Source organism: Adiantum capillus-veneris, chromosome 17 (assembly GCF_014529385.1).
Source record: "Adiantum capillus-veneris isolate H3 chromosome 17, ASM1452938v2, whole genome shotgun sequence".
In the NCBI taxonomy this organism is placed as follows: domain Eukaryota; kingdom Viridiplantae; phylum Streptophyta; class Polypodiopsida; order Polypodiales; family Pteridaceae; genus Adiantum; species Adiantum capillus-veneris.
Window position 1 is genome coordinate 108,792,849 of NC_140947.1, and position 72,089 is coordinate 108,864,937.

At 41.3% G+C, this 72,089-nt stretch overlaps 1 protein-coding gene across 1 annotated transcript; it reads right to left on the bottom strand.

The window, feature by feature from the left end:
* Positions 1 to 10,750: 10,750 nt before the first annotated feature.
* Positions 10,751 to 33,547, bottom strand: MED32 (mediator of RNA polymerase II transcription subunit-like protein). Its single transcript, XM_086487290.1, has 2 exons — positions 33,204 to 33,547; positions 10,751 to 11,475 (listed from the first exon to the last, which is right to left on the bottom strand). Exon 2 carries the CDS (start codon positions 11,440 to 11,442, stop codon positions 10,990 to 10,992), a length of 453 nt encoding a protein of 150 aa, XP_086343416.1. The 5' UTR covers positions 11,443 to 11,475; positions 33,204 to 33,547; the 3' UTR covers positions 10,751 to 10,989.
* Between the last annotated feature and the right edge of the window lie 38,542 nt (positions 33,548 to 72,089).

Here is a 72,089-nt window from a genome sequence, read left to right on the forward strand (position 1 = left end):
AAAGGTCAAACTCTAGGAAAATTGGATGCTTTGTGTGTCCCACAAAAAGTCTTCTCAAGTCCTACATAGGAGGGGGCGAGCCCAAGAAGTAGGGGATGAGAGAGAAACTCACACACACACACACACACACACAAACTCCCTTTATACAAAGGGAATGGGGTACACATGTCAGCTCCCTAGCCCAGATGCCCACAAGGTGTACTCAAATCCTATTGGATGGCCTTGGAGGTGGACCAATGAGAATTAGGCTAGAGTAAATCTAGTTTAATTAATTAAAAACACTTAATAAAAGAACCCACTAGGAATTAAGCTCTCTTGAAGACTATTGGACAGTCTCCCAAGGGATCCAATGAGCATTCAGCAGCCCAATGACTTGCCTGATTCCTATTGGCCAGGAGGCAAAGGGGTCCAATGAGAGTTTAGTTGAATTAATTAATTACCTAAAGCTCTCACGAAAGGGAAAACGGGGACACATGTCAGAATTCTATCACTTAAGCTGCTTAATTTCATTGGCTAAGCCTAGGGAGGTCCAATGAGGTGCTAGCAAGAGCCATTAGCAAGAGGGGTCGACCAAGAGAGAGAGGGGGCTGAATTTTACAAGGCATTATCACCTACACACTCACACTAGCTCATGTGTGGAGTAAGAATACTCTCTCTCTCTCCTTCTCAAGCTTTAATGGCAAGCTTGCCACCTATTCCAAGCTTGTGAGAAGGGAGGCCTACACCAACAACTCTTGGCTTGTGATGCAAATCCAACCAAGAGCCAAGCTTCAATGCATGCTCATCTCCTCTACCATGCTAATTACTAAGGTAAGCTATGCTAATATGAGTGATTATGTGAGGAGATGTACATCTTTCTCGTAAGAATACTCCTTCTTCCTCTCAATCTACTCTCATACCCCGCTAGCTCTCACCATCTTCGAAGGTGTATGGCGTCTTGGGTCTGAGACCGTGAGGGAATTGATGTTGTGTTTGATAAGTGTTTTGCTTAGTGCATGAAGTTTCCCTCTTCATTGCACTAGCTAGTATTGAAGGAACACAAACAATTGTATTGTAAAATGTCTCTCTTGATGGGAGAAACCATAATACAAAGCCTTTTGGAGAGGGGACCGGCTCCATGTAAATCCGGTCCTCAACGTTGTCAATAGCTTAATTTCTCTCTTTTAAAGTATTGTTCATGCTATCTAACTAGGTGTTATGATTTTTGTTGCTCTCTCCACCCAAGCACTCTTGTTATTCTCATTAGGAATCTATTCTAATGAAATGCTCACTATGTTCATGCTAATTTCCGCTACACATAAGCTACTAGGCCATTATATGTTACATTCCACCTTCCGTAGTACAATATACAATTACAATGATTAACACAGCTAAACCAGTCCCAACAAAGACCCTACCCAATGAATCCTAAGTATACGAAGATTTTTCACAAAGAAATAAAAAAGCTTATCAAATGTGGATTCATATATCCTATTGAGCACTCAAAATTGGTGTCTCCAATAGTTATTGTGCCAAAAAAGAACGATAAACTTTGAGTGTGCGTGGATCTCAAGAAGGTTAATGCAGCCACTAATAGAGACCTTTACCCCTTGCCATATTCAGAACATGTGCTTGAAAGAGTTGCAAGAAAGGAAGCTTATAGCTATTTAGATGGGTAGTCTGGTGACAATCTAATCATGATTGCACTAGGCCCAAGCTAAAACCACTTTTATAAAGAATTTGGAGTGTTTGCATTTCCTGTTATGGCTTTTGGCTTAACCAATGCCCCTACTACATTCCAAAGATTAATAAACACTCGTTTTAAGGAACATTTAAGGGAGTTTTGTGAAGCTTTTTTAAACGACCTTTGTGTTTATTCTTCTTCGAAAGTATACCTATCATGTTTACAAAAAGTTTTGAAAGGTGCATATTGTATCGCATCTCATTGAACTCTTTTAAATTCCAAATTTGGATTAAACATGGAGTCATTTTAGGACATATAGTGTCCAAGAATGGAATTTTCACATATGAGATCAAAATTAAAGCCATTTCCAATTTTCCAACACCTACAAACTATAAAGAGTTCAAAGGTTCATGGGTCATGCTGGTTATTATTGGCAATTTATTTTAAACTTTTTCGAGATAGCCCGCCCATTGTACAAGCTTCTTATTGAGTTTCACTCGACCACGGAGTGTGACCATGCTTATGAGTTATTAAAAAGGGCCTTGACAAGTGTCCCAATCCTACGAGTGCCCAATTGGGATGTAATTATCCATGTGCATATTGATGCATCAAAATTTGATATTAGTAGCTCAACCAGGAGAACATAAATTGAACTACCCCATTAGATTTGCAAGTCGCTAATTGAATGATGTTGAGAGGAACTACACTACTACAGAGCAGGAAGGTTTTGCTATTATTTATGCAATAAAGAAATTTTGCTATTACATTCTTGCCAACAAATTTGTTTTTTATGTGGATCATCTAGAAAGGTGTTGCAATCAGGCTATTGGTGGCCCACATTATTCAAGGATGCATCACTTTTTGCAAAAGGGTGTGATGAATGCCAACGTAACAAAACCACACAGCAGAAGGATAAGACACCCTTACATCCTATTAAAATGACCCAACTATTTGAAAAATGGTCTATAGACTTTGTAGGCTCAATTACTCCGACAACCCACCATAACACTCAATCCCGATACATTATTGTTGCCACTAACTATATAACAAAGTGGACAGAAGCTAAGGTGACACGCAAGGCTGATACAAGGTCAACCGCTGCATATCTCTTTGAGAACATTATTACTCAATTTGGTTGTCTCTTTGAAATTGTGAGTGACAATGGTACCCATTTTATAAATGAATAAAGGAACTCACGGAAAGCTTCATGATATTCCACCATATATCTACATCTTATTATCCACAAAAAAATGGCAAAGTCAAAAGTATCAACAAGACTCTGATCTCTATTTTAACCAAAACAATGGAGGCTCGTCGCACAGATTGGGATTTGAAGCTGAAGTCAGTTCTATGAGCTTATCGTACTGCTTACAAAATGGCTATTAATTGTATACCATTCAAGATGGTATATGGATGAGAAGTAGTTATGCCATGAGAGTTTGTCATTCCTAATCTTTGAGTAGCTTCACAAAAAGGTTGGGATGGTAACCCTTTAGTTGAGCGTTTATATATCCTCGAGAGGTTAGATGAAGAGAGGCAATTGACGGTGCAAAATGCACTTGTGGAGAAAAATAGGAGAAAGAAATGGTTTGATTGTCATTTAAAGAACAAGGATATCAAGATTGGGGATAAAGTCCTTATGTATGGAGTACATAATGAGAAGAAAAAGTTAAAATATGCGAAAAAAGGACCATATAGAGTAGGCCAAATCACCCCACAAGGTACCGTTCGGATAAAAACTCTTGAAACCATTGGATTTCTTAATGGGAGTAAATTTAAAAGAGACTATGATCCCTTAAGCAAAGAGAAGCTACGTGACATCCTTCAGAAGAAAGTAGCCAAGGCACAAGCACAATTGAAAAAGTTACAATCTCAAGCCGAGGCTTAGGAGCGACAACAACGTATTACGCACCAACGAGAGGCCAAACTTGCAGTTACACATGCATTTCAAGTTGAATCAGAGGACAATTTAGTAGACTCTTACCTATCTCTACAATACCCCATCGAGTTAAATAACACCTATGAAAAAGTATTGTATAATGTTTTATTGGACATCAAAATACCTAGAACTCTCTACAATACTTATCATATTTACAATTCAAACACTAGCCATTGAGTTTATACCAAAGCAAAATTAGAGCCAATTTTGATACTCCAAAATAAAAAGCACAATGTCAGACTTTAACTAATACTACTCACTAACATAAAGGTGCTAAGACACAAAAATTACATAAGATACAATAAAACCAATTAGATGCAAGTCCAATATTATGCTATCCAAAGCATTATTGAATGTCAATGCATTCATTGAGTCAAGCATAAAAAACCATACATCAACAATAAAATCAAAACATATATGAACTTCTACATCTAGATCTCGGAGAACATGTAATGCAAGCTTCTAGCATTTCCAACTCTCCAGAATTGTAGCTTAAAGTAAGCTCTTAGAGAAATAGGTAGCCCCATAAAAATTAGACATAACAAAGTCCACCCTATGTGTATTAGAGAGCTAAGGAGGAGGACCTTCTTTGTAACAACTCCACTTATTTGAGATTTCCCTGCTAATATAAACATCCCCCTAAAAATTATCACTCTAATATTGCCCAAGTGGGACAAACAGGGTCTACTTCCTTCTTTACTCACTTTCCAATGCTGCAAACACTGAGTGTGACTCATGGTAAGCTTGATGACTTATGCAAAATAGATCCATAAACTGAGTGAAACCAGCTAAATGAACAATATTGAGCTAGTGAACGTCTCAGCAGTTTTAGGCCTCACCAACTTTAGCTGATTGATGCTACCTGACAAGTTGATGGTAGTCCACGGGATGCAATCCCATGAAAAATTTCCTTCAAATGAACATGCTGAGGAATCATTGATGGTGGGTAGAATTGAACCATACCCAAAGCCCCCTTTCTCCACTTCCTATGGAGAAAATGATCATTCCAATACAACATGTAAACAAATGAAGTAATTTGCAAGCAAACATGAAGTGGTAAAACTCACCGGAAAGATTTTGATGCCACCGCCACGCAATGATGACAAAGCATTGTTGTTGGACCACATCACGAGATTAATTAGTTTGATGATTCCTTGCAATAATTCACAGTAGACTAGAAAAGGGTAGATATAAGCACCACAGGAGAAGCTGGATAATCGAGAGCGCTCGCAGCCCATGCTGGATCGAGTGCAGAAGAGGGATGCTCATAGGGCCGCCCAGCGCAGAAGCTGAGGCTTGCTGACCGAATGCAGCCAACATGGGGAGGTCGGTGGTTGAGAGCTTGCAAAAAATGCAACAGACTGACTCTAATAAGAGTCGGTAGGATTTCAGCTTCATTTGGTAATTTGGCTTACTTGAAAATATTGACCTTGATTCAACTTTCACGCGTAGGACTTCTTGTCGCCTCATGAAGGAATCGTATTATTGTAGATCCCACATTCACCTACACAAGTTAAGAACTCCCACTATTCATGAGCAATGTGAGTTTAATGTATGCAGCTTGCCTTCAAGAAAACAGGAAATTGTACTCACCCTTCTATACTTGATCCTATCCCCAAATAGACTGCACATTATTCTAACCGCAAGTTCAAGAGTTTGAGTACCACACACTCTAGAGTGCTAAGCTTTTGCTCACATCTTTAACTTGCTTCCCTCACATTTTCAGCCATGGCTTAGACATACACACTTTCCTCTCCCAATGGCTCTCTACTGCGACTCTCATCAGTTGATCACCACAATCCTAAAGCATTGAGAAGCACTTATCACACCTTATACATAGTATATCACATGTATTCTGGTCCCATAGGTCATATTTGACCTCCATGGATGATAATAACATCTATCTATCTTTCTATCTCTCATACATACACAACATATATATACTTGAATTGAAAATTCATAGGACACTTATCCTGGTCATTTAAATTGTCTTACTTGATTACCTTTTTTTCTTGTTATCTCTCTCATAGGCACCAAGCCAATCAACTCTCTCTCTCTCTCTCTCTCTCTCTCTCTCTCTCAAATGATCATGGGGAACTCCTTCCTTGCTGGTTTGGTTGTCCTACACCTCCTAGGTGGCTCATGAAAACCTCTTTGCTCGTATACCTGCACCCTCAAGGTGGCTCATCTCTGTGAAGCTCCTTCAAGGGGGACCCTTTTTCAGCTCAACTAGCTTCTCTCTCTCTCTCTCTCTCTCTCTCTCTCTCTCTCTCTCTCGTATGTATGTTCAAAAGGTGAACCTTTTGTTAGTTATGTGCATATAAGGGATATTTTAAATATTTTGAAAAAGTTCGAGAATTTTGGAAGCATTGGATAACACTTGCCAAACATGAGAGGTATTTAGTGGACTTTTAAGATTTGAGGGTTCCTGCCCCCGTCCCCCCCCCTATGGTAGATAACAAAAATAAGTGAAGGTTACAGCTATTGTATACGCTTATGGTATCCCTATTAAAAGCCCCTCTACCTTACACCCATGTGATACCATACGAAACTACATGTGATACCGCTAATGTATACGCTTATGGTATCCCTATTAAAAGCCCCTCTGCCTTACACCCATGTGATACCATACAGAACTACATGGTGAATCAAAAGATACACACAAACATATGGAAAAACATAAACAATGTTATCGTTGCTTTGTGTGACCCATAGGTACACTTCATGGCTAGATGCACATCCACCTCCATTTTGCATTTGATTGTTGCTATCAATACGTTCCATGTTGTAAGCCATATCAAGTCTTCAAGCTTGGTGAGTAAATGAAAGATAGATTTCCATACCCATTTTGCCTTAGCGTGACATAAATATGGCTATAAAAAAAGACATCGTGTAAGGAAAGCTCAAAGATTAAAAAAACCAACACATAGCAATTTGCCAAGTTCCACATGAATGGATTCAAATGTGCTTGTGAAGGATTCTATGGGCTCACACCCTATAAAATCAGATGAGGTAATGTCATAATAATCAATATCTAATTCTCTTAAATGATTTTCTCATATTAAACTGATCATTTAATGTGGGGAAGTGCCAGGGGAGAAAAAGCTAGAATATTGGTTAAGCTAGCAGACCGGCCACAGTAGGGATCCAAAGGAGGAAAAATAGGGATCCAAAGGGGGGGCCATCTGCAAAAGAGCCATGTGCAACAATGGGCTAAAAAGACCCTAAGGTTCAGCCCATTAAGACTTCCAAAATGCTAAGGTTCCAAAATTCAAAGGTTGTGTCCAAAGGGTTAAAGCTTAGGGGGAATTGGATGCTTTGTGTGCTCTCCAAAGTCAATGCACATCCCTACATGGCAGGGGGCGAGCCCTTCTTCTAGGGGATGAGAGAGAAAGCCACACACACACACACACACAAGCCCCTTTACACAAAGGGAATTAGGGACACATGTCAGCTCCCTAGCCCAGATGCCCACAAGATGTGCCCAATTCCTATTGGATGACCCTTGAAGTGGACCAATGAGAATTAAGCTAGAGTAAATCTAGTTTAATTAATTTAAAAACATTTAATAAAAGAAACCAATAAGAATTAAGTCTCCTAAAAGACTATTGGGCAGTCTCCCAAAGGGTCCAATGAGCATTCAGGAGCCCCATGGCTTGCCTGATTCCTATTGGCCAGGAGGCAAAGGGGTCCAATGAGAGTTTAGTTTAATTATTTAATTACCTCAAGCTCTCACAAAAGGGGAAAGGGGGACACATGTCAGAAGGCTATCACTTATGCTGCTTAATTGTAATTGGCTTGACTTGGGGAGGGCCAATGAGACTGCAGGAAGAGCAAATAGCAAGGGGGCTCGCCCAAGAGAGAGGGGGGGACTGATTTTTGCTTGGCATTATCACACACACACTCACACAATCTCATGTGTGAAGAAAGAGAAGACTATCTCTTCCCAAGCTTTAATGGAGAACTCATCACCTACTCCAAGCTTGTGAGATAGAAGCCTACCTCAACACTCTCTTGGCATGTGGATGCAAATCCAACCAAGAGCCAAGCTTCAATGCATGCTCATCTCCTCTACCAAGCTAATTACTAAGCTAAGCTATGCTAATATGAGTGATTATGTGAGGAGATGTACATCTTTCTCGTAAGATACTCCTTCTTCCTCTCAATCTACTCTCATACCCTGCTAGCTCTCACCATCTTCGAAGGTGTGTGAGGTCTTGGGTCTGAGAACGGGGATGATTCAAGTTGTGTTTGTTAAGTGTTTTGCTTAGTGCATGAAGCTTCCATCTTCATTGCACTAGCTAGTCTAGAAGGAACACAAAGAATTGTATTGTACAATGTCTCTCTTGATGGGAGAAACCATAATACAAAGCCTTTTGGAGGGGGGACCGGCTCCATGCAAATCCGGTCCTCAACTGTTGTCAATAGCTTAATTTCTCTCTCTTTTGAAAGTATTGTTGATGCTATCTAACTAGGTGTTATGCTTTTTGTTGCTCTCTCCATCCAAGCACTCTTGTAATTCTCATTAGTAATCTATTCTAATGAAATGCCCACTATGTTCATGCTAATTTCCGCTACACATAAGTTATTAGGCCATTAAATGTTACAAAAAATATCTACAAAAATGAACAAACAACATATATCATAAACACATTTGAAGCAATCTACGAGATGAAAGCAGAAAAATACAATCCTAAGTACTTAGAGGGAAGGAGACGTACAATTTGAAAAAAAACTTTAGTTGAGAAGCTAGGTACCCATGATGCACATTTGCTACCCGCTTAGTGTTTTGAGTTTTTTTGAATTCTTATTATTTTTCCCTTTCAGTTGTGTGCTCAAAATGCTGAGTCTAAATCTTCGAAACAAAGTTGTGCTATGAAAAAATACCATTTGAGAACTAAATGTGGAAGAAAGAGTAAGAAATTTGTTGAGAAAATAAATCCAAAAAACTAATAACTCTTTAAGAGTAAAATATGGTTCAAATCTACAGCTTTAGGAAGAGGTGTTAAATGAAGTTCACAAAGCAATGGAGAGTTTTAATAAGTGGTGACTACCATTGAAAAGAATATAACAAACTTTAGAAGAGGATGGAGGTTTCAAATCTCTGTTGCAAGAACTTTTTGGGAGGAAAAAGTGACATTGAAGAAAGAGATGCAAATTGCAAAGTTAAATAAAGAGGATAGAAATGACACAATAAAGAGGAGAGATAATGACGAACACGTTTTTGAGGGACCTCTTTAAAAGAGGAAGAGAGAAACTGACAACAACCACTAGAGAAAAAAAATCCATACACTTTTTAGAAAAAGATTCAAAGTTTTCATTTTATAAAAGCTTTTCCTCATTATATTATTTAAGTATTTCCCACCATTTCTAAACCTACAAGTTTGAATTCATTTTTAAACCTTACCATACCCACCATTTCGTTCCACATGGTATCCACCCATTCTAACCATTTCAATCCACATATGGTATCCACCCATTTGTCCATTTCAGAATCCCATTTTAAATCCCATGGCAAATAAATAGAACCTCATATATTCCCAATGACACTATTCAATGTCCTTATTTATAGAAATAGGAAAACAAATATCAACTACCTCTAACCTTGTGGTCAAGGTGGATAAGTGGGTGAACAAAGACCTTAGGTTTGAGACCTAGTGGGTTCCTTGAAATTTTAATAGTACCTCAAACGACAATGCTAAGGTCATGCTTCTCTTATAAGAGATATAGCGCTTAAACCAATTTGCCATCCTTGACGTGACATGCTGCACTAATCAACAAGATTAATCCATCAATCCACAATTCCTCCCAAGAGTTCAATGCTCTACTAAGACCTTATGCGCACCAACAACCCATTACGAATAGCATATGGAGTAAGCTGATCTCAATTAAGTATGTGCATAAGCCAATTGAAAAGGAGGAACCTACATAGCTGAACAAAAAAGCAATCAAAGCTATTTATAAGGAGCGCATGATGCAAAAGAAAACATCAATTTGCTTATATTAGTATGCCAACAATGTTGAAGTTATGCTGGTGATTTGGCAAAATTGCATATGAAAAAAGGACCAAAAAAAAAAAAAAAAGCAAAGTCTACATTCTCTGAAAAAGCTATTATGCTTCATCAGATAGTTGGACCTCAAGATAATGAACCTGCACATGTTAAATCTATCACAGCATGAACACCAAATTCAAAAGGCCTTGACTGCAGACTTTACTCCAAGCTCTTCATTTTCCTTAGAGATATCAAAAACCATATCTTTGAAGTACATCAAGTTAAACAAACTTTACAAATGAGGTTCAGAAAGCCGCTGACTAAATGAGGTCTTATAACTTCCCAGCCCTATGCTAAGCTTATGAGATTTAGACGAAACGCGATGCTGGTTATTTCAACATGTTCTCAAAATGGCATGTGGTAATCATCATAAAAATCCAAGTCCATAGACAAACCTTTCTAGATAGCAGGAACATCCAATTTGCCCAACCAACATAAGAGTGGAATGTAGGTCAGCAAAAGAATGTTCTAGAGTTCTTCCCTTGGGGGCACTTTGCGACATATGCGCATATGAACTAAATACGAGATAGAGACCTAGAAATTTAACCCCCTTCGAGTAAGCACTTATCAAAGCAACGTGACGGGGCCATAATAGAAATCATATATTACCCACATTCCTCCAGTTCATAAACACGCTATAATTCCTCCTGTATCAATAATTCCATTCATCATATATGTGAAGCATGTGCAAAGCTCTTCCAAAGCTGAGAAGCATGACACTATTTCTCCTTTTCTGCACAGCTTAGAAAGAAGGGACTCGATATGGACAACCTTGTCAGATTACAACCCCCTCAACACCGTCCCTTTTTTAGCTCCATGACAATATTTCTGTACAACGTAACTAAGCTTTGTATAGAATAATTAACTTTCTGTTGGAAAAATACATAAACAGACAGCAATATAAAGTAGAAACATCCTATTAACCGTCCACCCAATCTGTTTCTTTGTTTGTTTGTGCGTACAGGCAGGCGTATAGGCACAGGTGCGCATGTGCATGTGCATGTGCGTGTGCGTGTGCGTGTGCGTGTGCGTTTTTTGGAAGAAGAAGGGCACATGTTCAATACACTTCATGTTTCTTACTGTTAACCAATAGACTAGAGTCCAAACATCTTTTAGTTAAGTGAAATCCTCATAACTTAAATTTGCTTGGTACATATGTGCACTAACGCAGGTGGGGTGTGTATCCCGAGCACGCACACAAGTGTGTGTGCCATGTGAGCATACATCTTCAAGCCTCTAACAGCTCATAGAATTTGCCATGGCCCATAACTTACATGTGCAATCCAAGGGATTGAAATGATGGAACCAAAAACTTCATAGCAAAGGAGAGCTTCCTACTGGGCTGTGTCCTCACTAGGACGAGTGTCATTTGCGGCAGCCCCACCACTTGAAGACAATTGATTTGGACTTACCCCTGATGGAGAAGACCCATGTTGAAGCTCAATAACCAACCAGCGGACAGCTTTGCTCATTTGCTCAAGTCGCACTGCACTGAGCGGAGGGAGCCCTGGCCTTCCATCATTCCCAGTCCTCGCAGCAAGTGATCCAGTCGCCTCATCCACTAAACATTCTGAACCAATCCTTTGCCTTATTGACTCGATGAACTCTTGAGCTTGATCACATGCAACCTGGAAAAGCTGCCAGTTCTGGATAAAGGCCTCTAAGGCTGCGTCACTTCGTGATGTGCGCAGCCCATCCGATGCTTCTTTAGCCTCCAAGACGGTCGCAGCAGAGCTCAATAGCAAATTGAATGCATTTTGAAGAGACTGCACGGTTTGCTCCATCATGATTTATGTCCTTAGCATTGACATCTGTAACTTCTGCACATGCATCCAATCAATCAATCTCTCTCTCTCTCTCTCTCTCTCTCTCTCTCTCTAAAAAAAAAGAACGGTTGCTATATACTGAGTACAGAGAGTTTTCTAGAGATGCTCAAGAGAGCCTGTCTTCTAGAAGAAGTACAAACAGTGGATGATCAGTGGCAGGGCTGTACGTACATCAAGGTGGAAACTGAGAAGAATGATGAATGAACCACCGTGGAGGGACATAATGCCACGTGATCGTGCCTCTATCCATACTGAAATGAACTGTAGTACGCACCCAGAGTCAAAGAAACTGATGTCGTCTCTGTTGGAACTTGGGGTAAAGCCCCATGTGACTAGTTAGGCCAGGTGCCTGCCCACTATACTTATTCATTATGTACATAATAGAATGAGGGGGCTCACATGTAGAGAGTGAGTTTTTAGCCCTTGCAAACACAAGGTCTCCTCTTCTCCATTGCTGCACACACTACACACGCTCTCGCTCGCGCACTTCAACCGGTATCAGAGCTCAGGGATTGGGAGCTCAGCGGGGAAGCAAACAGAGAAGCAGCAAAGTACAGCACGTTTTTGCAGATCTGTTTTGGCCAACCAAAACGTCTTCATTCAAGCCGATTCCCACACTTCTGACCGATTTTTCGTCCTCTTCAACTTTGCAGAAGAAAGTTTTCTCAAAACCTTCACCAATTTTGAGATACGTCACTCAAACTGCTTGCACGTCTAAGGTACACAGGTGTAGATTTTACAGATTTGTTTCGACCTGTAAAAACATCACATTTCAGGTCCATTCCCACGATACCCAACCGTTTTCACGTGGTCAACAATTTGCAGAAGGAAGTTTCTGCAAATTTTGAACGGTTTGGAAGATATGGGCTGACAGGTTGCAGGGTATTCGGAAAGTTGAAGATCATGTATACCTATTGTGGTGATTTGCTACATTCGGAGAGCTCAAATTGAGCTTTTGTCATTCTCTTGTTTTGTGCATTGATGTTTTTCTCTCAGTGAAGAGAGTGTGGGTTGATATTTTCAACACATTTATGCGCATACCTTGAGAACACTTTGTGGATGTATGTATTCTTGTGGACTCTCAGGATTCGAGAGTGGCTTCATCACAAGTTATGTGCATTGACTTATGCGATCGACCAGATTTCAGAAAGTGTGGTGCACAGATTTGCAAGCATTTTTACCATGATTGTGAGCTGAGTTTTCAACTGATTTGGATACACTTCGATACACATTTGGTACATGCTTGATGCTCGTTTATATTGCCATGTGGATGCACATGATGTGCGCTTTTCGACGGATGGTATTCTTCGCCTTGCAATGGTATATGTGGACTAATTTTCAGCTGTTTTGAGCATTAATTTGTGCCATATTTTGGTCGGTTTGCATCCACGTTTATGCTAGTATATGCCTCGCTTATAGAGTGCGGTTGATGCACTTTGTGTTTCGGATTACAGTTTGTTTTCCAAGTTTACGGAGTTGAGACTTTGGGGCAGCTCATGTATGCTTGAGTGCCGATTTTGCGCATGATTTGCTCATGGTTTTGAGCATGTTTATGGCATGTATGGTTATTATGGTTAGATAGCCAAATACTGCCGAAACTCTGTCGGATTTCTCTTGCGAGTTTATTTGTTTAAGCGCATGGTTTGCAATCGTGTTTTGATTGCATTTGGCACTCAGTGGTTGCTTTGCCATAATGTTTTGGCATCGCATTGTGAGAGTGTTTGCTCAACGGATTACGTCATTTGATATATATGTGGTAGTCTCTTCAGGAGGGAGATTGTTAATGCTAGTTTTATCGATTACCACATAGTGCTCTTGCAGGTGTTTTGGCATCATTTGAGCGGTTTAGCTCACTTGTTTGTTACATTGATCGCCATATTTACTAATACTTCTCTTAGACAGCTTATGCCAGCTTATGTTGTATTTTGATAGTACTTGGTATATGAGTTAGCAAGGCTTTGGCTATTGTCAGTTGATTGATTTGTGCTCGGTCTTGTCACAGGTTATCGCCATGGATTTGGCATGTACATCATTGTCAGGGTTTGTGCTTTTCCATACAAAGTTTGATGGTTCAAACTTTGGGCATTGGAAAGCAGGTATGCATGATGCATTGACTCAGTTGGGCCAAGTGTTGCCACTACAGGGCATGGATGCTAGGCCAGAGTCTATGACTGACGATGAGTGGGAGAACTTGGATGAGCTTGTACGTTCGACGATCATGTTACACCTTGGTGAGTCTGTCTATCGCATTGGTTCGGATGCATGTATAGCTAGAGAGTTATGGCAAAGATTGTGCAATGCTTTTGACACAAATGAGTCTAGAGAGATGCCTACAGTCAAAGGACGATCTTGCAGACATAGAGATGTTGTGTGTTGGCATTGTGGTCATACAGGGCATGTACGTAGGCGTTGTTTTCGACGGATGAGACAGCGCAGGAGACAACACAAGGGGGATGCTATCACTTTGGATGATGTGGGAGCAGATGTAGCGTATGTGGCTATGCATGACGGAGATGTCGCCTTTGCTTCCATGTTTACGCTTGACTTTCTTATGTCAGTTTTTGACGACACATTACCTTCGCATTGGATACTAGATGTTAGTGCTAGATTTCATGTCACGCCGAGTCGTGAGTGGTTTAGCACGTATGCTAGTGGTATGCTTGGACATGTGTGTCTAGCTGATGGTTCAGTGCATGACATAGTTGGTGCAGGAGATGTCAAACTATTGTTGCCAAGTGGTGCATCATACGTGTTGCGAGATGTCCGCCATGTGCCAGTTTGACGCAGATCTTGATCTCTGTGAGTCAGTTACGAGACAACGGATGACAAGTAGTGCTGGATGAGCACAGTTTCAGATTGCATCGTGGACAGCTAGTCATAGCGAGAGGTGCTAGTGTTGGCACGATTCATGCGATGCGAGTACGTCACATACGAGACCGCACAATCTTCGTGAGTATGCAGCCATGCAGAGAGACGAGGCATGTCTCCTTGCGGATAGGTTGCATGATACTCCAGTTTGTGAGCATGTTGAGCCAGCTGTGCAGACAGTTGTGCAGCAGGGCATGTCATTTGTGGATACGATGACGGATATGGATGGCTTGAGTGTTGAGGATTCAGCCATGATTCAGTCATTCATGGATATGCTTAGGCCAGAGGCTGATGTGTGTGAGTTAGAGCTAGGCATTGGTCTTGCCACACAAGGTTCAGGACAGACAGATGCTCTTGGTGCGCATGTGACATGCGATGGACACGAGGATGGATTTGAGGGATCGGAGTTCGAGTGTCAGAGTGATTTCCATGAGTGGAGTTTTGAGGCAGATTTGACTGAGATGGTCAGATTGGCAGATATTGCTAGGATTGCATCAGCATTTGGGAGTCTCATGGACAAGATATTGATCTCGAGACCCGAGATTGCATTTGCAGTGCAAGCAGTTAGCTGTGCAGTGACTGATGTTGGCCTTCAGCATAGGGGTACTTTGCAACGTACGGTCAGATACCTGTAGAATGTGTGCGGCTTTGGTGAGGAGTATGGTGTCGATCGCTCTATACTTTCTCTACGATTAGAGCTGGATGCACACAGATTCAGTGAGCCAGTGGGCGTTGGCTGAGGTCATACTTGTGATGGCCTTGTACAAGTTTTGTACGGTTTTCTTTTCTCTCTCACGGCCACATTGGCCTTTACGTGGGAGGTTGTTGGGGTAAAGCCCCATGTAGCCGGTTAGGCCAGGTGCCTGCTCACTATACTTATTCATTATGTACATAATAGAATAAGGGGGCTCACACGTAGAGAGTGAGTTTTTAGCCCCTGCAAACACAAGGTCTCCTCTTCTCCTCTCTTCTCCATTGCTACACACACTCACACACACTCTCGGTCACGCACTTCTCTCTCTCTCTCTCTCCCTCTCTCTCAGAGCTCACATTCTCCTCACACGAGGCACATTGACCGATCAAGCAACCGAGCTAGGGAGATCTAGATGCACACGACTACAGAGGACTACACAACATCGACGGAGGCTACATCAGAGGATTCAAATCACTTCGGCCCGACATGCACGACGCCCAGTCAGACTATTGACCATGGAGGACATTGATGAGATCTACCAGCGAGCGATGATGGATCTCCTATGATTTAGCTCTTTTGAGAATTGTACATCCTGCTCATCTTGTGTCAGCCTTTGTATCAGCTCCCACCCATCATATTCCCACACGCACACCCACATTGTGTTGTATTAGCCCCCAGTCACTACTTTCACCCCCCCTACTCATATCCTACACAGTTCCAACTAGCTACTTAGTTCACATCTAGCAATTAAGATTTTAGTTTTTCACTTTACTTCATTTTATTTTTGTACCCAGACATTGTATTATATCCACCGAGATTGTATCGGTTTGGTCTCATAGGTCATTTTGGCCTTTTGAAGACGTTTAATATAACATTTCATTTTTGTGTGTGTGTGTGCGTGCGCGCACGCACGCAAAGGAAGAGGTTGAGTTCTATCACTTGAGAAATCCATCAGAACGCCCAATGGTACCGATTCAAAGGCCAAATACATCATTAATTGCATAGCAAGCCCGAAGGCTACAATCTAGAAACTATAAAACCTGGATACAACTAGTCACATGGCACACTGTAGAAACTAAAAGCCAGGGTAAAAGACCTCTCGTAACGAGAGTAAAAGGTGCCCCGGCAAGCTAAGTGGAGAGAGGATAACAGCAACCTTTGGAAGATGGGCACTTCCACCAGAAGCAAACTCTGCTACTGTATATCAAAAACGTAAACCACTAAACGCCACAAGCGGTGAAGTAGACAAGGAGCACCAACAATGGCAAGAGCTCGAACGTAGAAAATTGCCTGTAAATGTGCCAAGTGGCACCTTTTGGTGAACTTTCCTAATGCAGTAAAAGAGGGCGCTCGATTTGTAGTTGGGGATGCTTCATTGAGAACCTGTCACAGGTTAAGAGCTATTGTGTGCAAGCTTTCCCTCTCGTGTACAATGTAGTGCAAGAAGTGATGTCTTGCACACTCTACACTGCTCTCTCTCTGCCCTACGTGCAATAACGTGATGCCCTACGCGATGGCTCTTCATTTGACCCGTGTACAGTTGTGTGGGCCCATTGCGTTTTTGCTGAGGCAAGAGCCTCTCTGAGCAGGAATAGGAGTAGCTAGATGCTGCTCCAAAAGTAGGCACCAGTGAGGGTGATAACCTCACCGTACAGGTGCGTTTTCAGCACTGGTTATGCGCTGAATCTAGACTGTTTTTCAGCCATATGGATGCCAGAACCATGGGGAATAGTGCCCCACTATTAGAGGACAGTTCAAGGACTGTTTAGGGCTGAAAACAGGGCAAAAACCAGTAAATACAGCATGCTGAATTTACTGTTTTTGGGCAAAAACAGAGGGTTTATGTCAGGGAAAGTGAGTTCCAACAGGGGAATGGGTTTCAAGCAAGTTTTGGGGCTATTATGCTACCGAAATTTTGCCAGAACAGGTGGTATATAGCTCAGGTGGTATATAGCTGGATACAAGTAAAGAATTCCCACGACTCTTCTTTGTAATTCACCCTCTTAGAAATTAGTGAAATACCGAAAGGGGCGCGAATTTTGGGGCCTACAGCTGTCGGTGTCTGCTCGGAGCATTCTAGCTTCCGAGTCGTGTGTGTGCTTTAAGAGTTAATTCCCGTCACAGGTTACCTTTGCAAAGTTCTCTCTATGTGCGAAAGTCTAAAGTAAAGTAAAGAAATCGAGTGAAAGCCATAGCCTACCGCCCTATGGGCCGGTTTCATGGTTCTGTTGTTGGGATAGAATCACTTTTTCCTCAAGAAGTGAGCCTGGGTTGGTTTGGTAAAGACACATAGTACAGGAACGTAGGATTACACTATGGCTGACAAAGGGAAAGGCATTATGGAAGAGGGTTCCTCTCCGGACAGGCAAAAAATTCCTATGGTGTTTTAGGTTGGCATGTTAGGTGCAGTGGAATGAATGTTGTATTTTCTCAAGATTAGTGATCTTTATTGCTCAAGGTTCCTTTAAGTTCTTAGGGAAGGAGAGAGCCTTCCGTCTTATGCAGAGTGCTATGATCACGAACAAAGTGAGTGGATATTGTGCGTGCAAGTGAATGAGACTGAGAGAAGGAGAGAGAAGAGATACGACACCCGAGAGGTTGTAAAACCCTCCTCCGAAGGCCCCACTCTCGTCGGCGAGAGTGGTTTACTTTGATTGCACAAAGGTGTACAATGCGAATACAATGGATTGATGCAACTTGGACTATGCCGATAACGACGACGGTGGTGACGACGACGCCTTGATGGCTGAAATCTGAGATCTTCTAATCGATGAATTTCGGGACTGTTTCGGTGGCTGAAAATGACTGTTTTGGCTGCGTTTTTATGGCTGAAAATGAAGGAACAACTGCAACCAATCTGGGGCTGATCTTCTACTGTGTCATAGGCTGAAAACGCTATGTATCTGCGGTGATCTGATGTTGCAAAGCAAAAACGCTGAAGTGCCTGATGCATGCGAGGATGATCTGATGAAATCGCTGGGAATCTGCGATGGGTGGCTAGCGTTAGTAGAAACATGATGTTGTTGCCGGTAAGGGCTGAAAACGCCAAGCACTGGAGGTTTATGGCGATGGCTACTGGAGATGGAGACGCCAGGGAATGGGACTTGATGCTGGGGATCTGCTGTGGTAGAAAACGCCAAGGATGATGGAAGGATGGCGATGGTATTTGCTTGAAAAACGCTAGGGGGTCATGAGGGGGGGTACTGCTGAGAAGTTGCCTATTGAGCGGGAAGCTCCTGCTGCCTCTTCTGCCAGAAAGTGCTAACTTGGGTTTGCTTATATATTAACTTAGCAAAATTACCCTACCTACTTTTGTTGGAAAGTCACTTAAAAATAATAAGTGAAAATAACCAAAAATAGGCTAAATGCATTGGAAAATTTTCCTAACTGATGGTAATGGATTCTGATGAGAATTCCGATGATCATGCTGTGTGCAACCGGAGGATATGTATCTATGCTAAGTGACTGGGCATGCACGGTCTACGAATAGACTCACAGAAGTGCCAGATCACTGTTAATCTAAACTGACTGGAATCTAAACTGATTGGACTGACTGAACCCTGCTGTGGTATAGCTTGTGTCACCAGCGTGTGACTACTATCTATCCTTTTTGTTGATTTCTTTCTTATTATCTATTTACTTTCACTTTTTGGAAACACCCCTCAGGAAATCTAACTGCCCTGCATTGCATAGCTAGTGTGGAACTGTCCAGAGGGAGTCCAGGCCTGAGGGCAAGAGAGCACTAAGGTTGGACAAGGACTATGGTTAGCCAAGTGGGGTCATTGACTAGCCAAAGTGGAATCCTTTGCTACGGAGGCTACATTTCAGTTCTGGATGTGGCCGCAGTGTACAAAGAGGGTCGGATGACCTAGAAAGATACAATGGCAGCATCTCCTAAAATTTAGGGAACTGCTATTTTGGGACCTAAAAATGTGTTGACGTCATTACCTCCGGAATGACAAAGGGAACATTTTCTTACTCTGCCGTGAAGTCAACTGGGCAGCCGGTTGGGAGATTTTTAGGCGGCAACCCCGAAACGGGAAAATGCTTATAAATGTGCCAAGTGGCACCTTCTGGTGCACTTGCCTCATGCAACAAGAAGTGGCGCTGAATTTAGGAGGGGGAGAGCCTCATTTTCAGTTTTTGTCACAGGTTAAGAGCTATGGAGTGCTTGCTTTCCCTCTTATGCACAGTGCGGTGCCAAGAGTGATGCCCTGCACGCTACGCACTGCCCTCTCTCTCCCCTTTGGCAGTATGTTATGCCCCTCTAGTAGGCTCTTCATTTGACCAATGTACAGTTGTGTGGGTTCATGCGCGATTGCCGAGGCAAGAGCCTCTTGCACAGGTACTGGATTAGCTAGCAGCTAATCCCCCCGCAGGTACAGGTGAATTCGGAGAGGTTTCACGCCAGAAATCTCGTCCGATTCAAAGGGCAAGTAGCCCTACAGGTGCGGGAGCTCGAGGACTTGCTATGGATGCGACCGGCACGCGAAACGGAGCCCGAAACAGTAAATTACAGCCTGCTGTGTATTTTTGCAGGTTTAGGGTTTTGGCCCTAAACGGACCCTAATACCCCCAGGAGGTTCGGGGACGCAAGGGGACCGCTGTACAAGTGATCTGGCGCATTTTCAGGGCTGAAAACAGAGAATTCAGCGTGCTGCAGATTCTCGCCAGGTTTTGCAAAGCGCCCATATGCGTCGGGAAGGTCAATCAATGCGTGGGAATACTGACTGTGAAGGGTCCTAGTACAGTTATGCTGCCGAAATCAGGCCGGAACAGTTGAAATTCAGCCAAGTTTGTGCGGGGCAGCTTGTAGGAATCCACAGCGTTTATTCCCTCTTTTGAACAATAAAGAAATACCGAAAGGGGCACCTAAGTTAGGGGCCAATCTGGTGTCGGTCTTCTCATACAGGTGCATTCTAGCATCTGTATCCCATTCCCCTCTCTTGTGTCTTGAAAGTACAGGTAAAATAGACGACTAATAATGGGTGAAAGCTAAATCAAGGTTTGAAGTAAAGTCTACCGCCCTTTATGGATTGTACAGGCCGGTTACAGCTTGTCAACGGACACATAGGGTTGGGATGTGTCACGTGACATCCCCTCCTTTTCAAAGTGAGGTACTGGTACCGAACTATATGGCGTCGAGGGAGATCGCCAACAGCATCCGGAATCTTGGAAGGGACTCTTCGCCGGCCCACTCTGCTGTGTGGGTCGTGCGGTACTTGAACTTCATAAAGGTCTGCAATGCTTGCTTCTTTGGGGCGCACCGAAAGCGACACAAAATCTTTTGAATCTCCTTCCTTGCTTCAACTTCGTCAAGGGACCAGCTTCTTTCGTCTTCAAGAATCTCCATGGCTAAAAATTCATGAAACTATCTCCAACACAAAACCATGAACATACCCATTCCATGTAAAGTGAAGGAAAAAAATATTGTCTTCTCTAAAGACTGTGTATGCAATGTAGATGAACATAGAGACGGAGTGACAACCCGTTCATCAAACACATGCAAACAATGCGCTCGAATCTTTTCTGTTTGATCGAAATCAATCAACTATGGCAAATCACAATGGAAATGCCCATGCTTGGTGCTGATACTATCATGTGCTCTTTCGGAAACTGTGTCATGCCAAGGAAGAGACATGGAATGTGACTTCCTCACATACAAACTTTTCAGCTTTTCATGAACAATCCGCATACATTCGTGCTCATCCATGAGAGAAACGTGCTCAACATACAATATGTCATGCCTAGGAAAAGGGATCACATAACGATGTTGACTAAAATACAGGAAACCTTCACGAATGAAACACTCGAACAATGCGCGCGTATCAATCACGCGAACACATAATACTTCCTGTGAGGGTTCTTTGGACCAAGGCTCGAGAGCCAAGATCGGTTCTTCGTGATTGATCGAATCTACAACGAGGTTAGTTTCGCTAGGAAAAGCATCCACTAACACATCATCCTTGTGAACAATCATATCATCTTCATGCAATTCATCATGCTTGTCTTTTTCATTCAAATCATCATGCAAATCATTATCATTCAAATCCTGTGTGTCACGCTGTGGAGAAAAAGAGATTGAGAGAATCTCCTTATCCCGAATCCTTTCAATCTTGTCCTGCATATTAGCAATGAGAGATGGAGAAGGAACGATGTCCTCTCCAGGAATGACAATGGGAGAATCGCTTTTGGCATTGAGAGTGAAGGTGTTAGCCTCCCAATCAATGAGAGGGTTATTATCACGAAACCATCGAATGCCCAAAATTATATCACATCCTGAGAGAGGAGAAACAACAAATCTTCTAGTGAAGGTAGCTTTTTGAATTGTAAACAACACATCAAGGCATTCCTCCGTGATGAGAGTGTCCATACCAGGAAGAAAGCCAGAGACCTCCATAGGAAATCTCGGACTAACTTAGAGGCGGGCTCTCTCAACAAGAGAGGGACTGATCACATCATGCATACTACCTGGGTCAAACAATATGACAAAACAGTGCCCCGACGTACGACCATAACATTTAATGAGAGAATCATCAATGGGAGGGTCCTGAGAAACTTGGGGCACACTCGTGTTATCATTCATTGCATTGATAGATGTAGTGGGTGCGGTGGGTTCTTTAGATTCATTCGATTCAAGCTTAGGACATGTTCTTTTTATGTGACCCTTAATGTGACAATGAAAACAACGACCTTCCTTAGAATAAGTGCTTTGTTCTTCCAACGTGATGTAACCTCCTACAATTCCTTGTGCTACCTTTTCATATGGAGTAAGCTTAGGTTTAGCAATTGTGTTAGCCTTACCCTTAGATTCATTGGAAGAATTCTTTGATGAGAGACTGTTGGAAGATTGGTTAGAAGAGTTATCATTCTACCATTCTTACCGTTCTTACCGTTCTGAGGGTTCTGAGAAGTCTGCGAGGTACTTATGGAAGTCTTGTTCTCCTTAGGCTTTCCCTTGTTGTGCTTCATTTCCTGTGCGAGAGCAATAGCTACCGCCTTGTTGAGATCGATTGGATCGAATACCTCGATATCGTACTTGATATACTCGTCCAATCCAAAGAGAAGAGCCTCTTTGCGTTCATTATCCGACATGCGTAATTGGGTACCTAGCTACAAAACACGATATAACCGGCATACCATTTTGCTTGAGAGCGCGCCAATCGTCCTTCAATCGTGCAAGGTACTGAGGTGGCATAAACCGCGCCTTGAGCTTGTCTTGGAAATCCGCCCAACTAAAAGAGAGGGGCGTGAAATCGTCGGCTGCCTCTAGGTGCGCGGCTAGCTATGGCTCTTGCCATGCGTGGTACCAATTGATGGCATCACCGACAAGGTACATAGCTGCCGTCAAAACTTTGTTATTTCCTGTTTTCTTAGTTGTCGCAAAATAAGCATTAAATTGATGCAACCAAGAATGAATAAATGTAGCATCTGTTGCTAATTAGACTATTTTCTTTTTTTTTTATGATTAAATTCTTTTTATGAAATTAAGATATTTTAATGTGCGCACTAGAACTGTTAAAAGTTGGAATATTGTAGCTACAAGAAAAGCCATCAGAAATGGACAACTCTGATGTGTCATTTGATGGGTGACGGAAAACATCATGAAGGAGTTTCCGTAAATTCGATGGAAAGGGCCAGGTTACGAGTGCCTCTGATGCATCACATGAGGGGTGACGGGTGCATCAGTAAGGGGGCATCCCGTAGTCTAAGGAGGAAATCCGAACTGAGTAAGAAAATACGCGTAAGAACGCAAGCACAAGAATAAAGATGGGTTCGATGAAGCTTTTTACGAAAAGCAGGAACATTCGCGGGAAGGCAAATGCTTTCCCGCGAGGAATCTATGTCTGCATTGCATTTGTGCCCGTGTACTGCACCTGGGGACGCCTGGAATGTGTTTGTGTAGCATCGTTTTTAACTCACAGAGTGGTTTTTAAAGTTTGAACAGGTTCACACTTTATTTTTAAAAGTGGCCGGCCCCTTTTAATAATAAAATAAAGCAGGCTAAAAAGTCCTACGCAAAAAAAGCCTACGCTAATGGCTGTACGGCAGGCTGAAAACAGCGATCCCTCTCTCTCCTCTCTCTAGAAAGCGTTCACGCTTTTGGACTGCCTCTATTCCCGCCGGGTCTGGAGGCCTATAAAGGGGAAGCCAGCGTTCAGTTTTCTACATCGCAAGGAGTAGCAAAAAAGCCCAGCGCTGGAATTTAGAGCAGAGTTCGGCGACAGAAATCTGCGAGTGTTCGTGTGCCGACGGAGTACGAAGGTCGCTTTTCCGAGTGAGGAGCGACAAGTATAATTTGTCGATACGCATTGCGAGTTGTTGCTTGGTGTGGTTTGTTTTGAGGAATTCTCCCTTACGGGAAGTCCCTCACGGGAAGTACGGCCTTTGCGCCTAAGTCCCTCACGGGAAGTACGACCTTTGCGCCTAAGTCCCTCAGGGGAAGTACGACCATTGTGTCTAAGTCCCTCACGGGAAGTATGGCTTTTACGCCTAAGTCCCTCACGGGAAGTACGGCTTTTACGCTTAAGTCCCTCACGGGAAGGAACGACCCTCGGGTCTAAGTCTAAAGAACGGAGGGGTTTCCTCGGGTTCTTGTGCTTGTATACGAACTCTCCCTGAATAAAGAATACTCTTGACGAGGGGGGGGGGGGGGGGGGGACCAGCCCATCTTCTGGTCCCCAATACTGTGTCGATCTTCTCCCTTCTCTCACATTTGCAAAGTTATTTAATTTTCAGATTTTAAAGTGCTCGTCTACACTCCCGTTTTGTGACAGTGGTATCAGAGCTCGGACTCCTCTCTTTCTCTGCAAAGAAGGACGATTCCGGGAAGAACGGGAAGAACCATGTCGAGCCAAGGGAGAAGCGTTGAAGAGGAGCTTCAACAAGTGCAAGCTCAGCTTGCGGAGTTGCAACAAATCTTACTGTTGCCAGACGTCCAAAAGCTTTTGGGCGGAATGAAGAAAACGAATGGAACTGATGCAGCCAAGCATCCAAATAACACTGTTGGCGTGAGACCACAAGAGGCAAGAGAAGAAGAACGTGCCGAGGTGCACAAAGGATCTACGGATCGGAATGAACGGCCTACTTCAAGGAAAGGCCAAGAAAAAGCGCTCTCTTTGCTAGACGAGAGCAAGGACATCTCTATCTCATCACCATCTTACTCTCCTGATTATACTTCTACTTCTCGATCATCTCGTCAGACGAAGGAAGCAGCTACTACTGCCACTACCCTACATCAACCTAAAGATAAGCCTCGATTCAAGAAGCATGGTCGCAAGTCTCAACATCGCATGAGAGTCTTCAAATCGGGTGACAAGGACATCAAGTTCGAAACCTACAACGAACGGAGAGACATCCCCAAAGCACTATCCTTCATCAGACAGTTTGAAGTCGCCTTTACCAATGGGCACTTCACAGAAAAATCCGAATTACGCCATGTGGGGATGCACCTCAAGGAAACGGCAAGTAATTGGTGGTTAGCCAAGATTCTGGAAGGTTCTCATGCCAGAACTTGGGAGAGCTTCAAATCTGAATTTTATGAACAATTTCTTCCGCCCGACTTCGAGCAGGACATACGGAAGGAATGGGACTGGCTTGCCCAGAAGGAACATGAAAAAGTAACGACCTATGTGGACAAGTATTGGTCGGTTCTTCTGAAGGTCACTCCCTTCATGAAGATTGCCGAGGAGGAAAAGAAACGAAAGTTCGAAGCGGGTCTCCAACCGCAGCTTCGAAAGAGTATGAAGGTGTATCCGCATGATACTCTTCAAAGGATGATGGAGTCAGCAATCATTGCTAAGGATTTGCACTCAACTGGGACGCCCAGAAAGATGGAGCATAGCACTTATCGTGCAAGACAAAGAGGGGTCTACGATGACCATGGGAGCCAAGGAAGAAAACGTCCTCCATCTAGAGATGATGATCATTCTAAGAAGCCAAAGGGCACTGGTAAGCGAACTAAGTATCTTTCTCCTCAAACTTTCAGAGAGGAAGGAAGATGCTTCTACTGTGGCGAGAAAGGACATATGAAACCGGATTGCCCGCTAAAGCAGCAACGGCAAGAACAAGCCTCTACGAGGCAAGAAAAAGCAAGGAAGGAACCCGCACCGCCAAGCTCGAACTCAATCCCAGATGTTCAAGGAAACACAGAATCTGAGAAAGGGAAGCGTCAACTTCTGAAGGGCTGGGGGTCTTTGAACAACCAGCGAGTACTGATTCTTTATGATCCAGGATCCACGGATAACTTCATCTCCCTGGATACTGCGGAACGATTGTGCCTCACACCGGCTCAGCTTGGCACACCGGTTATATCCGGATCGGCATTCGAGGGGTTGACAACCAATGCAACTCCCGTGCAAGGACAGCTCAATCTTCGGATTGGCGAGTACAAGGACCGCGAATCATTTTTGATGGCACCCATCGAGGGATGTGATATCATCTTGGGTATGCCATGGCACTTTCACATGACACCTATTCCCGATTATGTGGAAAAGACCCTCACTTTTGATCATGGGGGTAAGAAAATAAAGATTCAAGCTGATGCAGGAGATTGGCAGTTCCCAATTATAAGCCATATCTCCATTAAGAAAGAAATGAAGAAGTGTGTTTCTGCTTGATTTTTGCAAAGGATAAAACTAGTAGGGACTCTCTCTCTAGTTTGGAAATTAAGCGTCTTCAATTTATTGAAAAGTACAAGGATTGTTTCACGGAAACACTTCCTGATGAACTCCCTCCGGTACGCCCGGAAGATCACCGCATAGATCTCATACCGGGTAGCTCGCCTCCCAATCAACCCCCTTATCGGGTGAGTCTTGCTCAGCAAGAGGAAATTTTGAAGCAAGTCAACGAGCTTCTAGAGAAAGGGTTAGTACGGCCAAGTGCTTCATCCTACTGCTCTCCAGTTCTACTGGTGCAGAAGAAAGATGGCACGTTTCGAATGTGCATAGACTATCGGTCTTTAAACAAGATCACAATCAAGAATCGCTTTCCGATCCCTCGGATTGATGATATACTTGATAAGTTGCAGGGTGCAAGGCTCTTTAGTCGCATAGACTTAAAGAGTGGGTATCATCAGATACGGATCGCCCCCGAGGATGTCCATAAGACTGCTTTCCGCACAACCTTTGGACTATATGAATTCTTGGTAATGCCTTTCGGCTTGACCAATGCTCCAGCAACGTTCAATCGCATGATGGACCGCATTTTCAGCCCGTATCGAGCTTTTACGGGAGTATTCTCTGACGACATACTCATCTTCTCTAAGTCCAAAGAGGAACATCGGAAGCACTTGGACTTAGTGTTTCAAGAATTGCGAAAGCATGAGTTGCATGTGAAGGCAAAGAAGAGCGAGTTCTTTCTCTCTGAGATACACTATCTCGGCCATATAGTCTCTCACAATCAAGTGAGTGTGGATCCTGCCAAGATCCGAGTGGTCGAAGATTGGCCTATTCCCACTACCGTACATGATGTACGTAGCTTTCTGGGATTATGTTCATATTATCGAAGGTTTGTCCGAGGATTTGCTCATGTAGCAGGACCACTTCATGATTTGACAAAGAAGAAGATTCCTTTCAGATGGGGATCGAGACAACAAGGAGCTTTTGATCGGCTCAAGTACTTGCTAAGCCATGGACCTATTTTGATAGTGCCTGAGTTAAGGAAACCATTTGAGGTTCACTGCGATGCTTCAAGTGCTTGCATCGGAGCAGTGTTAAACCAAGAAGGCCATGCAGTGGCTTATGAAAGCAGACCGCTTAAGGATGCAGAGTTGCATGCATCAATCTACGCAAAGGAAACTATCTGAGAAGCAGATGAGATGGGCAAACTTTTTGTCTATGTTTCACTTCCAGATCCTTCACACGGCTGGGAGTAAGAATGTGGTCGAAGACGCATTGTCTAGGCGGCCAAGGGTGAACGCTATCACTTCGGTGTATCACCAAGAATTAGAAGCACTACCGGATTTATATCCGAATGATCCAGACTTCTCCACCACCTGGGGAAAGCTACATCGTGGAGAGAATGAGTTTCCCTATTCCATTCGGGACGGTTATCTCTACCACCATCAGGCCATATGTGTGGCGGAACCATTAAGAAAGAAGATCATGGATGAAGCACACGCTTCACCTTATGCGGGTCATCGGGGTATTCTCCCTACGACCTTAGCAATGGAAAGATATTTCTTTTGGCCTAGCCTTAAAGCAAACATTGATAAGTATGTCAAGGAATGCTTGGTTTGCCAAAAAGTGAAGTATGATCGGCATAAGACGCCTGGGTTGCTACAACCTTTGCCTGTGCCTAATGAACCTTGGGAAAGTATTGCCATGGACTTCATCATGGACCTCCATAGAACTCAGACTGGAAATGACGCGATCTGGACCATTGTGGACAGTTTTAGCAAGCAAGCACACTTCATACCAGTCAAGAAAACGATCAAAGCAGATCATACGGCTAGGGTCTTTCTAGCACAGATCTTTAAGCATCATGGAATGTCTAAGTCTATTGTGAGCAATCGAGATCCTCGCATGACAGGAAATTTTTGGCGTGCCTTGATGGATAATCTTGGTACAAAGCTGAATTTTTCATCTGCCTACCATCCTCAAACGGACGGGCGAAGTGAGATAGCCAATTCCACAGTATTGGATATGTTAAAAGCTTATGTGTCAGACCGGCAATCTGACTGGGAGAAATATTTGCCTCTTGTCGAGTATGCGTATAACAATACCATACACTCATCGACGGGGAAAGCACCTTTTGAGATTCTTTATGGTAAGCCTTTGCTTCCACCCATCCTTTTAACTAAGGATAAGATCTTTGCAGCAGATGAATTTGTCCGGGATTTGGACACCGCCTACGGGCAAGTTAGGAGAGCTATTCTACGCTCTCAGGAAAAGCATAAGAAAGATGCAGACAAGCACAGAAGGAATCTAGACTTAACAGTCAGCCAGTTAGTCTTACTCAAGTTTGAGAAGACAAGACTTTAGAAACAAGCGTCTCATAAGGGGAAAGTGGTAAAACCTTCCACTCGTTATTATGGGCCGTTTAAGATCACTGAGCAAGTGAATGATGTCACATTCCGATTAGAGCTACCGCCTAATTGGAGGATCCATAATGCTTTCCATGTCAGTTTACTCTGGCCGTATGTGGGACCCCCTCCGAGTCAGCCTAGTGCTGAGGAACCTCCTGAGGTTGAGGAAACAGAAGAAATACTCCAACCGGAGCAGATAGTAAGTCATCAAAAGCGGCCCCTCAAGTCCGGAAAGATAACACGGAAGTATTTGGTTAAGTTTAAGAACTATTCGAACTTAGATGCTCAGTGGATGACTCAGGAGGAATTAGCAGCTTATCCTGAGATACTGGAGGTATATGAACAAGCACTACAGTTGAGGACAACTGTTTAGAAGCCAGAGGGATGTTGCTAATTAGACTATTTTCTTTTTTTTTTAATGATTAAATTCTTTTTATGAAATTAAGATATTTTAATGTGCGCACTAGAACTGTTAAAAGTTGGAATATTGTAGCTACGGGAAAAGCCATCAGAAATGGACAACTCTAATGTGTCATTTGATGGGTGACGGAAAACATCGCGAAGGAGTTTCTGTAAGTTCGGTGGAAAGGGCCAGGTTACGAGTGCCTTTGATGCGTCACATGAGGGGTGACGGGTGCATCAGTAAGGGGGCATCCCGTAGGCTAAGGAGGAAATCCGAACCGAGTAAGAAAATACGCGTAAGAACGCAAGCACAAGAATAAAGATGGGTTCAATGAAGCTTTTTACGAAAAGCAGGAACATTCGCGGGAAGGAAGATGCTTTCCCGCGAGGAATCTGTGTCTGCATTGCATCTGTGCCCGTGTACTGCACCTGGGGACGCCTGGAATGTGTTTGTGTAGCATCGTTTTTAACTCACAGAGTGGTTTTTAAAGTTTGAACAGGTTCACACTTTATTTTTAAAAGTGGCCGGCCCCTTTTAATAATAAAATAAAGCAGGCTAAAAAGTCCTACGCAAAAAAAGCCTACGCTAATGGTTGTACGACACGCTGAAAACAGCGATCCCTCTCTCTCCTCTCTCTAGAAAGCGTTCACGCTTTTGGACTGCCTCTATTCCCGCCGGGTCTGGAGGCCTATAAAGGGGAAGCCAGCGTTCAGTTTTCTACATCGCAAGGAGTAGCAAAAAAGCCCAGCGTTGGAATTTGGAGCAGAGTTCGGCGACAGAAATCTGCGAGTGTTCGTGTGCCGACGGAGTACGAAGGTCGCTTTTCCGAGTGAGGAGCGACAAGTATAATTTGTCGATACGCATTGCGAGTTGTTGCTTTGTGTGGTTTGTTTTGCAGGAATTCTCCCTTACGGGAAGTCCCTCACGGGAAGTACGGCCTTTGCGCCTAAGTCCCTCACGGGAAGTACAGCCTTTGCGTCTAAGTCCCTCACGGGAAGTATGGCTTTTACGCCTAAGTCCCTCACGGGAAGTACGGCTTTTGCGCTTAAGTCCCTCACGGGAAGGAACGACCCTTGGGTCTAAGTCTAAAGAACGGAGGGGTTTCCTCGGGTTCTTGTGCTTGTATACGAACTCTCCCTGAATAAAGAATACTCTTGACGGGGGGGGGGGGGGGGACCAGCCCATCTTCTGGTCCCCAATACTGTGTCGATCTTCTCCCTTCTCTCACATTTGCAAAGTTATTTAATTTTCAGATTTTAAAGTGCTCGTGTACGCTCCCGTTTTGTGACAGCATCTTACCGTTATACTTATTGAAAGTCAACTTTTCTATGACTGGATGGTTGGAATCCGCATCGTGGCTTGCGCCACTTGATGAACTTCCACGATCTTTGGGTGGTTCGGTCTTCGAAGCTAGGATGTGGGAAATAAATTCTTGATGACGAATCTCCCTTTGAGCTTCACGTTCATCGCACTCGCGTTCGAAAGCAAGTCAATTTTCTTCTTGTTTTGCGGCAAGAGCAAGGCGCTCACGTTCCTGAGCAAGGCGATTTGCTTCTTGTCTATCCATCATGGCCATCATCTGCTTGACCATTTCCTCCATAGGGTTTGGTGCACTTGGTGGCGTGGATGGCGAAGGGGGAGGGTTGAAGAAATCATCTCTGGGTGGGGACGAGTCTTCGTCGCCTCTCTCATGCTCATCACCTGTATGCGAAGTATCCATTCCGCTTCAGGTGACGACCATGCACTATGATCTTGGGGTCTTAAGCTCGCTAGGAACTTGGGTTCTTGAGGGTCTTGCGGTCCTTGATTCGTGAGAATCTTGGGTTCTTTCGCTTGCAAATCGCGTTGGAGAAGGATCTTCTCTTTACCCGAGTTCTACTCCTTTCTGCGGGCGCACCCCTTGGCGGCCTTGCGCTCACACCAAGGTTGCTTTTTCCCACCTCACGTCGATTGGCCGGCCGCTAAGTGCATGGTCCGCTCTCAATGAGTGAAAAGAGACACAACGGGAGGCTGGACAAGCCCTTCTTTCTTGGGATTCCTGTCACTCTTCAACAAACCACGATTAGGAATCGCCACGCCCAAGTAAACTTGGGTTCGTGCGACCGCAACAAGCAAAAAAAATCTTGTGGTTCTTTCCTTGAGTAATGCAGAACACTTCCAAAGCCCTGATACCAATGTTAGGTGCAACGGAATGAATGTTGTATTTTCTCAAGATTAGTGATCTTTATTGCTCAAGGTTCCTTTCAGGTCTTAGGGAAGGAGAGAGCCTTCCATCTTATGGAGAGTGCTATGATCACGAACAAAGTGAGTGGATAATGTGCGTGCAAGTGAATGAGACTGAGAGAAGGAGAGAGAAGAGATACGACACCCGAGAGGTTGTAAAACCCTCCTCCGAAGGCCCCACTCTCGTCGGCGAGTGGTCTACTTGATTGCACAAAGGTGTACAATGCGAATGCAATGGACTGATGCAACTTAGACTATGCCGATGACGACGACGGTGGTGACGACGACAACTTGATGGCTGAAATCTGAGATCTTCTAATCGATGAATTTCGGGACTGTTTCGGTGGCTGAAAATGACTGTTTTGGCTGCGTTTTTATGGCTGAAAATGAGGGAACAACTGCAACGAATCTGGGGCTGATCTTCTACTGTGTCATAGGCTGAAAACGTTGTGTATCTGCGGTAGATTAGGGCTGAAAACCAAAAACGCTGATGGGTCCTACTGCTAGCCAAAAACGCTAGGCTGATCTGATGTTGCAAAGCAAAAACACTGAAGTGCCTGATGCATGCGAGGATGATCTGATGAAATCGCTGGGAATCTGCGATGGGTGGCTAGCGTTAGTAGAAACCTGATGCTGCTGACGGTAAGGGCTGAGAAAGCCAAGCACTGGAGGTTTATGGCGATGGCTACTGGAGATGGAGACGCCAGGGAATGAGACTTGATGCTGGGGATCTGCTGTGGTAGAAAACGCCAAGGATGACAGAAGGATGGCGATGGTATCTGCTTGAAAAACGCTAGGGGGTCATGAGGGGGGTACTACTGAGATGTTGCCTATTGAGCGGGAAGCTCCTGCTTCCTCTTCTGCCAGAAAGTGCTAACTTGGGTTTGCTTATATATTAACTTAGCAAAATTGCCCTACCTACTTTTGTTGGAAAGTCACTTAAAAATAATAAGTGAAAATAACCAAAAATAGGAAAATAGGCTAAATGTACTGGAAAATTCCCCTAACTGATGCTAATGGATTCCGATGGGAATTCCGATGATCATGCTGTGTGCAACCGGAGGATATGCATCTATGCTAAGTGACTGGGCATGCACGGTCTACGAATAGACTCACAAAAGTGTCAGATCACTGCTAATCTAAACTGACTGGACTGACTGAACCCTGTTATGGTATAGCTTGTCCACGGACACATAGGGTTGGGATGTATCACGTGACATGGCAAGAGTTCACGGCTACCCCTGTCTGTACCTTTTCCCGATGTGAATGCTCCTCCAGTACACGGCTTTATGATTGGGCAATTTGAGGATGATGCGTTCAGGACTTAGTTAGTTGCCACGATAAATGTGTTTTCACAACTGGTGCAAAACCCCAAGATTTATGGAGTTCTTGGAAGCGCCACCAGTACCACGGGACATAAGGCAACCTCATCGCCTACAGAGCCTGTTCAGGATCAAGCCCAGGTACTTCATGTGGCTCGGGAGTACTCGCATGTTGCGGAGTAAGGGGCTCCAAAACAGGTTCCTTCCGTCCATGAACAGGTGGCTAGAACGCCAATTCCACAGGCTATGCCAGTTCAGCCCGCCACCTTTCAGAGCCCGCATGCTCTCTTAAATGGACAGGGAACTGATTACCAGGCAAAGCATCAAGTTTTTCCACCATCCACGGTACATCCTAGGTGTTTCGGGGATGGAAGCCAACCGTACATGCCAGGACAGTGTTTGGGGATATGCAAGGCATGATGCCAAACCCCATGTATGGTAGCATCGCATGCAGCAAGGCTTTCAAAGCAACCAGGGCCAGCTTGGGGTGCCACAGGGTCATTTTGGCATGGCTAGTTTTTCTGCAATCAACCGTAAGAAATGATTGATTTGGGCAAAATGGACTGGTCCATCAACTTTGGAGGCTTGTTGTGACCAAGAGATGAGAAATTTTACAAGTTTCTCATTTTTTCTATATGTAATAGTCCTTGAACTATAAGCTCATGAAAAGATTTTCCAAAATGCATGGATCTACTATGGTTTTGGAAGTTTTGAAAACCCTAAAAGGACACTTTTATGTAGTGTTAAAGAGCATATTAACCATCCATCCATCTCTCTCTCTCTCTCTCTCTCTCTCTCTCTCTCTCTCTCTCTCTCTCTCTCTCTCTCTCTCGTCGGCTAGATCTTTAAGGTCTCTTGGGATAGTTTCCTACGACGTTAAAACTCTCTTCTTCTCAGGTGTGTGTGTGGGTGTGGGTGTGCGCTAATAAAAAGAAGAAAATGGTATAATCTTTTTATCACCTAAGTGTGGTAGATTGGTTATGCCATTTCCCTCTTGAATAAGAGGTCTTGAGTTCAACTCCTTGTTGGCTAGATCTTTAAGGTCTCTTGGGATAGTTTCCTACGACGTTAAAACTCTCTTCTCTCTCTCTCACCTTCTCCACAATTTCTTTATACAAACCTGTGTGTGTGTGTGTGTGTGTGTGTGTGTGTGTGTGTGTGAGAGAGAGAGAGAGAGAGACTCACTGGAATATATTTCGAAAGCTTCGTCTACTCCTTCCAGGAGTGGGCTACCATAAACTGTTTTGTGTGTACTAGGAATACTGCCAGTATTATTGCAGCAACACTGCAGCAATAGGTAGATTCTTCTACTATAAAAAGTTCTGTTTCGTCTTTGTCATCAAGCGATGAGCTTGAACGGTACTGGGAGCGAATACAGTACTAATGCAGACCTGGGCCAGAGGAAGTGCAGATTCAAACATTACCCCGTTCGTCTAAAGCGCTCCACGCTAACCAAGAGCCGCCGTGGCAATCGTAAAACGCGTGTAGTTTTCTGTGGCAAGGCCAGAGGAAGTGCAGATTCAAACATGCGAAAATTACCAAAATACCCCTCTAATTTCTGGAAATTCCCCCTTAAATTTCAAAAATTCCCAAAATACCCTTGTATCTATTTTTGTTGGATCTTCAAGATTTTCTAATCTTTATTCTTGTTTGACAATTGAGATCGGTTTTTGAGTGCTTAGCATGTAATTTTTTGCAAATTACCTCCCAAAAAAAGGCAATTATGTCTAAAAATAATGAAGGAATTCATCTCCAAAGCCTACATAACCAGCTCAAAATTTAGTTTTAGCATTCTGTATGGTAGACAATCGCTCTTCTTATGAAAAGCTACAAGTTTTTTTGTTTTTCAAGAAATTTACTCTCACAACCAGGGGTATTTTGGGAATTTATGACAAATTATGAGGGTACTTTGGGAATTTTTGAAATTTGAGGGGTATATTGGGAATTTCCACAAATTAGAGGGTTATTTTGGTAATTTTCCCTTCAAACATTAACCCGGTCGTCTAAAGCGCTCCACGCTAACCATGAGCCGCCGTGGCAATCGCAAAACGCGTGTAGCTTTGTGCAAAAATGGGAGCAAAAATGGCTGAAAATTTCACTAGGCCTATGCGGTAAAGCATTGCAAATGTAAGTAAAATAATAATAAGTAACAATGGACTTTGTCATTCACTTTCAAAGAGATCTTCAATTAGAATGCATTGGTATTGGCATGTACGTACTTCTCTACACTCAAAGTGGGTCAATTTAAATAAAATTCATTTCTTAAAAGATCCCCGCCCTTTTCCTTGCTCTACTCCTAGCACTTGCCCTCTACCCCTGCTAACTCCTCTCAAGCACGACGTTGTTTGGATCCCCTAATTGAGCCACTACTTTTGTTTATCGTGCACGATAGCTGCTTGCTACCCCTCACACCTTGAATGCAATCATATGAGCAACCTTTTTGTCTACGCACAATCATGCAGCTCTCTATTTGCCCCCTCATTACGCCACCTAAATGGCCCTTCTACATCCATCTTGCACCCCCCACATTTGATGGACCAAAGCACCAACACTCTCATCCTACCTTGCGTAAGGCCACATGCCTTCAAGGTGGAGACGAAAACAACATAGAGTTCTCCGTTGTGTACACCTTCAGTGAGGCCTACATGATATTCTCTCTCTCTCTCTCTCTCTCTCTCTCTCTCTCTCTCTCTCTTTGAGAGAAAAAACTTAATTATTTATTTTTATGCATCTAAATTCTCATTGGACCCCTTTAAAGTTTATCCAATAAGATTCAAGCACATCATGAGGGCCAAATGGAGAGGCTCTTAACATGTGTCTTTTATGTTTCTTAAGATATCATGTTTGAATTGAACACTTCAAGCACCTTAGTCATTTAAGCATGATAATAGTTTATAACTCTTGAGAGATCATGTTTGAATTGAACACTTCAAGAACCTTAGTCATTTAAGCATGAGAAGCACCTCAAGCTTGGGCAAGGTTCCCACAAACACCTTAGCACCTTATTTAACAAGTACGACAAGCACCTCATGCTTGAGAAGGATTCCCACCTCAAAGTCAACTCTAGCTTGCCTAAGGTCAAAGGACCTTTTAGCACTAACTTTTGGAGGTTTTTAATGAAGCTAACCCTAAGGTCTTTAAGCTCCATTAGGTAGCATTCCTCTTTAACAGACCATCTCTCATTTGGACCCCCTTTAACATTGGCCATTACCATCCACTCTGAAATGTTGACAAGAACTTCAAGCCTGTCAAGAGAATATATGAGTTTTAGGTTCTATTTTCACAAGCAAACTTGAAAACAATGTGCAAGCTTTTATCAAAATCTAAAAGGAGAAATCTTTGACAGTGCTTCTCCCTTGAAATTATAGGCGTCCTCGACTACGTCTCAATTATCTACTATTGAGGGTTTTTCTAATCTCTTATGAATGTTTCTAAGTCATGTGGCCTCTCTAGGCTTTCCATTCTTATTCCATAATTCAAATTATGGGTTTTTTCTCTAAATTAAAGAAACAAAATCACATTTGAATTAGCATTTAATTACATAGGCATATTTTCACGGATTAAAATGTTGCCAAAATGTTCAAATCTACTTATAACTTTGACATGATCGTTTCTATTACATTTACAAGTCTAATTTAGGCATTACAAATTATTTTCCTTCTCTAGCCTAGAGAGAGAAAATAATGTTTTGACCCATAAATCTTATTCAAATGAAACATTCTTGGATCAAATGATGGGTTTGTAATTCCCCAAGTAAAAATCATGGGAATATTGTTGTAAAGAGGTTTTCTCTCTAGCATCTTGGGTTGTTCGTATTTTGGTAAAGGGAGAAACGGAAGCTCGTTCGTCGTAAGACGTTTTTCAAGGGAGTAGGAAACCAAGGGATCAATAGGGAAGCAATGATGATACTTAGAATGTAGGAAGGTTAGCCATTTTATAGCTTGTTAGATAGGAGGAGGAATTGAGGGGAATGTTGTAAGAATGCTATTTTGAAAGAAAAAATTTGGACTTCTTGCTTTGAGCCCATCTCTCTTTAATCATTAGCTTTTCTACTTGTCCTTAAGTATCAATAGTATTTCTCTTTACTAGAGTGCGGCCTAGGGATGCACTTCTTTCTACTTCCCCCACTACCCCCTCAGTGCGACTCAACCCTAAGAGGAGGCATGAATTTGGGGGGTCGCCCACATTTTCCCAATATGTGTCCCCACAACAATTGAAAAAAATACAAGAGAATCTTCTCAATACTCTACTTCAAAGCACCCAAATGTGGTGGGTTGAGTAACATTTCTGGAAGCGGCCAAAGGTGCTATAGTCACAACACACACATTGCTTCTAGATGACAATGGTAGGGAAACCTTTTTAGCACGTCTAGGTTGTACTTTATATATTCTCCCATTGTGGGTAGCACAATGGATAAAGGTGTGCTACCTTCTTTCTCTCTCTATGTCTCATACGTGCCTACTACAATGCTGCTTGTTTGTACTTTTCTCTCGCTATTTGTTCATGCTATCACAATGAGGGAAGGGAAGAGAATCTTGAGAGACAAAGACCAGTGGTCTTTGCAAGCATGAGGTGCCCATCTTATTCCTTAAAGGGCTAAAAATCATCAATGGACTATGGATGTTGTGTGCGCACTCCTCTCGAGGCTCATCATATTTCTTGATACCACTATTAACACTACCAATGAGAGAGAGAGAGAGAGAGAGAGAGAGAGAGAGAGAGAGAGAGAGAGAGAGAGAGAGAGAGAGAGAGAGTTTGCATGAGTAGGGATACATTCCTGGGTATGTCGCGATAACTTTGAAACAATTTTCCATTTTTGTGGTTGTTGCTCATAGTAGAATATCTGTGCAAGCCTTGTACTTATAGAAATTAGGAAGCTTGATGGGTGCGCATTTGTGTTCTATGTGTTAGGGTAATGGCCAAGTGGCCGATTGGACAACCCCTAACCCATCTATTGACTCTATTCTTCTTTATCTATAGAATAAGGAGTCAGTGAAACATTGCTCACTACTGGACTCCACCCAAATATTGTCTCCTTCTTCTCCATATCACATGCCTGTGCACGCCCTCGCAGCGCATAAATCACAACTAATAACAGATTCGTGGTTGCCAGCTTGGTTGCAAAGAGGGATCAAGAAAGCTTGAGAGCTTTGTGAGAATGACATGGAAGCTTGTGAGCTCAGTTAAGAGTGATTTATGCTCTTGTGCAAGCTCATCAAAGAGTGTGGAAGATAGTGTGTAAGAGAAGGTGCCCTAAAATTGTGTGTGTAGTAGCACTATTTTGCAAGTCAGTTTTCTCCTTCTAAATTGTAGATCTAAGTTTTTATGCTTACAATGCCCCTCTATTTTGATGTGGTCTACAACTTTTCATAAGAAACTTTTTGAAAAATCCTCATCGTTTTGCTGCTATCTTGCTCAGATGGACTGTATATAGAAAATTTCAGGGTTTTTTTCCTTGCAATATGCGAGTATGATGCACTTCTGAAAGCATGATGGGTGCTCAAAGTTGGACGCATAAATTCTAAGGTCAAAGATGCAATTTAATCTTGTGCAAAGCTTGAGATTTGAGGTTTTTCATAGATTTTGGGCAAAGAAGAAGCAAGTAGAAACATAAAGTGTAGCTCATTTTTGTGTTTTTATGAGCTCCAAAAGGCAATTTTTTGCATACTTCTCTCATATGGACTCAAAAATTGATAATCTTGGAGTCTAATCAAGGATTTTGACATACTCTAGACTCATTGGTGACATCAAGTTTTTAAAATATCCATAGGTTTTTGCACCCGTATGTGTTTTTTGGATTTGATGTATGCATGTATGTGGACCAAGTTTCTAAGTGTGTGCATAGCCATAGATTGGCTTTGTCGCCTTGCTTCTACAGGTCGATTCTATTTCACAAGTGCTTCTAGATATAGGTATATAGGGACAAGTTATAGATTCTATGCTAGGCAATTAACTGAGTTTTGCAGCATACTTTTGACATTTGTTTGATGTGAATGGCCATAGTTTTGCTCAAAGGTCCGTGCATACTTGATGCGTTTGCAATTTTGACTATGTTATGCTCTTTTAAGAGTTTTTTATCCCCACAAGTATTTGGTTTAAGCTTGCAATCTTTATGTGCATTGTTCATGCCAATTTGTTGCACCTTTTGATGCATTTTTTTGGGTATTGTGCTTGATACGATTCTAGCATTGGGCATCATGTCGATGTGTCCTTTTTATGCAATTTGGTGCATGTATGGATATTGGACGTCTCTTTGATGTTGTGATCAAGTTGTTCTCCCATTTTGGTGCATATGCGATCATTGGTATCTAGACATTTATTTTGATAGACAATATGTTTGACATTTTTGAGTCTTTAATGATAACTCATGAGAGAAGAAAATCTCATTCATGTTGACATTTGAGATGATGGCATGGTTGTCATACACGGCACTATCATTTCTTCAAGGGTATGAAGCAACAAACAAGACATATGCATGGTAGTGATGTTACATTTGCCTCTAGTTTAACTCGAGCCTACTGTAAAGTGTGAGCTTTGTCCTAAGGTGTGAGTCAGAAGAGAGTGGATTTATCCCACATGCTGTGGAACAAGGCTGTAGAGCTACTTAAAGCTCATTTCATGAATGAAAAAACAACAACTCCATTTTGCACTACATGCTTGTCTATGGTGAGCTTGTGCTAAGCTAAGTCAATACTCAAGATTGTGTTTATGAGTCCAAGCCAATTCTATCTTGGAACCTAATTCACTTGAGTGATAACCTTGCTTACACACACACACTCACGCATTGACGCTATGTTTCTCTTTCATACACCCTAGCTAGCACGATCCAATTCCTAACATTTGGTATGAGAGCTTTAGGTTATGCTAGCTAGGATTGTCATTATGCATTAGTGTGTGTTAATTATTAGCATCTCTAGCTAGCACGATCCAATTCCTAACATTTGGTATCAGAGCTTTAGGTTATGCTAGCTAGGATTGTCATTATGCATTAGTGTGTGTTAATTATTAGCATCTCTAACTAATTAAGCACTAATCTAGCTATGTGTGGGCATGTCCTTGGCACACCCAAGAGGCCACTACCCTCCATGGCTAGGTAGGCTTGATTAGGAGAGCGTAGGTGCATTAATCTTTAGCAATCTTGCATATTTTCTCAATATGTTTGTGCTTCCATTTACACAAGTAACCAATTGATCACCCCAATGATCAATTAGTGTCTTGATTGATTGGTCACATCATTTAGCAATCATCTCTCTTCAAATCTATGTGCATATAGTGTTGATTTTTCTACTTTTTGCATTTGCAATTAATCCTTGCACTTTCATTATCAACTTGCATCATTTCCATTATCTTGAAGCTCTCCTCGCAAGCTCTCCATAGAGTCCCTAAACACTCAAACCCGAACTCAGGAGCCCCTTCATCTCTATGCCCAAATCTTTTCCTAAAGATAGGTGTGTGTGTGTATGGAAACCTGCTAAGCTCATTTAACATTTCATTTTTTGGAGCCTCTTCACAAGAAATCACGTGGGCTTGTTGGCTAGCCCAAATTAGGTAGTCCATTCTTGGCATTGGGGTCCGAGGTTCAAATTAGCAAATCCAAAGTGGGCAAGGCGGGCGGACCCAAATTCTCATTGGAAAAGGTTTTTGTGGAGCTAGCGGGTCCGCTGGGGAGGAGTCCCACAATCGCGTCCTAATCGGCAGCCCTCAAGGCGCGCTCTTTTTCGGCTCCACTAGCGGGCCATCCAGCGGTATTCTTCTTCCTCTCACCTTGGCCCCTCTTGGGCCCCCCTTCCCACGCCTGCTGAGGCCCGCCCTTGACCAAGCCATTGCTTGGAACACATTCCCACAGCTTGCTCAAAGGCATCTGAAGACCTTCAAGAGGATTCATCTGGCTTCAAAGCAAAAATCAAAGCATTTCAAATTCCAAGGGCCTCCAAGGCCAAGGGACTAGAGCTTGTGCTCACTTCAAAGCACCAAGTGATCGTCCATTCAAGAAGCATAAAGCTCCAAGTGGAAGAAATAAGGCAACCATTCTCTTTGATATTCAAAGGCTCATTCCAATCATCAAAGAAGAACTCAAGGCTGTGAAGGGTGACTTCACCTTGAGTGAAGAGGTACTTCACATTCAGAGAGCTTAAGAAGACATTAAAATTGAAATCTTGCAGCCAAGCACAACAATTTCTTGCAATGTATGTAATTGTATTTGTCTACATGGATGACATTATGTGCTTTTGTAATGGGATAGACATTGGCATTGGAGAGTCTCCAAATTGCTAAAACCCTTCATGTGTGAATACTTTGTGACAAAGTGTATGAGAAACACCGCATGCTTGGGCTCTCGGAGTATGATCAAGATGGAAGAGAAAGCATTAATTTTTTGCATAAAACTTTTCATAGGATATTTTAGCATATTGTTGCATGTCATTATGACGCATGGAATAAAGCCTTATTGCACAACAAAAAGGGGGACGGAAGCACTCGTTCGAGGGGAGGATACGAAGTCAAAGACCATGAAGCAGTTGAAAGCAACGAAGGCAAGAGACCCGACAGAGGATCAGCTCACATAGTAGAAGACAAAAAGGATGAAGACGAGAGCAAAATTGTCTTTTATGAAAACCCATTTTGAAGATGCAGACTCTCTACTTGTAGGGGAGGACTTTTTTCTGTGTGGATCTTATCATCCTATGTGGACATCACCATCCTTTGTGGAATTTTCTTGTGTGGATTTTACCATCCTGTGTGGATATCACCATCCTTTGTGGACTTTATTTTTTTGTGTGGATATCACCATCCTATGTGGATTTTGTTAGCCTGTGTGGATTTGCATCTTCAGTATCTTGTCATAGTCCAAACCTCAAGGGGAGGATTGTAAAGTGTGAGCTTTGTCCTAAGGTGTGAGTCAAGGAGAAGAGAGTGGATTTATCCCACATGCTGTGGAACAAGGCTGTAGAGCTACTTAAATCTCATTTCATGAATATATAAACAACAACTCCATTTTGCACTACATGCTTGTCTATGGTGAGCTTGTGCTAAGCTAAGTCAATACTCAAGATTGTGTTTATGAGTCCAAGCTAATTCTACCTTGGAACCTAATTCACTTGAGTGATAACCTTGCTTACACACACACTCACGCATTGACGCTATGTTTCTCTTTCATCCACCCTAGCTAGCACGATCCAATTCCTAACACCTACTTTATGTCTTTGGATGGCACACTTTCTTCGTGATGATTACAGGATGACAATGCTACTTTCAATATCACACCATGTCGTGATTGGTTTCTAGTGGGAGACTTGGTTGTGTGCAACTTGTCCATGGTTCAACATATGACATTGTTGGTGCAAGAGATGTTTGCATGTCATTGCCTAGTGGTATAACTTATATGCTACATCATGTGTGTGACGTTGCTGAGCTAAGATAGAGCTTTATCTTAATGAGACATTCGAGAGATAGAGGATTTTATGTACTACTTGGAGAGAAGTCTTTTTGTATGCATTGAGGTTTGCTAGTGATCATAAGAGGGGTCAAAAGTGGCATCGAGCACTCATTGCATGTTTCTCATATATGAGACGGTATTTTCTCTTTTACATTGCAGACATGTAAAGAGCGAGAGATGAGACATGTCTCTTTTATGAATGACCTACAAGATGCTCATGCATTGCATGTAGAGCCAGTAGTGTAGGATATGTCTAAGAAATAGAGGTAGATAATCAATGCTCTAGTGAGTCATAGCAGGATGAGTCATCATGTACATAGACAAAGATGATTGACTTGGAATCCTTTGATAGGCTCATGCTAGAGGCTGACATGGTTATGCAAGGACATTTGGATACAACCCCTACAGATGGTGGGAAGGTGATGACTACCCTACAGTTGACACATCCATATGTGACTTTCCCTGATGAAGCATATGATGCAGATAGCATTGAGACGATCGACATGGTCAGATTAGCCAATCTGCTTATCAACACACTCACCTTTAAGAAGGAGGTTGTTTAGGTAAAGACAATATGCCTAGTTTAGACCAAACATACACTTAGTGTCTGGGTGCTCACTCTATTTTACATCTCTTATTATTTATAGATAAACACATAAGAGGAGAAGAGGCTGCTCCACCTTATCTATGTATCATGTATTCTTCTTCTCCATAGCACGCTCCCATGCACACCCTCTTTCTACATGAGCAATTAATTCATTTTATATACGTTGAATTGCAAATACATCAATTGTAGATCCATATAGGCATTCATGGAAGTTTTGATCATTTGTTAAACTTGATCAATAGATTGATATAATGACCATATTCTTGAGTCATTTACTGAGCCTTTGAAGGGTTGTGATGAGATCGTTTCGGTGATACAAGTTCTCGGAGTACCCCTTATACAAAGCCTCACCATAGGATACATATCGAGAAGACTAGGTGCTTTTGACACCATGTTGGAAGTCTTTTTTGGGTCACTTGTGATCAATGTTTGATGCATCTCTAGTCATTTGACACTCTTTACGCATTTGTTGGCATTATTTTTTGGGTAGCTTGTGATCAATGTTTGATGCACCTACAGTCAATTGACACTCTTTATGCATTTTTTAATGATTTTGATAGAGTTCTTACTCATTTTAGTTTGAGATTTTTTTCATTTTATTGGGGTAACTCTACCAAAATTTTCTCAGATTCTCCCCATAAAATTGACTCTTGGCAGTTATGGCTTCTAGTTCTGAGAAGGACAATTATAACATAACTTTTGAAGGGCATGATAATATGTAGGATGTTTTGATCCAGAAAGGTCAATTAGAGCCATTGTTTGGTGCACAAACTTCAATATGTGGAATGAGAAGATTTAGGATGTTATGATCCAAAAAGTTCAATCAGAGCCATTGTTTGAACGCCAAGAGGATGATGGTTGCACAAATTCCCACTATAAATCACTTGATACTAAAGCAAAATCCACTATTCATTTACAGCTTGCAAAGTTAGTGAATTTCACTACTGTTGGTGAAGCTACTTCTTGTGCCTTATGGGAGAAGTTTTGCACTACATATGAGGGCGAGAGTACAAATAATAAGGTTCACTTGATGAAGAAGCTATTTGTACTTTGTATGAAAGAAGGTAGCACCGTTTTTGGACACTTGAATGAGTTCAATGTTATCTTCAGTCAGTTGACGTCACAAGAACTCAACTTTGACAAAGCGGTTTAGTCTATCTTCTTTTTATTCTCTCTATCTTCCTCATGGGATAAATTATGTGCAGCCATAAGTAACTCTGCGTCTATAGACAAGTTGGTTCATAAGGATGTAGTGGGTAGTTTGCTCATCCACGAGATTCGTAGGAAATCTCTTGAGCCTACCAAGAATGGTGATGCTTATGTTGCACTGTTTCACAAAGAGAGAGATCTCACTTATGATCTTTCCAAGTAATAACTCTTGTAGCAAGTCTCATGAATCCATGCATAATATTGAGTGCTACTATTTCCATAAGAAAGGACATGTGAAAAAGAATTGTCATGTTGCACAAAGAGAGAAGAAGTCACAAGAGACAAAGAAGTCTAGCAATGATGCGAGGTCAAGACTAAGCTTGAATAAATCAACGTTATAGAGTCTCTTAAGAATCATGCTGTTTTTGAGATGAATCATACCTCAAACATCTTGGTTTTCACCTCAGATTTCACTGTAGATGTCCTTGTCACATAAGATGTCACTTATGCACAAAATTCGATGATAGATTATGGTGCAAGTTTCCATGTTTCGCTTCATAGAGAGTGGTTTTTCTCTGATGCAAAGGGCTATCAAGGTATAGTCAAATTGCATGATTCTCATGTGCTTGAGATCATTGGAATTGGAGACATAAAGCTAGTATTTCCAATTGGATGGAATTTATGCTAAAGAATGTCATAGAGTTAGCTAAGAGTTTAATCTCTGACGCTTGGGATACATAACTATGTTTGGGGGCAGGTCATGGATTGTCAAGAAAGAAAACTGAGTATGTTTTTTTGTGATCTTCCGATTTTGAGCTTTTGCAACCGAAACCATTTTTGCAAGATTTTTTTTACTTTAGTTTTAGAGCCTTTTCTAACGACACAAGAAAATGTTAATCCAAAAATAGACATTACTGTATGATACACACCCAAAAACATTTATCAGTTGGCAATAACTTGAGTTTAGATTTAGAGCCTTTTCTAACGAGACAACACAAAAAATGTTTGTAAAAAAAGGGACATTACTTTTGAAAATCGGGGCACGTGCAACTAGGTTATGCCTTTATGTGTACATCATAACAAATCTCTATCAAAACTCAAAAAACTATGTGTTGTTCACTTTCTAGTTTCTCTTCCAAGAAAGTTTCAAGCATACCTGCAACTGACTCCAATCTCTTTTGCGCTTCTTTGGAAATACCATGTCTCCACTTGCGCTTCCTGCTACTAGAGCCTCTCTTTGTAAGAGCAGCAGATGCATTGTTCATGTATCATAGTGGTGTTGCAAAACTTGCAAATTGAAAACCACTTCGCACTAAGTTGTCACTCTCTTCCTTTGATTAGTTGGTTCCAATATCCGCTCGCCAGAAGAAGGTAGGAACGACATGTGAGAATTTAACTTGTCTCTGTACTTTTTGTGTGTGGCTTATGTCATGATTGCAAAGACATATCCATTGTGAAATCATCTTGTCTTTAAAAGTTATCTCAGACAAAAAACATGGTGCAACCAATCCCATGTGACGGCTCTGTAATTTGCTACCATAATTTTTCTTCCCTTCTATTCCAAAACATTTCCTCATGCAATTGGTTGGCATCCTTTGCAAAGCCCACTCTTCGCATGGACCTTGACCTCTCCTCTTGAATACACCTCTCTGAATTCTCTCCTTCCTTCACTAGAATGCTTTCTCTTGCTTCATTGTCACTGGCAAATATCTCTTCATTATTCTCTCTAGCAAAGTTTATACTTCGTTGTCTCCCTCTGGTTTTGCGTTGCTTTGCTTCCATTACATATCCAGGTTTATGTGAACTTGTATCGGCTGCACTTTCTTTATTCTTCTGCTGCACAGTCTCTTTGTCACCTTCCATCATAGGCTCTTCATAGAAAGGACTGCCAATAACCAAGCCTTTCAATGTACTTGCAATATGAGTTAGTGGATTTGGAGATTCTCATCTTTTAGCATTGCCCATCATTGCTTCTATGGAAGGACCAGTTCCCATGAATCTGTCTGTGGTGTACCCAATAATTTTTGCACATTGAATATATACATTCAAAATGTCATTGACACATGCATCATAAAGCGAGTTTTTTGTCTTCCACCTTCACCTGCCAGCCAACTTGCATGAATGCTCTTTGACAAGTTTATGCTTGGAATTTGAGCTTTCTCCCATGGACTCTTGCTAGCCTTCAAATACAATATGCAAAGCATATATATATGTTAACCTCTATTTTCATGTATATTAAATGAATCAAAGAAAAGATTGATATACAATTGGTGTAACGCTTCCCCAATGGACAAATCGTTGCTCCCACCAATTAAAGCATTGCTCTAAAGCCTTTATATTGTCCCCTATCACATTTTTCACCCACCATCATTCTTGTATTGTGGTAGCTTGAAGGGAGGCCTCATTTGTTGTCTCTGCTAAGCGCCATGCTTCACATATTTCAATGTGATGAATTTGTATATCCAAAGTGACATGTTTTTTTGTGTGTTTGTGTAGACTCTACTCCCAATGGAAAACGCATGAGTGCTCTCTCCATTCCATTACATTATGCCTTCCTCCCTTGTATACAGCCCACCAATTAGCTCCAGCTTCGTCAAACATGAAACCAACAAAGTCTGGTGGTTCATGCCCACATCTCTCCATCACTATGTTTACCAAAACAAGATCTGTGACTCCATGTTTCCCTCTTTACATTCACATATTGCAATCACCTGCAATGCTCTCATGTTGTATACAAAATTCAAATAAGTATAAAGAGATGACTCATATCAACATATGCTTTCTAACATGTTTTTATGAGCTCACTTACCCAAGATCATAAATCGAGCATGACATAGTTGCCCATCCTTCAATCCGATGGGTGTGATCAAAGTGCACCCAGGCACTTCTCAAATCTCTAGTCCCTCCTCGCCTCATTTGATTGACAAATTCAACTCCCGAAGCAGGTATTTTAAACATGTAACATTTATCCTTAGGTCCACTCTGACCAGGAAAATGACTTCCATGGAAGAATGGAAAAACACACCTCTACTGCAACAATAATATATTGTCATATCCTTCACCAACAACCTGTGCCTGTTTAACTTTTTCATTTGATACAATACTTTTGAATCCCCTATTCTGAACAAGTGGCATCATTTCCTTAAGAGAATGGTTAAGCTCTACATCAGTGGTTTCCAAATCGTCTTCTTTAGTCAAAGATTGAAACAACATTTGTCTAGCAAATAACATATGTACTTTTCTAGGACCCCCCTTCTCAATCTTTAGAACTATGCTAACAAGATTGTGCACCTTTCCAAGGGCTGTCCTCCTAGTACCTTGCTAAACATTATGGTCATGCATCCCAAGATGGATCACCAAACGTGTTATTGTGGCTTTCTTTGGCATCACATAATAGATCATACACTTGCAAACAATTGAACAAGTGATTGTTTTCTCACAATAGTGTCAAGTTATTTTAGATTTTCCTTCGTTGGTGGGATAGCCCATGCTGATTTTTCAGTCTAGATGACCACGAAAAAAGGCATCATTGTATCTTTTTTCACTCAGGTAAAAAGGACATGTCACCGTGCAACATTGAAGACTTCCAAGACAATAGCTCAAACACACCGTGCAATCTCTGGCCATGTTGGTCGACACCAAAAGTGACGGTCGTACTTTTGTTCCATGCCGAGCATCCTTTTATTGTCATGTGATGAAGGAAGCTCGAAACAAACATTGCCATTATAAATGGTTGGGAGCTCTTCAACCATTTTGGGAGGTCCACAAATCTCTAGTAGTTTGGACAACGTGCAAGATTTACCTATGTCTTTCATTCATGCAATGATGGATGTATCCTTTGAATACTCATGCCTCATTTGATCAACCAACCCCTTGTGTGTGTAGACAGGGTTCTGGTGCCTTGGTTGTTTTCACCATTTTGAAGACAATTACATTTGCATCTTCATCAGTATCAACATTTAAATGTAATGAAGTTGAACTTTTGTTACATGGTGTATAGAGAGAATCATCACCAACATCTTCCATTGTTTCTAAACTATCAAACACATAAAAATTATCTGAATGTAGAATGTAGTAAGAAAAGGACAGAGTACAATCAAGGAGGTAATGCTTTTGGTCTTCGTGATCCTATCTTGGTAGCACATTGACCTTAGACACATAGCTCCCTATGATTGATTGCAACCCTTCAAATTTAAAGGAAGGAGGTAACAAGCTTTGAAGGACATATTCACTAAGCAGAAGCTCTCCATTTCTTAAGGAAACACTGTATTCCACGGGAGCACCATTAATCATCCAAGAAAGAATGGCTGAAGTTTTCATGTTTGAAATAAACAAAGAGGAGGAATGCTTGAGGTAAAGAAAGTGACAAAAAGAGATGACAGAGAATGTGTATAAGACACATAGAAAGTTGAAGAGAATATAGCTCTAAAGAGTTAATGCATTCATTGAAAAATGTTCTAATAGATTTGAAATATTCATTGTTTAAGATACACATAATCATCATCATTAGGATACATTCAAATTAACATCTCTTCAAATCTTTCTGCTACACATGTCGCTTTCTCAATCCTTCAAAATATGTGCATATATATATAAATAACTTATATTTGTATTTATTTATTAAGATAAGATATTAAAAAATTATATCTTTATATTTTATCATTATTATTATACAATTATTAAGAGTTGATTATTTATATATTTATTATAAATCTCTATATATCTTTATCATATTATAAAATTATATTATTATATGGTTGCTTAAAATATTTACTATATATCTATCTATATATTTAATATATTATAAACTATATACTATATATATGATATATTTATATAGCTACTATGTATTATACATATATATTATATTATAGTATATAAATGTATTATATATTATATATGATATATTTACATAACTTTTATGTATTATATGTACTATATATTATATAATTACGTATATAGTAAATTATTATATAAAGTATATTATATACTATATAATATATTTACTATATCTACTTTGTATTTTGTAGCATATATAGTATATACTTTATATACACTAGCTATTATATAATATATATATATATATATATATATATATATATATATATATATATATATATAAAATATTTTTAATATATTAATGTATGCTATATAACTTATATATAATATATATTGTATATAGTTTATAATTTACTTGAAATTTTATTATTTGTATGTTTTGGTTTTAGTTAGTCGAACAATTTGTTTTTTGAAAATTTATAATGTGAATGCGAATTATTAGGGTTTATACCTTATAACAAGTGAGAGTGAAGATGAGTCATTTTTTGGGGAGCATGGAGCATGGAGTGAGCGACACGTGTATGCCTTCCTTGTCATCGTGCGCCGTCCCCCCCCCCCCCCCCCCCCCCCCCCCCCCTCTCTCTCTCTCTCTCTCTCTCTCTCTCTCTCTCTCTCTCTCTCTCCTTCTCCTTGACGCTACCGTCATGCGTCCGTGGCTCTATCCCCCCTTTTTTTGCGATCTACGCAACGCTATTAGCGACTTCTTTTTCATTTAAAATCATTGGTTTTACTGCATTTTCGTTGGATGATTCTCAAAATAGGTTCAAAAATTGCAAGAATTAGCGTCATTTTGATTTAAAAAAAGGGGGGGCATGCAGATGATGGGGGGACCCTGCCCACCCTTTTTTAATCGTTTTTAAGGAAAATGATGCTAATTCTTTATCTCTACGTGCTGAAAAGTCTCTCTTTGCATGCAAAAATTGAGGGAAAAAAAGGGGGAGGCAGTAGTGCCATCTCAGAGGAAACTATATTCGTTCTTTTGCAATTTTGGGAGCTTGTTGTTCCCCCCGATCATCCACGCACGTGGATGATGGGGGAGCTTTTCCTCCCGACTTTTTTGTCAATTTTTTTGCAGACAAATACAACTTCTTTAGCAACATTATATGAATATATATACTATAAAAATAAATTATAGTATATAGTATATAATATAAGTATTTATACTATAAGTTTATATAGATTATATATGTTATAGTATGTAGTATATATTATATAGTATTTTATATAAATATTATATAGCATATGGTATATTTATTATGTAGTATATACTATAGCTGTAACTATAATATATATAATATACTACTAATGTATATACTATAGTAATGAATATAAACTAATACCTATACACTAAACCATAACTATATAAGATATTGTTAAATAATATAACAATATGTAATTATATCTACATTATATAGTTTATATTGTATATAATATATAGTATAAGTATTATATAATATATAGGATAAGTTTATATAGATTAAATTGTTTATAGTATATATTACATAGTATTGTATATATATTATATAGTATCTTATAGATATTATATCATTATGTATAGTATAGTTGTAACTGTATTAATCAATATAAAGTAATAACTATAAACTAAACTATAACTAAACTATAGTATGTCGTATAGTAATCAATGTAAACTAATAACTATACACTAAGCTATAACTATATAAGATAGTGTTAAATTAAATAATATAGCTATATGTAATTATAACTACAAAGAAACTAGATAAGTTAGCTATTATATATAATATAGTTCTAGACTAACCACCATAACTATACATAGTTTGTATACTATAGCTAACATGAATTATGCGTGAAAAATTACACAAGTTGATTGGAACTAATTATCGATATGTTATGTGTAGATAATGGCACCTAAGAGGGATAGCAAGAGAAGTACACCTCATGTCTCACCTTTGCGCAACCGTCAAGTGAGCATGAAGTTGAGGTCGTGTTGTATCCCAAGTAGGATGATCGATAAAGAGGCATCACATGAATCCGACATTTGGACACTCCTCCCAAAAAAAAGAGCTGTATTCTCAAAAGGTGTGTGTTCATTGATAAGGAGCCTCAAGTTGATGAGGACTCTAACATCGAGGATGACGAAGAGATCACGGGTAAATCTTGAATTATGCAATGGTAGTTTGTATTTTTCATGTTAAACACTAGAAGGTGTTTTGAGATTTTTATTGTTTTTTAAGATTTGTATTGTTTATGTTTCATAAGACTTGAAAAAAGAGGATGCTTGAATTGTTTGCCATGATTATGTGTTTGATAGTACAAATCTTTTGGGGGAGCCCAACATGAGGTGGATGTTTTTTTGGGCAAAAAAGTCATGTGATGAATAATCGTACTTAAAATCTTTCAAGCCCATGTGGGAGTCTGAGATAAGGTGGACAATTTTTTTTGGGATTGATTGCCATTGTTATGTGTTGATGAACATATCAAGTATGGTTTATGTTTTGGTTGTACTAAATCCTTAAATCTCATGTGAGAGCCCAGTAAAAGGGTGGACATTTTTTATAAAAAAAAAAGTGGTCTCTGTAGTACAAAGGAGACTCTGACAAAAAAATTATAAATCATATGCATGTGATTCTATCAAGATCTATTTGAATGTGTTTTTTTATTGTACATGCTTGTCATTTTTTACTTTGTGCAGAGACCAATGTGCATGTTGAAGATATTTATAATAATGAAGAAGATAGTAGTGGCAGTGATCAAGAAGGGGAAGATTGTGGTGAGGAGAATAAGCATTCAAAACACCTAGGCAAGCAAATTTTGCTTGGCTTAATGAAAGATGTTCTAAGTCAATTTTATGTTAAGAAGAGAACATTGTCTTCTCCTATTCCTCTTTGTCGACTCATGGTGCATGATGCTGTTTTGTTTTCTAACGATGATATAGAATGGCTCATTTCCTCATTCAATTCTATTGGGGTACTTGGAAACTATGAGACACTTTCTTGTGTCGATTGGGGATTCTACAGGAGATACCATGCCAGTCACCACACCGACATGGAGGAATGGGGGCCACCTTGGCGGGAAAAAAACGCTAAGTTTGAGAGAGCACTTAGGAAAGAGTGGTAGGACCTTAAAGGGAATTTTTTTTTGGTTTGGGATGGCAATCATAGGTTGAAAACTTGGTGGAGGAGAATCAAGGATAGTAAGAATTTTTATCTCTTTTATTTTCTATATGTAAAGTTTTGTTTTATCAAGTTATGATTATTTTTGTTGTGTGATAGAGTACTTTGACAATGATCATTACCATGTTAGTGTTCGCTGCCAATTCCTTGAGCTAACCAAAGACAAAGAGGCAGAGTTGTTACTTGCACTTGACACCTCCAATGTGTAAGTTTACTAATCACTAAACCTTCTCTCATTTCTTGCAATAATTCTTGTGTTCATCTCTTTGATTTGTTTTTGTTTACAGCATTTCTAGGGCGGATGTCACACCAAACATCACTCATGAAGTCTATATGTTTCAAGAATTTGGTATTGCAAATAAAGAGTTAATTCTTGACGAATTGACACCCGACATGAGAGAATGGGCGAGGTTTGAAACGACTATGGAGGCAAGGTATTACCATGGTGTTGCACCATGGTACAACAATCCAGGTGGAATTATCTCTCAACTTGTGTGGAAGGTGATACCTACATTACATGTTTTTGGATTAATGTAGATCCTTTTCATGGTTTCAATAAGGTCTTCGGTTTTAGGATGAGTTCAATGCATTTATGGCCAAAGAGAAAGTAAAACTTGATTCACTTGGACTATATGAAGTTGAGAGGAAGAAGCGGCTAGACAAGCCCACAAAGGTGGAGGAGGAATGATTGAAATATGGGGGGTACAAGTACTTATGTGTCAATCCTCTCAATGGAGATGAGCTCTCCAAGTTGTTGTTTAGCATTAAATGGGATGAACTTGGCATGCGAAAGATTGTTACCATATACATGTGGTAGTGATGTGTGTGAACACACTAGGACCGCCGGGGCATTTTTTCCCTCTTTAGGAGGTTTTTTCCCCCAAGCATTGTATATACGCCCATCACTCTAGGGCTATCTATCTTTCCATTGCATATTAAGTAACACACTCTCTATTGTGTGCCTTGAGCTTCCTTAGTCTTCTCCAAGCTGTGTGCATTTCTCTACAACCCTAATTCCAACAATTGGTATCAGACCAGGTTGCGTCCTCCGGGGCTTAGTCGCCTGCTACTCCACCACACACCTGCTCACTTTCTCCGATTAGAGTGAGGTTTGGCGAGCGTCCGCAAGTCGACAAATATTTTAGGGAAGCTCGTAGATCTCAGCCTGCTTCGATTTTTGAGTTCGGGCTCATTTTGGCCTCCGTTTCCACTACAGACAGGTTTGCACAGGCTATTTCATCATTTTGTGCAGAATTCCTATCAGTGCCAATTTCTGCATAACAGGTGCCTCACAGTCTTCTACGGTTTGTGCTATATAGCACATGTTGTTCCTGCTTCGTTTCTCTTATTTTCGGGCAGTTTTCACATCAGGTGTAACATTTACCATGGCTGACAACAACACAGATGTGTTCAAGATGTTTGCTGCTGAGGACAGGTTGGATGGGGACAACTACCTTATGTGGGCTTATATGATGCAACATGTTCTTGTGTCAAAGGGTGTCTGGAACATTGTGCAGGGCATTGATGTACGTCCTGGTTCTGAGGATGTAGGCGATGTTGAGGATGTTGCAGGTCTTGCTGCAAGGATTGCTGCTATTAGAGTTGTTTTGCCTACGGCAGAACAAGCTCCTTGGGATGTAAAGGATGCGTAGGCTCATGCATTGATTGTGTTGTCTATGAAGTGCACCATTTTTCCTCACATTCATTCAGCAAAATCTGCAAAACAGGCTTGGGATATTTTGGCTGGTCTTTATGCAAGTCACAATGAGGCTAAAATTGCTTTGCTGCGTAAAGAGTTGGAATCGAAGATTATGCATGAGGAAGATGATATGGACACTTTCCTTGCTAGTGTCAAGGATATCAATGAGCGACTTATTTCTGCAGGTGAAGTCATTTCAGACAGTTCCCTTGTGCAGACTGTGCTTGATGCCTTACCAAATTCTTACCAGACTTTTGCTAGTACTTGGAGACTTATGACCCAAGGAAACCCAGAAGTTGTCAAATTTTGATGCATTATGCACATTGCTGTTACAAGAGTCACTTTCCAGAAAAAACAGGACTAGATAGCATGCAGTTGAACAAGATTTTATTGCTTCGCAAAGAAAGGGTGGTAACAGCAATGAAGCCACTTCTTATGGTTCTGCTGCGAGTGGCAAAACTTATGTTCCCAATGCTTCTGCTGGCAACACTTCGTCTGGAAATTTTGGCGACAAGGGCAAAAAGAAGATGCGTTCCCATTATTGTAAAGCTAATGATCACTTGATCAAGTTGTGTCCTAAGTTAAAGGCCAAAGAGGCTAAGAAGAAAGAGGGTGGTTCCATTGCAAATGCTGGTTCCACTACAAATGCAGCCATTGTTGAGTCTTCTGTGAAAGGAGACTGTAATGATGATGTTGATGCAGAATGGGATTTTAGCGCAGAGTGCACTTACAATCGTGTTGTTCCACGATGCATGCTTGTCAGTTGCTGCAGATTCACATGTGTGGTATTTTGACAGTGGTGCTACAAAGCACACTACCTCACATAGTGAATTGTTTACCTCTCTCGACTGTGTCCCTCATGGGAATTCAATCACTTGTGCCAACAATGCCTCTTATCCGATTCAGGGAGTTTTAAAGATTGTGCTTACTGCTGCAAATGGCAGTTCCTTCACACTTGTTGATGCACTTTATGTACCTGGGATCAAGAAGAATATCTTGTCTATATCCGCACTTGCTAGACTTGGAATTGTAGTCAAATTTATGGATGATAGATGTACAATTCATGATCTCAGTTTTTGTGATGAAATTGTTGCATCTGGCCTTTTGTGCCGTGGGCTGTATAAGCTCACTTTGTACGACACGTGTGAACAAAATTTTGCAAATGCTGTTGTAGATTCAAGAATTATTTAAGATGCAAAACTTTGGCATGCATGTTTTGGTCATCTGAATTTTGCCAGTTTGCTGTGTTTGCAAAAATCTGATATGGTTGCTTCTTTGCCGCCTCTTGAAGCACCTATCAAACATGTTTGTGAAGGCTGTATTTTGGGTAAGATGCAGCGTTCTAAGTTTCCAAAGGATGGTTCAATTCGGGCCACATGCGGGTTGCAGCTTGTGCATAGCGATGTTTGTGGGCCCATGCAAACTCCGTCCTTGGGCAATTACCTTTACTTCGTGACATTCACTGATGATTACTCCAGGCATGCATGGGTATTTTCACTTAAATTGAAGTCCGAAGTTTTTATGTGCTTCAAACAATTTCTAGCTATGGCTGAAAATGTCTTGAAATGTACTATGGGCACCCTCCATTCCAATCGAGGGGGGGAATAAATTCAATGCATTTCTGGCTAGTCATGGGATAAAACACCAATGTACAATGCCTTATACACCTTAGAAAAATGGTGTTGCTGAGAGAAAAAACAGGTCACTGACGGAAATGGCAAGATGTATGGTCAAAAGTCAAGCTTTGCCGCATTCTTTTTGGCTTGAGGCCAAAAAGAATGCGGCACCATCATGCGTGCCACTTATGTACTTAACATGTGTCCTATGAAAGCTTTGCAGTCTATTACTCCATATGAATCATGGCATGATAGAAAGCATTCTATTGAGCACATGCATGTTTTTTGCTGTTTGGCATATGCTTTGGTGCCACAAACACAACGCAAAAAATTGGATGATAAGGGTGTAAAAGGTGTTTTTGTTGGTTATAGTGCTGAAAGCAAAGGTTACGGGTTATATCATCCGCAAACAAAACGTATTCTGGTTTCACGGGATGTAGTGTTTGTGGAAGACTCTGTTCAGCCCTTGCTGTCATGTACTAGAGACAGTAATGTAAGCTCACAGGACATTTATGGCACTTTGTTGCCTCTTTTCAGTGGTGGAAATACGAATGTAAGTTCCAATGAGGCAAATGTACAGCCTATGGGGGTTTCTGAAAATGTTACAGATCAGCCTATCACTGATGCAGATGTACATGATGTACTTGATGAGGAAAGGGCTGAAAATGAGCAGGCTAGAGGTATACCAAAATGGCTGGTGCACACTTTGCGTGACAGTAAATTGGATGCACCTTTATCTAGTCGTACTCGTTCAGGCTCTCGCCATGCATCTTATGCATCAGATTGTTATGCTTTGGCTGTGTCTAGTTTACATGATGTTGAGGAGCCTTTGTCTTTTGATGAAGCACAAAATTCAGAAAATTGGATTGCTGCCATGAAATCAGAATATGATGCACTTATAGAGAATGACACATGGACTTTATGTGATTTGCCTCCTGGCAAAAAGGCCATTGGTACGAAGTGGGTTTACAAGTTGAAACGCAAGCCAAATGGTGAGATCGATCGCCATAAGGCTCGACTTGTTGCAAAGGGTTATGCACAACAAAAAGGCATAGATTATGAAGAGACTTTTGCTCCCACTTGTCGTATGACTACTGTGCGTTTTCCATGTGCATTGGCAACTCATTTTGGTTGGCTTGTTTTATCCCAAGGGGGGATCATTGCCGCCAAACTTACATGCTTTTTCGGACTCAGATTGGGCTGGTTGTTTTGACACGCGAGTGTCCACAAGTTGATTTTGTTTCATGCTTGGCAGTTCATGTATATCATGGTTGAGCAAGAAGCGACCTACTGTGTCCACTTCAAGTTGTGAGGCTAAGTACAGGGCAGTCTTCACAGGTACGGTTGAGTGTGTATGGCTGAGACGCCTTATGGCTGATTTGGGTGTTGGACAGGACACTGCCAACACTATCTACACTGACAGTCAGAGCGCATTGGCAGTTGCGAGGAACCTAGTTTTTCATGCTCGCACAAAGCACATTGAGGTGCATTACCACTATGTCACGAAGAGGCTCTCAGCAGGAGAGACTAGGTTGGCTTATGTGCCAACACAGGACAACCTTGCAGACCTTTTCACAAAGGCATTGTCTCGTGAGAAGCTTGAAGCTTTCCGCAAAGCTTTGGGCTTACTCCCCTTTGTGGATTGATCATGTCCTCAGGGCATGGCACTTCCTTTTACTCATGTGCCAGCTCTCGTTCACCGCATCACTCCAGGGGGGATTTATTACCATATAGATGTGGTAGTGATGTGTGTGAACACACTAGGACCCCCAAGGCATTTTTTCCCTCTTTAGGAGGTTTTTCCCCCGAGCATTGTATACACGCCCATCACTCTAGGGCTATCTATCTTTCCATTGCATACTAAGTAACACACTCTCTATTGTGTGCCTTGAGCTTCCTTCGTCTTCTCCAAGCTGTGTGTGTTTCTCTGCAACCCTAATTCCAACAAAGATCACTAGAGATAAGCTCTATTGTTTGACAAGCTCAATGATCACTCCAGAGAGGTAATCAAGCACTTTGTTTCTCTTGGTATTTTATGTTTATGTATTAATGGTTGATATAATGTAATTTATTGTAGAAAGAAGATAATTTTACACTTAATGAGTCTCACTAAGTCTAAAGATCCACAATATCCTCATTTTGGAGACTATAAACTCTTTTGGAGTTACATGAAGAAGGAAACTTAATGGGCTCACTTACATGGGGAGGCTACACTTATGATTGAAAGGCTGCAAGTAGAAGGTCCACAACTTCCAAATTCCTTTGATCTATTCTACAAGATTAGCATGAAGAATCATATGTATCCATTTAAGCATTGTATTTATTTAATTTCAGATGTGTTTGAGTTTGCAGAAGATTCACTTGAGTAATTTTTTTGCTTGTTACTGTGTATGTAGGCTTTTGTTTATCTAATGGATGTGGTGAAGGTTTTCGATGCTAGTGAAAAGATGCTTGAACTTGTGTTTTAGCTAAGAGAATTATTTACAGGTTCGCCACTTTGCCCACACTTCAACATAATGGGGTGATCGATTTTTTTGTAATTGTGATTATGTGATTGTTGCCATTATTAAGAATCCTTGAATCCCCTGTGGGAGCCCAACATGGGTGGATGGACTTTTTGTAAGAAGTTTGTGTGACAAATGACCATGCTGAATTCAATGTGGGAGCCCAAGATAGGGTCTATGGTTTTTCTTTTGTTGAAAAAGTGGTCTCCATACAAAGGAGACACTGACAAAAAATTTATATGATATATGTCTTCTTTACTATGGTAATTGCTTGTGATTATGCCTTATTCAATTTTTATGTGTTTCTTCAAGTGGATGATGTTAAAAGTTTAACTTGGGGGATATCAAAAGGTAAGTCAAAAGAAAGTAGGTGTTTGGCTTGAAGAGCTAAGGTTTGGCATTGATCTACTACTTCAGGGGAAAGGCTACATAATATAGCTATAGCTGAGATAGTAAAAGGGGCTCTATGGTTAATGAGCTCGAAATCCCAGAGTTTATTTTCTAGATGAATGGCATCAAGCTCTACTTGTCTAGGAGGAAGAAGAGGAATAGCTTCCGAGCAGACTTTCGAGATATATTTTTTCACCTTTATCAGAATTTGAGATAGCTAGAGATGCTATGGCTTCTATTTCTTCAGGGTCAAGGAGATCAAGGTCGAGTAAGGGGTTAACCACTTTCTCACTATGTTCGATATCGAGGGGAGTTGCAGGGAGATTGTTGATGAGGTATAACTTATTAACAATAGTGGGCAGGGAATTAAAGTAGAAATCCAAGTCCGTACGATCTTGGAAATCAATGAAACAGAGAGAAAGAAGAAAGTTGTCTAGAGAGGAAAGAAGCTTAGCAATATCTTTTCTTGCTACTGCTAGAAGGGAAATCCAATCATTGACTGAGGCTATACTAAGAGCAGACAAGGAGTGACTCGAAATGGCCTCTTTTTCAAAATCTAGAAGCTTTTTATGAAAATCTGGGCCTTTAAAGCAGGATAGTATGCACTGAGTCCCCAACGATGAAATTGGAAGGTCTTTAATGTCGGCGTAGCCAAGTTTGGTCAGGGATGAAATCCATCCAGCCTGATATAACGGACATCAAGATAAGTATATGCTATTAGTATGGTGCAATTCACTATATAATGATAGTCCCAACCAAGGACTGCATGGAATATAGTGTGTGTGTGTGTGTGTGTGTGTGTGTGTTTACTTTATTTTTCCAACTGTACATAACTATATAGTGAATTGCACCAATGAACAAAAACAGTAGACTTCAAAGCATGACACAATCATACTTATACAATGAGAAAACATGATCATAAATTACTGAATTAATTTATCAAGTATGAAGTACAACTGGCCACTCAGGAGGAGTAGGTATGTCCCCTGGTAGGTGAAGGAGAGATCGATACCTGCTACCATCCAAACATCAAAGCTTATTAGAGCAGGCTACAATGAATGGGTAGACAAGTACCAAATGACCTCTGCCACTGTTATTGTTGTCACACCCCTAGAACAACCCCCTACTACTATCTTGAATTATGATTTTTTTTACAATGGTAGGTTCAAAAACCGCTTTAGCTTTCCTAGGCAAGAATTCCCTAGTCCTATAGGGTTCACTATAGGTGATTTAAGCTCCAATCTGGCCATTTGTATCTTATTATTAATTGCCTTCATGTTCTCTGGGTTATTATTCACCCTAATTTGTGCAGTCAGCCTTATTTTTCTTGGTTCCTGTGCCAGACAAGCATTCATTTCATGAGCATTGGCAATCAATGTACTAGAAAATTGAAAAATTTGACAGAGTTTTGTTTGTTTTTTGAAGCAAATTTCAAAAAGAAAACCATAACTGTACCTACCAAGGTTCCAACTATTCCAATTACCTTCTCGAATATGTTTCCCATGTACTGAATCATATGTGATTCAAAATTGCTAAAAAAAACCAGTTATTATACTATTCTTTCTTGACAAGCAACCAACTGTCTTCCAAAAACTTTAACATTCATATCTTTCTAGAACTATCTTATCAAGACCTGCATATGATTGTTTAAGCATAACCTAGTTATATCAACAAAAAGAATTTATTAATCAGATTATGTCTTCAAGACTACAACCACCAAGTTCTTCCTACAACTAAGTGACATTTGAGCAAGTATATGTATATACATACGTGTATATATATATGTATTTATATATATACATACATACATACATACATATATATATATATATATATATATATATATATATATATATATATATATATATATATATATATATATATATCCTGCAAACTGGTTCCCAAAACTCATTTTAATTACAGATTTTGTATTGTTTTTTTGGACCAACTAAGCCAAGCCTACCGTATGTCCCTTTTCCCAACTCTTTTCTCATGATATACTTTCGGATCAGAGATTAAATTGTGAAAGGATACCTTAAGTTCTGCATAATATGTGATTCAAAACTGCTTAAACCCAGTCATTATACTATTCCTTCTAGATTTTGTATTGTTTTTTTTCCGGACCAGATAAGCCAGCCCTACTGTATGACCCTTTTTTCCAATTCTTTTATTGTGAAATATTTTCGGATCAGAGATTAGATTGTGAAAGGATATCCTAAGTTCTACTGACCAAGTACAGGTTAATACATTATCCATCAGATGTTCATACTTGATTATGAGAAGAGGGTAAACATACCATTTACAAAACTCAGAGTTCTTTAGCCATTACCCATGAGATGAGCACTTATAGACCAATACCTTACGGTTTAGCCACGCGGGCATACATATCTTTTTTTCAAAAACTCAGATTTCTTTAGCCATTAACCATCGGATGAGCAAGTACAGACTAGTACATTATGGTTTAGTCAGACAAAGAATCAAACAGGTTGTCATGTACTTTATACCATATTGGATAGAGGCAAAATTACCTGCTCAAAGCTATTTTGATTTAAATTTCCAACTCTCAGCTGAGACAGTACAACTTATGTTTCGGAATATATGTCATTAGTTCCTCACTGCTACTTATCAAGCATTTGCGTTACAAAACCTATATATCAGGTCAAAGTTCGTCGGATTAGGTGAGCGATTTTTGTTCGGACCATACTTGGCATATATGACAGCAGCCCCAAAATTCTATTCTTATTTACTGATTCGCATGTAATTTACAGATTTGCAAAGGTTTCCTTAACACCGTACACTATGCTCCTTTCCTATGTAGGTTAGTACGATACAAATGCATCAAAAAGTATTCATTGTGTGTACGTATCCAATATGAAAATTCATTTATGCTTTATCAATCAATATCTGTTACCCAAATACACGAAAACCTAGTTTTTACTTCACTCACCAAATAGTATCAAGACAGTGTTCATCTTTCATCATGTGTGTGTTTAACCGAGTGCCATACTCAGTAGATCAGAGCGTAGATCTACCTGCGAGGTCGTCATCGTCCTGTGTTGTTGTGGAAGCTGTATGCGTCAAGGAATTCCCTATGTGCGTATGTGCTACCTTCTTTGGTTGGGCACAGACCCTAAAGCTTGTGTGTGCTCTACTAGATGTGTGTGCACGATTGCCAGGGTGCAATATTGATGCAAGTTCTGTGTATCGCTGTGTGTTTTTATATGCGCCATCGAACGTGATTTTCATACCCTCACGCTCACTAAGGTTGAATCAAAGTGAGTCCATGTGCCCTCCTTATTTTTTTCCAGCTTGAAGACTTACCGCCTATGCTTAGAAACATTCAAGTCTAATTTATAGAGATTCCACTTTAGGAATTATTCTGCTCAGCTCCAACATATGATCTCATTGACTGCTATCATGCGTCCAGAATATATCACATTTAGAACCCATTCTCACGAAGACGTTGATTGGTGAAAATATTTATTATTGTCAAAAACCTTCTCCTGGATACATCCATATGCAACACCATCTCCACAAGTATGGCATAAAACTTTTCCCAAAAACTAAAAAACTTGCTATTGATGTTCTTTCTTAATCATCCACTGCTGCCTTTGCATGATGGGGTATGTACTTGTCTGATCGATTTCTGCATAATTAAAAAGACATAAGCCCGTTAAGTGGTTCCAGTGTCCTCCTGTAATGTGTGTGTGTGTGTGTGTGTGTGTGTGTGTGTGTGTGTTTTTGCAGAGATGAGCATCATGCGTTTCTTCTTTCTCCCTCACTGCTTGTTATTCTTAATTGCACCATCATGGTTTGTGTCGCTCGTTGGCTATTACTACTTGTACCTATTGTTGTGCGTTGTCAGCATGGGTTGTGGTTAGTTGGCTACCATCAGCATTGAATTGTTATGCATTAAAGTGTTTGTCCTCTTTGAAGGGGATCGGGGAGCACCACAGACGGAGAGTGAGAGAGAGAAGGAGACACACGACACACAGATATGGGTGGGGAGACTCAAAGAGTGGCAGCTCCCCCTATACAGTATACTCACTATAAGTATAGGGTAACAGTGGGCGGGCGCCCATGACCTGTGCGACCGGTCAAGGCACATAGGCCTTAACCCCAACAACCTCCCACTTAAAGGCCAATGTGCCTTTAAGCAAGATCTACTAGTGTACAACTAATAGAAGGTGAGATATTCTCTCAACCTATGCCCACTGACTCTCGATGAGCTAGTGCATCCGGCTCTACTGATAGACAAACATCCCGCTGTGGAAGCCACACAGAGCTAGCTCCAAGCTCTCCAAAGAGTCTATAAGAGCTCATTCACTCCTGCAAGTATCGGTCCAATACCTGCAAACCTCCCCTATGCTCTATGTCGAGATCAGTCATCGAACAACTAATCAACCCTGCTACAAATGCTCCCACTGCAGCTGCTATGTCGGGCCTCGAGATCAGCATCTCGTACATGAGGACACCGAACGTTGATGCAACCCTGGCAACCTCTGCCACCTCCAACTCAGAACTCAACTCATGGTAATCCTGTCCCCTATCATAGAAACCATGGCACTCTGACTCCGAGCTCTGGAGTGACTCCTCGTGCCCACCACATATCACATGTGTACCAAGAGTATCCATCTGTCCTGAATCTGCATCAAGCTCTGGCATAAGCATATCAAGAAATGACTCCACAATAGCCGACATCTCAGCATCCATGTGAGTCATCTCTGTCATCACCTCTGATGACTCATCTTGCTGTGACTCACTAGAGCTGTCCCGCTTTACCTGTGCATCCGTAGACGCAACCTGCACAACAAGGTCACTGCTCTGCACCCCATGCAAAGCATCCTGCAACCCACAAGAAAAAGGGTCTCGCTTGCTCTCTCGCTCTCTACTTGGCTGCGTGATCACAGAGACAACACCGTCTCTTGCGCGATCCACATGCAATGGGTAACCTGTACCACTCCTGGCACCTCTTGCAATCACTAGCGAACTCAAATGCATCACAAAATCTCGCTCTCGTAGCGAAATCTGATATCCACAATCTCTAAGCTGACCAATCGAGATCAAACTCATTGTCAAATCTGGTACATAGCGCACATGTCGTAACAAGTAAGATGCACCACTCGGTAATGACAGTCTCACAACTCCTGCACCTGCTATCGCATGCACCGATCCATCGGTCAAACGTACACTACCAAGCATCCCGCTAGAATAGCTACAAAACCATGCACGATGCGGCGTGACATGAAACATAGCATCTGCGTCTAGCAACCATTGCGAAGGGAGTGCACTATCCACATGTATAGCATCTCGTGCATAGCTCGAGGTAAAAGTGACATCCCCGTCACTAGTATACTCCGACACTACATGTGCCTCAACTGTCAAAGCAACTGAGTCCATGGCATCACTACATACATCTCTGAGACTGCCATGTCTCCTACGATGTCGCATACGACGAAAACAACGCCGTCTAACGTGTCCAGAATGACCACAATACCAACATGTCACCTGTCGGCGTGCTCGTGAATGTACATGTCTCACACGAGTCCGTGATGACTCAGATCTATCATACATATCATGTAATCTGCGCCAAAGTGCTCTCGAAGTAGTCTCATACATAACAAGAGCATGTACAAATTCCGCAAGGCGCAAAGAGAGCGTAGATAGTGCCATCTCCTCTGGCTCCTGCCACTGATCGTCAGACATGTTTGAAGGTCTACCTACATCACCACTCAATGGTCGATGCAACCCTCGCTGTGTCAATGCATCAAGCATACACTCTCTCCATGCCGCAAAGTCTGACCCATCAAACATGCGCATCTGTGAGAGGTCACAATCTGATCGATCACCTGTCTCTGCCATGAGCACAATGTAGCAAACTAGAAAGCAAAACCACCTCACCAACAACACCTGGAAACTGTCTACCAATATGGCCAGAAACACAATGTAAAACCTATGAGACACACTCCAAAATAGAGCTCCCGCAATGTCAATACAAGCCTCGCATGCTCTAGTATCACATTGCAATCTGTGAGCTAATCACCAAGCCCACACTGTGCGGTATCCATGCATAAATACGCACAAATCTCCCACCTGCAGAGAACACCGCACGCAAATGCTGAGTGCAACCCGCAATCTCTACCTAGATCACATAAATGATACGCATAAAACTCCTGGGAAAATTTCGCCAGAGTTTCGACGCACAATGGCTATCAACACAAAATAACCATTGTCCTGCAAGCTCAATACAATGAGCAATCAATGCGTATCAAACTACACTCAATATACATGCATAAGCTCTGCAAAACTATGGCAAACAATGCTCGAGATCACAAGACTCTCCCACCTGAGAGCAAACCATTGTCTCAAGCAAAGAAAGATACACAACTCCTCACTCTTGCGAGAGTGGATACAAAAAACACAAAACTGTGTCCAAACTGACAAAACCGAGTCAAAGTACATCAACGGAGTGACCGCGCATAAGCAAGCGCCAAAAGATTTGCAATCCGGAAACTTATTCAATGCGAAAACAATGCTCTCAAGAGAGCTCACCGGCACTTGAAAGTGCTCGCCAAAATGCATGTATGATGGGCATTAACCATGCGCCATAACCATATGCAAACCATTGGCAAAGACCATGAATCCAAGCACAAAATCACTGCCAAAGTATCCTGTGAAAACCAGTGAAAGAAGCTCCACCTGTGTGCTCCAAAAAATTGCGTCTCTCAAGAGACCGCCTCGATGGTGTGTAAACGCCTCCGTACTTCGTTGCCCAAGTCTACCAAAAAACCCTCAAACCACAAGCTTAACACAAGCTGCAATTGCATCTTCAACGAAGAATTTATGCACTCAACTTCAAGCATCTCCCGTGCTTCCAAAAGTGCATCAAACTCGCACACAATGCGACAACAGAAGATCTGGAATTTCTATATACAGTCAGTCTGAGCTGAATATCAGCAAAACGGTGAGGATTTTGCAAAAATTTTCTTCTGCAAAGTTGTAGACCACGTCGAAACAGATGGGCATGGTGGACAGAATTCTCAGATCTGCATTCTACAAGGAGAAAAACGAATCTGAAAACAGTGCTGCTGCGCACACAGTTGTAGGGAAGCACCTTCACTTACACACAATCTTCCACACTCCTTTATGAGCTTCCACAAGTGCATACATCACTCTCAATTGAGCTCACAAGCTCCCATTGCATTCTCACATCAAGTCTTCTGCTTTCTTAATCTCTCTACCGTCGAGAGAGAGCGAGCTATCGCCTCGAAGCTCTCAAAGCCGTCGTGCTCTCTGCGGTCACCATAGCTCTGATACCAATTGAAGGGGATCGGGGAGCACCACAGACGGAGAGTGAGGGAGAGGAGACACACGACACACAGATATGGGTGGGGAGACTCAAAGAGTGGCAGCTCCCCCTATACAGTATACTCACTATAAGTATAGGGTAACAGTGGGCGTGCGCCCATGACCTGGGCGACCGGTCAAGGCACATAGGCCTTAACCCCAACACTCTTACAAGAATCTTTAAGTTTTTAACCTTTTAATCTTTTTGAAGCCATTAGTAGTAACAATGCCTAATAGTTCAAATAAATTGACATCTTCTTGTGTGCTCCCATCGATTCAAAATAATGCTACTTCTATGGGAAGCACTAGTAGTGAAAATTCCTAGTAGCTCAAATAAATTAGCATCTTCTTGGGAATACAAATTCATGTATCTCTCAAGTTCCAAGTAAAGTAAATCATTCAAAATTTAAGGGGAGTGGTTGTTGATAAGATTTGTCTTAACAGTTAGTGCATAATCCCTCTAGCATTGTTGCATAAAGATGAATCTCGCACGAAAAGAAGTGTGTTACTTTAGCCGGTACATCGGGCCTCTAGCTACGTGAATTTCAAGAGAAGCTGAGCTAGAACTATGCATCAACAAAGAATTTTTACATGTTAAAAGCCTACAAACACTATTGCAATTAAATCAAGCTTATACACTTCATTGATCTCATTTTACACTGCAAAGAAAATTCTCACCGCTTGCTTTGAATTTGTTTCTTGTTGAAATAGGCATTAATGCCTTGCATTTATAGCTCTTGGATTACCCTAAAAAGAGAAACACAACGCACCCTAAAATCTAAGCTACTTTGGTTTGCAAAACTCCTAATGGGAAAGCACTTTAGGTGTCATGGCAACCCAAAAACTGAACCACATGGGAACTTATGATTTTTCCTGTCAAAATGCATTTCTTGAAAGCTTTTCCTCTTCTAGCTCAACACCTCTCGCCTCTCTCCTTGTTGTTGGTATGAGTGCAAAATCCATTGTGGCTCTTGCTCGTCACATTGCTTGCCTGCTCCTTATGCTTATTATTTATTTGTTTCCCATATGGTTAATATATATAATGGGTAGCAATATTGTGTCCACACATGAAGTACCTGGTATCTTTAAAATGCCCAAAAAAAATTCCAATGTTGGGCCAAGTTTCATAATGCCCAAAAGTCCCATGTTTATAGCATGAATGCTCAAGGCTTTTAATAATCCCTAAATTTGGGTGCCCATTGAGCATACAAAAGCCTTCTTGTTGAGAAAGTGTGGTGTCGTGATGACGCAATTTGTGATTCTTTGTTTGTCTTCATCCTTGCATGCATGGACCCAAAATAGAAGCGGTTGATTTTCACTTTAACTCTCAAAATAGTATGTAACTGGAAGTTCCATTTACATTGCTTCTTTTGAATGTTTTTTTGAGAATAAAGCATAAGCAAAATTGATCAAATGTCCAAAAGTAGTAATAGTGATAATATTCCTCCTCGATAGGGAAGCAACTACCTTTAGTTGCGGAAAATAGAGAAAACTAGGAATCTTCAACATTTGTGTGGATAAGAGGTGGATCTCCACATGAGAAATGTTGAATCAAGTAAATTACTCAGATGGAACTTCCCACTGGTCATCATAATATCCTAAAAGAGGAAACCAAAAAGGTAAGTGCAATCCACATATCAAAATATCTACAAAATTAAAAGAGATCTTTGTTAACAAAGTCAAGAAAAGCATGATAATAATAAAAAGCAATCACATTTTACATTGTTCAAAGGGAAAAACCTCAGTCAATTATTTCTCTAAATGATGCGATGAATAACTATGAGGGCGAACCTCAGGTATCATATATTAACAGTCAAAGGGCAAACCTCACCATCTGAATGAATTTTGCCCAAGAGCAAGCCTCAATTATGAAATACCACATTCATCATTCAAAGGATGAACCTCAGATAAAGAAGAAATATTTTAGCTTCTAGAAGTTCAATATGCTTCCAAGATACTAGGATGAGATCGAAAAAACATCTCTCGCATCCAACTAGTGCTTTCAAGGCTATGATCTTATACTTCAGAAAATACTAACGATGCAATATACCACTGTGTATCAAAGTGTCTTGATGGTCTTTGATGGTCTCAGGTACAAGGATTTCAAAATCTTCTTTTAAAAGGGGTGGACCATCAATGACAGAGAGTGACGATAGAGAACCTTTGAAAAGATGAAGAAGACTTATGTCAAATCTTTTCTGAATTTTCCAAGATTCAGGGAGAGCTAATTGAAATGAATTAGCATTAATACGATTAGTGATTTTCAAGGAATCGTAATATTGTAGTGCTAGCTTGACAATAGGACTGGTCTCTACGCTCTTAAGACATCTCTTTTCAATGCAAAGCATCACAAAATATCCCTCTATGAATTCCATGAGTTGTCTTTGTTTATTTTCTTGTTTCATGTATGACTGTTGTGCTTTGTGAGTTTCTTGTTTTTCTTCAAGATTTGGGTGTGTTGCTGAACAATTTTATCAGCGTGTGGTACTTCACGAGAAATGTGAGACAAAGGATTGGGCAATGAGTACCCATATACAATTTGGGTGTGTTGTACTCTAAAAAAAACTTCATGAGAGAAAGAATAATTTTTCGGATATTCAATTATCATATCACACTGTGGTTCTCTTGGTTGAAATATTTAGAGAGAGAAGTGTCCTAAGTTAAAAGTTCCATTCTCTTCAACAAGGTCTCATGCTTACAAGAATTTCTTTAGCAAAGTCAGTGGCCCGGTCACAAATGAAAGATGTTATGATGGATGTGACTTATTGAGTAGTGCAAGGGCACTAAACAGAGTTATCAAGATGCAAGCAAGAGAGACACTTATTTTTCTAGCTACCCACTCCAAGCAAGAAAGCATATGGTCTACTATGAACCCCTTTTGTGGAACTTGATGGAAAGAAAATATGCAAGAGCACACTTGTCAATCAAGCTACCCACTCCAAGCAAGAAAGCATATGGTCTACTATGAACCCCTTTTGTGGAACTTGATGGAAAGAAAATATGCAAGAGCACACTTGTCAATCAGTTGAATGGACACCTGAATGGACACCCTACATTGTCCAAGGATAGACCAATTACCACAAACATGGGTAACATCCTCTCAATTTGTTGCATGTACAATACAAGGGCTGACAAACATGGGTAACATCCTCTCATTTTGTCCTTGGCCATCTGCACTTGGCCTTCTCAATAGTTAGGACCCTCCTCTCCAGTGTGGCTCCATTTAAGTACTTTATGCATCATTCTACAACTATGAAAGTCTCCGTAGTCCTATCTCTCAAATGGGGTAAGGTATCCTCAACCAGCTCTTTTTTCCCTCTACATGAGTGAGGGCACAATCGTTGTGATGAATGCAAACATAGTACATCAGCATCACAGTCTCCTTTCACAGAAGACTCAACGTGAGCTGCATTTGTAGTGGAACCAGCATTTGCAGCGGAACCACCCTCTTTCTTCTTAGCCTCTTTGGCCTTCAACTTAGGACACTGCTTGATCAAGTGATCATTAGCTTTACAATAATGGCAACGCATCTTCTTTTGGCCCTTATCACCAGAATTTCTAGACGAATTGCTGCCAACAGAAGCATTAGGAACATGTGATTTCCCTCTCGCAGAAGAACCATGAGAAGTGGCTGCATTACTGTTATCACCCTTTCTTTGAGCAACAATAAAAGCATGTTCCACCGCACGCTGCCTAGTCCTATTTTTCCTGGAAAGTGAATCTTGCAATAGCAATGTGCATAATGCATCAAACTTGACAACTTCAAGATTTCCTTGGGTCATAAGTCTCCAAGTACTAGCAAAAGTCTGGTAAGAATTTGGTAAGGCATAAAGAACGGTCTGCACAAGGGAACTATTTGAAATGACTTCACCTACAGAAATAAGTTGCTCATTGATATCCTTGACATCAGCAAGGAAAGTGTCCATATCATCTTCCTCATGCATACTCTTTGATTCTAGCTCTTTACGTAGCAAAGCAATTTTCTCATTGCGGCTTGTATAAAGACCTGCTAGAATATCCCAAGCCTGTTTTGATGATTTTGCTGAACGAATGTGAGGAGTAATGGTGCGCGTCACAGACAACGTAATCAACGCATGAGCCTGCGCATCCTTTACATCCCAAATGAGCTTGTTCTACCATAGGCAAAACAACTCTAATAGCAGCAATCCTTGCAGCAAGACCTGCAACATCCTCAACATCGCCTACATCCTCAGAACTAGGATGTACATCAATGCCCTACACAATATTCCAAACACCCTTTGACACAAGAACATGTTGCATCATGTAAGCCCACATAGGGTAATTGTCCCCATCCAATCTATCCTCAGCAGCAAACATCTTGAACACATGTGTGTTGTTGTCAGCCATGGAAAATGCATGCACTTGATGTGAAAAATGCCCAAAATGAGGAGAAACTGAGTGAGACCATCATGCGCTATATAGCGCAATGCATAGTAGACTGTATGGGACCTCTTATGCAGTATTTGGCACTGACAAAAATTGTGCACAAAATGAAGAAATTGCCTGTGTAGACTTGGTTGTAGTGGAAACGGAGACCAAAATTTTTGTGGACCTGCAAACGCTCGCCAAAGTTCACTGAAATTGGAGAAAGTGACTAGGCGTGTGCTCGAGCTACTGGAAACTAAGCTCGGGAGGATGCAACCTGCTCTGATACCAATTGTTGGAATTAGGGTTGCAGAGAAACGCACACAGCTTGGAGAAGACGAAGGAAGCTCAAGACACACAATAGAGAGTGTTTTACTTAGTGTGCAATGGAAAGATAGATAGCCCTAGAGTGATGGGCGTATATACAATGCACGGGAAAAAAACCTCCTAAAGAGGGAAAAAAATGCCCCGTGGTCCTAGTGTGTTCACACACATCACTACCACATGTATATGGTAACAAACTTGGAAAGAGTGTAAGATTGCTATTGTGAGACAATTCCTCATTGATCAAGCTCAAGATGAGGTTCTCACAGCTTGGAGGAACCACAAACTTGAGACGAGAGACTATTCAAAAGTATGTTGATTCAATTTTGGAACTTATCTGTCAAAGCTAAAGATGACGTGCGCTTATTTGGGCACAAAGGCCCAAGACCATATAAAAAATCATCACATACGATATGTGCCGTCCTTCTTTTTCACTAATAGCAGAGGTGAGCAAAATGGAGATGAGCTAGGCCTAACCATGCCCAATCTCAACTAACTCATGCACTTGCCGCATAATCTCCTCTTGTTGAGCTTGGGAAACTCTATAAGGAGGTTTGTTAGGCGGTGAATTTCTTGGAAGAAGTTCAATTGCGTGGTCATCATTGCCTCGTTTAGGAGGTAGTTCACAAGGGATGTCGTCAATAAAGACATCTTGAAACCCCTTGAGAAAATTGGATAACTCTAATTCCTTGTGGTTGCTTTTATTTTCTTTTGCTAAAGCATTAGGTTCATTTTGAGAATCTTTAACAAAAATAATGTACATGGAAATAGAGCTCCGTATTGACTTATTGAAAGCTTGCGTATGTACAATGGGTATGGTGTTACCCATTTCCTTAGCATCTATGTACATATCTTTTCCCTTGAACCTAAAGTAGATTCTCCTTTCGGGAAATTTAACATTGGCAGCCATGCGATCAAACCATGGTGCCCCTAGGATTACATCCTCATGTTTGAGAGGAGAGATAAAGAAGTCCTATTTGTCCACATAGCTTTGGACATGGAGCCTCAATTTCCCGATTAAGGGAGTGACCGAAGATTCTTGCCCCTTGAAAGCACCATTTGCGGGTAGGACATCTCCCATCTCGTAGGCTTGTATGCCTAGCTTGGTGGCCAACTCTGTGGATATGAAATTGTGAGTAGAACCAGGGTCAAAGAGAATAAAAGCATCATGTTCTCTTACCTTTCCCCAAGCATGGCATAGAGGAGATCCTTTGTGATGAGTTTCCTCCTCTTGGATTTCGACCAAGGTAGCTCTAGGAGGTTCATGGCGGGTGTTCTTTTGGGGACAAGCGTGGTACGCATGCCCTTGTTCACCGCACTTGAAACAACGGTTATCCTTGCGATAACGCTCAAGCTCTTCAGGAGAGAGTTTGGTCTTGCCTTTGTAAACTACCTTCTCCTTAGCTTTGGTGGAATTTCCCTTAGGAGACTTTTGGGCATTGTCCTTCCCCTTAGGCTCATTGGAACCCTTGTTTTCCGTGGGCTTAGAATTCCTCTTAGCCCCTGTTTGGAAATTGATTCGAGAAGCCACCATAGTATGGTGTATAACCTTCGATATGGTGCGTGGCCTTTGGGAGTTGACATACTCCGCGTTAAGGTCGCACAAAATTGTTGCTTTTTCTCTCCAAAATCCATCTTTTTGAAGACAGTTTGAGATGTATGTCCCAAAACTTGTCTACATATTTGTGAATGGATTCGTAGGGAGATAGCTTCAAGGTTTGCCATTCGGTGAGTACGTTGTCTTCAGCATCGGTGGCCAAAAACTGCTTCATAATGGAAGCTCTTAAAGCTTTCCATGTTCATGGAGCTTCATCTCGTTGGCCCGTAGGCTAGACCACCATTGCCTGGTGGACTTTTGAAAGTGCATAGCTACATGGCATAGCTTAGAGGACTCCGTGAAGCCCTCATCTCCAAACGCCGCATCAAATTGTTGGATAAAGGCCAAGACTTTGTCCGTAGCACCAAAGGTGCCATCGTAGGTAAGGAAAGAGATACTCTTTCCTCCCTCTTTGAACTTCTTGAGCTTGGACGACCTCTTCCATGCATAGGATTTCCTATGGCCTCTTCTTTTTGATGGTGCAAAGGTTGCACCATCACTTTCTTCAGAAGATAAATAATTTGAGGAAGATGGAGAAGAGGGTGACCTCTTTCTTGATTTTTTCTTGCATTGATCTTCTTTGTCAGCACCATAGCTTTCATAAGAGGAAGAGGATGAAGAATATGGAGAAAGTGGTGTCCTCTTTCTCGCCTTTTTATTCTCTTGCCTTTTGTCATCCCTCTTTGAACTATGGAGTGGAGAAGTGTGCGATGGTCTTCTCCGTTTTGAAGGTGATGGAGAGCGTTTAGCCTGCCGTCTTCGTGGAGCCATCTTTGTCAAGGTGGTGGGAGACTCACTTCTTTCTCGTTCCTTCAGTGGAGGCTCTTGAGTTATCCTTTGGGAAGGAGATGCATCATCAAGAAGAAAATTCTTGAGCCCTTCGTATGGATCCTCTTCTTCTTCCCGAATCGGAGAGAGGCCTCTTTTGGAAGTCTCACAAGGAGGCTTCCTAGGTGCTTGTTAACCCTCACGCACATTCCTGTCACCTACGAGAGACGTCGTATTATTTGTTTGGTAGAGTCAGGTAC

Bases quoted from the DNA above. Each gene is read 5' to 3' on its own strand.
- MED32 (XM_086487290.1), bottom strand. From the start codon at position 11,442: ATGATGGAGCAAACCGTGCAGTCTCTTCAAAATGCATTCAATTTGCTA.